This window comes from Dipodomys merriami, unplaced genomic scaffold (assembly GCF_024711535.1).
Source record: "Dipodomys merriami isolate MVZ:Mamm:240054 unplaced genomic scaffold, mDipMer1.0.p SCAF_57, whole genome shotgun sequence".
Taxonomy (NCBI): domain Eukaryota; kingdom Metazoa; phylum Chordata; class Mammalia; order Rodentia; family Heteromyidae; genus Dipodomys; species Dipodomys merriami.
Window position 1 is genome coordinate 6,666,938 of NW_027206146.1, and position 72,089 is coordinate 6,739,026.

At 42.4% G+C, this 72,089-nt stretch overlaps 3 protein-coding genes and 1 pseudogene across 3 annotated transcripts; 1 reads left to right on the top strand and 3 right to left on the bottom strand.

Moving 5' to 3' along the window:
* Positions 1-8,381: 8,381 nt before the first annotated feature.
* Positions 8,382-8,990, bottom strand: LOC138812476 (olfactory receptor class A-like protein 1). The gene has a single exon (XM_070000414.1). It carries the CDS (start codon positions 8,988-8,990, stop codon positions 8,382-8,384), a length of 609 nt encoding a protein of 202 aa, XP_069856515.1.
* An 8,544-nt stretch (positions 8,991-17,534) lies between these two features.
* LOC138812477 (eukaryotic translation initiation factor 3 subunit J-like) lies at positions 17,535-20,425 on the top strand (annotated as a pseudogene).
* A 3,335-nt stretch (positions 20,426-23,760) lies between these two features.
* On the bottom strand, positions 23,761-25,086 carry LOC138812478 (vomeronasal type-1 receptor 4-like). Its single transcript, XM_070000415.1, has 2 exons — positions 24,340-25,086; positions 23,761-23,862 (listed from the first exon to the last, which is right to left on the bottom strand). Exons 1-2 carry the CDS (start codon positions 25,084-25,086, stop codon positions 23,761-23,763), a joined length of 849 nt encoding a protein of 282 aa, XP_069856516.1.
* Positions 25,087-41,244: 16,158 nt separating this feature from the next.
* Positions 41,245-42,177, bottom strand: LOC138812480 (vomeronasal type-1 receptor 90-like). Its single transcript, XM_070000416.1, has one exon. It carries the CDS (start codon positions 42,175-42,177, stop codon positions 41,245-41,247), a length of 933 nt encoding a protein of 310 aa, XP_069856517.1.
* Positions 42,178-72,089: the final 29,912 nt, after the last annotated feature.

Below are 72,089 nucleotides of genomic sequence, written 5' to 3' on the forward strand. Positions count from 1 at the left end.
CCAGTACCAGAAAAAATATCCTTAGCACCATATTAAGTGTTCAATTTCAACTCTTCTGGGAAAGAAATTCCAAAGAGGGGGAAATTACTGGGTAAAGAATCAAAATAAGCTTCAAAGGAGGAATGTGGCAAATATATAAGATGTGAAAATGTTTTCACACACATCCTACAAACACTATTAAGCATTGTATTTAGCCTGCTATTATCTTAGCATGGCTTTGAAATCAAATGGGTTCAATACATTGTGATCAAAACCATGGAATACAAGTGTATTTTGGAGGGCAAATAAAAAAGCAACACAAAGTAATTGCAGAAATGAATCTTGCACTAGGATAAAACACTGGGCAATGGAACAGGAGACTAAGATTCAAAAGATGCTTCATATAACCCATTTCCCCTATGTAGTGATCACAGGAGTAGAAGTAAGGAAAATACAGGAGCACTTCAATAGACCCAGGAACTCCACTACGCAACAGATTCACTATAAGTAAATGATGAATGTTTTTCTCATGAAGAAATTTTAAAGTAACCATTACCATGTTCAAAATGCATGTATGATGTCCAGAGCATCATATCTGGCAGTACTGAAACTTTTCCATTAAGGTTGGATGAGCAAAATCATCTGCTGTCTGGACAGTTTGTCAATTATGACAATTATGGGATGAACCAATGTAGCAGTGGTACGCAGTAGTCACTATGTGGATAGGAAGTATACAACTTATGTGTGGTGACAGGATGAGAAAACTGGGAAAGACAAGATGTGACATTGTACTCAAAGAAATATATTGAAGGAAGTGGCACTGTGGAAAAACTGGTAGATGCCACCCTTGAACCCCACATCTCAGGGACAGAACCTAGGTCCTGAAACCTCACAAGTGACAAAGCAAAACTACACATGGCCTAACTTATGCAATGGTAATCCCCTCTACATCACCTCTATCACAACAATGAAGATTATAATGGCAATTAAAATGATGACCGGGAAGTCTGCATCACTAACTCCTGTCATTTCAAAAAACTGATAGGATATAAGATATGGAACCAACACAGATGCCCCTCAGTAGATGAATGGGTCAAGAAAATGTGGTATATACACACAATGGAATTCTATGCCTCCATCAGAAAGAATGACATTGCCCTATGTTTTAGGAAATGGAAAGACTTGGAAAAAAATGATATGAACTGAAGAAAGAAACATAGGTCCCATGGTTTCCCTTATTTGCAATAACTAGTATATGTCTGAGACAAGCAAAAAAGGTAAGATAAGTTGATGTTAGTTGAAAAGAACCCCAAGAGAAGTATTCAACTGTATTTTCTTTCATGGGATTGTTTCTAACATATTTATAAGATGATTTCTTTGTTACTTTGGATGTCCATCCCCCACGGTATAACTCCTGCTTTCACTGTATTTGATGTTGGTGTAATTTGTGGAGGGTAAGGGATAAAACAAATCGTTTAAATAAGGATACAGGTGGACCCATTGCAACAATGAGATGTATTAGTTGTTATGTCGAAAAACAAACTTTACATCTTTGGCAGGAGGGCATGGGGGTTGAGGTGGGGGGGATGGGAAATGGGAAGGGATGGGAAGGGGAAACAAAGGATGAGGCAACAATGCTTGATAAGACATGTACTCTTTGCCTTGCCCATTTATTTGTAACCCCTCTATATGGTATTTTCACAATTAAAATAATCTAAATAAAAACCTCTCAATTGTCTGTCAAAAAAAAAAAAGACATCTGTAGGTTGTGCTAGTGGTTCTCACTTACAATTCTAGCTACTCCCAAGCATGATTAGGGTTAGTATCCCACCTGAGTAGGAAAGTATATGATATTTTTATCTCTCATAAACTACCCAAAAAGGTGGAAGTGGAGTTTGGTTCATGACAGAGTCTTAGCCTTGGGCACAAATGATCAGGGACAATGGCCTGGCCTTGATTCAAGGCACAAGACAGACAAAAGTACATAGATAAATAAAAGATATCTGTAGATCTCTCTCTAAATTATCAGTAAAAAATGTTAGGGTAGCTGGGTGCTGGTGGTTCAGGCGAATCAGGAGTCTGAGATGTGAGGGTCCTGGTTCAAAGCCAGCCTCGGCTGCAAATGCTATGAGATTCTCATCTCCAATGAACCACTAGAAAACTAGAAGTGGCTCGTGGCTCAATTGGTAGAGTACTAGCTTGAGCTTAAGAGCTAAGGGACAGTGCCCAGGCATAGAGCTCAAGCCTCATGACCAACCAGGATACTGTAGATAAAGTCATTCTAGGAAATATTTAGGTTTCTATATTCCCTGATGAAAGCATTGCTGCGACTCCATTTCAAATCACAGCATGTGTAGCTGGAAATACTGTAAAGCTGGGGTAAAGAGGATAATGAAGCTTTCCAAACTCTTCTAACCTCACGTGCTTGTCAAGGTTGAGAGATTCGTAATCCTGCTCACAGGGAACAGCTTCCCTGAGGCAGTCTGGCATCTTGGATAGGCTGTCGGTGCCCAGCCACCAATATATAGCAGGCTTGGGGAGACAAGGCTTCTCCCAGTGGACATCAGTCACTGTCACCTGCTGCCTGGATGGCCTTGTTTACTGGGCATTAGTCTGATGCCTCCACAAGAAACACTAATCATTCTCCCAGGTGCCAATGGAATCTCTTAGAGAATATGCTACATTTATTAATTAAGTGAACAGAATTACATTTTTAAGATGTGTGTTTTTTCAAAGTCAAATTCATCAGACAGTAAACTTTAAGACCAGCTGGTTATTAAAGGTTGGTTCTCTTAGCCCTGCACATCCTGAGATGCAGATATTCTTTGCCTTCCACACTGGGAGCTTGGCAACAATGGTGACCATGTACCCTCAGTTGCAGAGCCCAGCATGTGGTGGGCCAGCGATCAAGGACTCCAGGACCCCACAGGACAATGGTCACACTTCTTACACACAGTTATGTTAGAAACCAATCATACGTGATGGTCAAGTTCATGCAAATTGGCTCAAGAGTAGATGTGAAAGTCCACAAATAGAGTTGAGGATTCAAACTTATGAACAAAGGAACTACTGGGGCATAGAGAATTATAAAGAGGAAAGATAACAGTAAATAGACCTCAAAGCACATCCGATGTCCAGTGGTAGGAATGGAGGTTTATGGAGCATCAGCCAATGAGCAGAATGTGACATGCCCTGTTCCAGTGCAGATTTCCAATCAAAGATAAAGAAAATAATAAAAGAACTAACCAATGTGCAGTGGCCTCCAGAGTAGACAGATAAAAACACTTTTGCTCAGGAGTACTTTCAAAACCTATACAAAGGTTTTGGCCAGAGCAGATAAATTCAGGCTACCTGCTTAACAACGCCCAAAGGTGGCTCAGTGGTAGAGCATTTGCCTTGCATGAATGAGGCCCTGGGTTCAATTCCTCAGCACCACATAAGCAAAAAGAAAAAAAGCAGGGAAGTGACGCTGTGGCTCAAGTGGTAGAGTGCCAGCCTTGAGCTGAAGACTCCACGATCTGACCCAAAAAATAAAAAATAAAAAAGGCCATTTGACACCAGGTTGGCGACACCAGAGACAGAGTGACTGTAGCTTTTCACTCACCTCCAGTGCGAACTGGATTACTAGGAGTGAAAATCCACATCCTGCTGCCACTGATCCTAGACAGTCCAAAAAACCGGGAAAGTTTGTATGCACCCAAAAAATATCTTCACGCCATCTCACAGAACAGCGTCTGGAATGTAGCTCTCCCCCAACACTCCAAAAGAACACCATCTTTGATACTGCAATAGAGCCTGCCAGAGCAGCTAGTAGATAACTTGGGCCAGAGAAGCTGCAACTGTGGTATCGTTTTTCAACAGGACAAAGGAATCTGATCAGTGATAGTAAGCTCCACCTAGGGGAAGGTTGCCCCGCCCAGGAGGAGGTAGCTCTTCCCAGTAAGGGACAACTTTGCCAGGGTTGGCAGAGAGGGTTGGCCCCGCCCCTTGGCAGTGAACAAAGACATTCCAGTCATATAGCAGCTACCCTCAGAGCTTAGTCCCTGTAGGAATTAAAAATCCAAAAGTCTGTAAAATCTCACTGGATAGACTGCAAAACTGAGAGTGGCTACAAGCTGGGACAAAAAAGGGTCTCAAGAGCTAGACAAACTGGGAAAAGCCACTGATTCCAGACATGCCACAACCCCACCCACACACAAGCTCACTTGCAGAGACTCCAACCTGCAGAAATCAGCCACCTCCTTCCTGCATTCTACACAAAGCCTATCCCCTCTCCCACTGAGTTAGTCTGAGAGGAGGGACACAAGGACTCCCAAGGTTGCAAGGCAGAACTTATTTCTGTCTGCTCAAACTGATTTGAAAAAACAACTAAGCCATAAGGAAAACCAATTACTGCAAGGAAATCAAAGGCTCCATCAAGAGACTGGGTAGCAGACATAGGGGAGACACAAATAAAGTGAAGAATAGTTTTCTAAATGTAATTTTTATTTTTTTCTATTTTTATTTTATTTAAATATTTTGCCCCATTTTTTCTTCTTCATTGCTGGTTACTCCTACAGAGCCTATGGTGATTACTAGGCTTCCTCCTTAATTGTGTGTATACTTAATTCAGGTTATATTTTGAGAAAATATCTATTGCTCAAATTAATGATTTTTAATTTTAGAATTATTACTTTATACATATATACATTTTTTTTCAGATAAAGGGTAGGTTTATTCAGTAGACCTGCTGGGAAAAGGTGAGGTTGGCATTCCTCAGGGATGAGAACGGCCTGGGAAAGACCTAAGAGAGAGAGATGGGAAAAGAAGTGGGAAAGAGCTGGGAAAGAGGTGGGAAAGAGAGAGAGCTGGGAAAGAGAGCAGGGAAAGAGAGAGAGCTGGGAAAAACATTTCAGAGAGCTGGGAAAGGGCTGAGAAGGAAAACATATATACATTTTAAAATACTTTATTTCTTCCTTTCTTTTTTCTCATTTTTTTTCTTTCTCTGAATTTAGGTCTTAGCTTTCTTCTGCCTGTTCCTTTCCTTCACTACATCCCTCTACTCTTATTTTCTTTTCCTATATTTTTCATTATATCTCTCAATCTGCTAATTCACCTCAACTCATGGATTATTGTGTTATCCTTTTGGTTCAGACTGCTTTAAAGCTCATGACAGATTTGTTCACTGATTTCAACTATACATACATACATATATATATATATATATATATACATACATATATTCCCCACTCTGGAAGAACAATAGGAGAATACCTATCTTCTATTTTGAACCTCTAAAAACTGCGCAAATACAGGGATTTTGGTTGGTTTTTTTCTTAAAAGGGTGTTCTGTGGTGGTACTGGAATTACTTTCATATCCTAAAAGGAAAGATAGAGTTAAAATACCTGCCTATGATTTTTAACCCTTAAAGTCTGTGCAGCTATAGGTTCCGGGTTGGTTGTTGTCTTAAAATGTTTCCTGGTATGGTACTGAATTTGCTCTCATTTCTAAATGGGCAGAACTATTCATAGAAACACAAGAAAAATGCAAGTCAAGAAACTTCAACTCCTACTCAAAATAAATAAGAAACAGAGCAATCATGAAAAACCTAGAGGAGAGTTCTCAAGCTTTACAAACACTACTTGTAAACATGCTGAATGAAAAGACTGAAAGCCTGCATGAGGCTATACTTGAGCTTGATGAGGCTAACCAAAGATTAATAGAGGAATTCATGGAATCCACAAACAAAAATCTGTATTAATTCCAACCAAAGGGCCTAGAAAGGTGGGTCAGTGGTAGGGTACTTGTGTAGCATGCATGATGCCCTGAGTTTGATTCCTCAGCATCGCATAAGAAAAATGAAAAAAGCCAGAATATGTGCTATGGCTCAAGTGATAGAGTGCCAGCCTTTAGCACAATTGCTGAGGGACAGTGTCCAGCCAAGATTCCAGGCCCCATGACCAGCAAAAATATCCAAACACACAAACAAAAAAAATCCCCAAAACTAAAACATAATTCAAACCAAAGGAAAGGAAGTCCAATGAAAGTATAGCCCCACAGCTAAAGGACTTGAGGAAAACACTGAAAACCATATCAAGGAGGTAACAAAGTCTGTACAAGATCTAAAACAAAGCTTCATCAAAGAAATAGAAGCCATAAAAACTGATTGATTAGAAGGAAGGGAAATAAAAAAAACAAAGCAGAAAGTCTTGACAGTAGACTAGATGATGCAGAAGCAGAATCTTAGAACTTGAATATAGTATAGACTTTAGAGAGCAGGAACCACCAAACATTCAAATCAAATCCTAGGAGCAAGATAAATCCTACAAGGGATACAAGACACAATCTGAAGGGATAATTTAAGGGTAATTGGTATTGAGGCAGACCTAGAAAAGGAAGCTAAAAGAATATGAAATATATCAGATTCATATCAGAATCATAGCAGAGAAATTCCTGAACATCCAAATGATAGGTCCACTCAGATACAAGAAGCCTTTAGATCCCCAAACAGACAAAACCAGAATGGGACGACCCACCACCACACAGTGATCTGCACAGGATTTATATATAAAGACCAACCTTAAGCTGGGGCTTGATCTCAGGGCCTGGGTACTGTCCCTGAGCTTCTTTTGCTCAAGGATAGTGCGCTACCATGTGAGCCACAGTGCCACTTCTGGCTTTTTCTGTGTATGTGGTACTGAGGAATAAACCCAGGGTTTCATGCATGCAAGCACTCTACTACTAAGCCCCTTTCCCAGTCAGTATAGAGTCTTATAAACAGGAAATAGCAATGGAAATACACTTCCAATTAGGCCCAATGTCCAGTGGTGCGATTCTAGGCTCGCAGTGCATCACCCAAAGAGCAAGTGTGTCACATACCAAGTCGGAGTCCTGGTCGCTGAGCAAAAAAAAGGAAAAGGAACTAACAATAGTGCAACAGCCTCTAAAGTAGAGAAGTAGGCTCCGTCTCTGAAGACACTCTCCAGAATGTCCCATGGTTACAGGTGTATACCCAGAGCCATAGTCTCTCCATAGTGCTATCCAATTTGTTGCCTGAATCCTGAACACTGATGTTCTCCATTGTGTCCCAGGGCCATGCTGCTTGTCACAGTGTAGAATCATTGAGGCTGTAGGATCTAAATACAGGTCTCATGGCCTCAATGTTGCTTTGTCCTTGGCTGTACCCTTTCTCATTGGCTCCATCCTACTTTGTAATTGGCTGTATCCTGCTTCCTCATTGGCTATCTACTGACTCCTGATTCTTCATTGGCATACAAGTATTCATAGGATGATTTAATAAAATTTCTTTTAACAAACAGCACTGTTAGTAGAAATAGAATATAAGAAATAGAAATGAAATGTCTAGCCACTGTCTTCATAAAAATAGAAACAATTTGTTAATTTTAATAATGTACAGAAAATACTTTTTTTTTTGTCGGTCGTGGGGCTTGAACTCTGGGCCTGGGCATTGTCCCTCAGCTCTTCATCTCAAGGCGAGCACTGTACTACTTGAGCCATAGCACCACTTCGGGCTTTTTCTGCTTTTGTGGTGCTGAGGAATTGAGCTCAGGGCCTCATGCATGCAAGGCAAGCACTCTACCACTAAGCCACCTTCCCAGACCAGAAAATACATTCTTCATTCCAACAATTATATTTTAAGCAACAAAACCCCCAAAAAACATCGATGGAAACAAACACACACACACACACACAGAAAGAGAGAGAGAGAGAGGGAGAGAGAGAGAGAGAGAGAGAGAGAGAGAGAGAGAGAGAGAGAGAGAGAGAGAGAGAGAGCAGAGAGAGAGAGAGGCACATTCAGTAAGACTTCAAAACCTCAGTGTTTGAAAATTGCAGCATATCGGAATTTGAATAATTTGTCTAGTGCTGGATCCCCTCAGCTCCACTCTAGGTCCTTTGGTAGTCAAGTAGATATTCTAGTCTCATGGACGTTCCTGCCTGGGCTAGATTTGAACCTGTATCCTCAGATGTTAGCATCCTGAATAGTAGAATGACTGGCCTGAGGCACTGCTCCTGGCCTCTGTGCTGTTTCTATCATGCTACAAACAGCAAGGATGATGTGAGCAGAGTTGGATCGCCATCATGGACTGGACTTCACTTCCTCTCACAATGGATCATTCTTGGTATAACATGAGTGAGTGATCCATCGTGAAACCATTCTGTTATTCTTCATGAGCAAGAATGGGCAGAGGGTGGGGTAGCTGAAGGACAACATCAGTAGCACACCCTTGGATTTGTTCAATTTCTCCAGCGTGTACAAAGAATACACAATCACGATGTTGTTGGAGCAATGGAAGAAGATGAAGCAGCTGACCAGCAGCAGGATGGTGTGAGTGGCTGTTTTCTCGGGCGCTGGCTGGGAGGCAAGGCTGGGACTGTGGAGGTGCCGGGCTCTGCGGCGGTGTCAATAGAGGAGCCTCACCATGTAGAGGCTGGGGGCCACCATGAGGACCAAGAATAGAGCATCTCGCAGCACAATGGAGCTGATAATGGGCGTTGAGTTTTCCCTTCCAAACTTTGTTTGACAGTAGGGATGAGAAAATCCCAGGCTCATGACTGTGGAATTGCAATTGGATGCCACATTTGTGATGATGTTGAAATGCATGATGGGATTCAAGATCCAGAAGGAGAGCAGCGAGGGGAGGATGCAGGCAGAGGATCGGCTTTTCAGCCAAGCCAACTGGGCAGGGGTGCGGCTGATGGTGAGGGCCTGAAAGGCGCTCAAGAAGGCGGTAGTGCAGGTGGACAGTCCCCGAGTGACCCTGAACAGGAACAGAACTGCCTTACACGTAGCATCATCCCAGAAAAACATGACTCCATATGAGGAGATGATGTAAGGCATGGAATGGAACATGATGGTCAAGGCATTGACCAGGGTCAGGTGCATGAAAACCATGGTGATGGGCTTCTGGAGCCGGGGCTTGCACACGGAGCTGTACGCATAGAGCAAGAAGAGGATACAGTTCCCCAGGACTCCCAGACACACCTTAGACACAAGGAGGAGCCTGAACATGGTGTTGCCTGCGATGGCTGTCATTGTGTGTGTGTGCGTGTGTGTGTATCTGTGTGTCTGTGTGTCTGTGTGAGTGCCTGAGAGTGTGCGAGTTTAATTGTGAGAATATGTACAAGAATGAAGAAAAATGTTTCAGCATGTGATTGTGTGTGTGTGTGTGTGTGTGTGTGTGTGTGAGTGTGTATGTGTGTGTTGCTGAGCATCAAAACAAGAGTTCCGTCCAGCCAGGAAGGTGAGAAAGCTCTAAACAACAATGTGAGTCCCGCAGGCAGGAATCTTCACGGTGCTCCACTTCTTGATAAGGTAAGCCAGGCTTAGAATGAATGCCAAAAGATAGAGTGTTAAACAATGATTTAAAAATAGTTTCTTTTTTTGGGGGGGTCATACCGCTTATGAAATTGGAACTCAGGGCCCAGGTACTGTCCCTGAGCTTTTTTACTCAAAACTGGTGCTATCCCAGTTGAACCACAGCTCCATTTCTGGCTTGTTGGTGGATCACTGGAGATCAGACTCTCAAGGACTTTGAACTTGAATCCTCAGATCTTTGCCTCCTGAGCAGTTGTGATTACAGGTGTGATCCACCAGGATATGGCCCATACAATTGTTATAAGTGGAGTCTGGGAAAAATGTTCCATTTGCCAGTTCTGGAGGGTTGGAAGTGTTCTGACCTGGGTATTTCAGACATGAATGTTCTGTGACCTTTGAATCTGGGATGTAGGGCCTGGAAGGACCTGGGGAGACACATGTTAGAATCAGGAGGGAATTCAAGGGCACCACACTGGGCTGGGGTGTTAGGAAGGAAGATAACTGGCTGTCTGTTCCTGTGGTCCCTAGGGCTCCATCATGATCGGCAGTGGATGGTACAAGGAGCGTGGGGAGCCCGTGCATCTGATTGGCTTCACTTTTTGTAAAATCTTCATTTTTTGTATACCTGTTGCACAAATAGCACATCCATGTAAAATCCCTGTGGGGATGGCTACAACATGACTTTTGTTTTTTTTTTTTTTTGGTTGGTCATGGGATGAACTCTGGGCCTGGGCGCTGTCTCAAGGATTTTCCTGCCTCGGTTGGCTTTCAGCTTCAATCCTTAGATCTCAGCCTCCTGAATAGCTAGTATTACAGGCTTGAGCCACTGGTACCCAGTACAATATGACTGTTTTCATGGTGTGTAGAGATTCTAGAAGATAAATATCTAACCAATATTTTCTGTACATTTTTTTCTGTCAGTCATGGAGTTTGAACTCAGGGTCTGAGTGCTGTCCCTTAGCTCTTCAGCTCAAGGCAAGCGCTCTACCGATTAAGCCACAACACCACTTCTACTTTTGTAGTTGTTTCTTGGAGATGAGAGTCTCCCAGACATTTCTGCCTAGGTTGGCTTTGAACCATGACCCTCAGATCTCAGCCTCCTGAGTAGCTGAGATTACAGGCATGAGCCACCAGCGCCTGGCTTATTTTCTGAGAGTTTTCCTCCTGTATCATTCTCACTCATTACTGTTCTTGTGTTTTCTCTCACATCACATAGAATCTTTTGTTCCTCAATAAACTTGCACTGAATTAAATTAGTATCCCATTTTTCCTGACCAAGTCTGTAAGAACATTTTCAACCCATTCTCCTGAACAATCTCCTGCAGAACAAAGTTTCACTCTGGCCCTCTTTGCTGCTACACGTAAGTATTCTCACCGTTTCCTGGCCAGAAGCAACAGCCAAATTGTTGAGCATGACAACTCTGTCTGTTGCTCTCCTCAGCATCCTTTGTGCCTTCCAGAGACAGTTTAACTTTTATGAATTAGAATTCTTAGGAATTGTGATATTGGCTATGGTTCACAAATGTTCATCATATTCTCATATTGGTAATATGTTTTATCTTTTCTATGTAATCAGGATCTTTCCAGATTGTCTTTTTCTATGTGTGTTGGTCATGGGGCTTGATTGTGGGTCTGAGCATGGTCCCTGAAAATTTTTCCTCAACACCAGTACTCTATGACTTGAGCCACAGCTCCATGTCTGGCTTTTTGGTGCATAATTGGAGATCAGTGTCTCATGGACTATCTTGCCTAGGCTGGCTTTGAACTGTTATCCTCAGATCTCAGTTTCCTGAGTAGTTAGGATTTCAGGCGTAACCACACACACCTAAATCATCTTTTAACAAGTGCTTGCCTTTGCTCTTCTGCTATCTCTAAACTTTTCAATTTAATTAGCATGACCTCTAGAACTTTGTTTCTTTTTTGGGGGGGAGGGGCATCCGGTTGTGGGGCCTGATCTCTGGGCCTGGGCGCTATCCCTCAGCTCTTGAGCTCAAGGCTAATGCTCTACCACTTAAGCCACAGCGACAATTCCAGCTTTTTTCTTTTGATTATGTGGTGCTGAAGAATCGAACCCAGGGCCTCAAGCATGCAAGGCAAATACTCTACCACTGAGCCACCTTCCCAGCCCCACTGGTAGAACTTTACAGTGAAGCTTGTTATTTTATATTTTCCCTTCTTATTGGACAGAAGATCAGTATGAAGTGAGAGTATTAAATGCAGCTCACTCACAAAGAACTGACTTGGGTTGTGTATTTTCCATAAGACTTTCTGCTCTGATTCTCATTCCATGACCCACTGGGCAGTTTAGCACTCACGTTACTAGAATCAACAGTTACAATGCATTATTTTACACAAAGGCTTTAGCAATTAGCAGAAATAACGGGGAAAAAAAGGAAAGATGGAAATGATATAAATAAACCTGATCAAGGAAGTTCATACTCTTGACCAATGTGCCATGAAAATCCACACACCCAGTCTTTCTTAAATGCCATCTTTCACCCAGTCAGAATGAAATTCCATTTATTCTCTCTCAGACACTGATGAAGCCAATTCACTGCCCAGAGAAGCGACAAGGGCGTAGAGTTGTTTCAGATGAACAACATTTCCCAACACAATTATTGTGCTTTACAAATGGAATGAAAACTGCCCCAGAAAAACGCTATCTCCACATACTTGAAAGATAAAAATCTGTGAAAACTTGCTACTATGAAGATGCACTATGAAATTTCTGCCACAGAAATCAAAGAGATGATTCAGACACAAACATCAAGAGAACAATGTCAGAAAGGAGCCCCAACATTACAGACTGGGTGCTGGGATGAGGACAAGGAGAGCAGACAGCCCTTATGGGAGAAAACACAGAACAAGTCAGCTCCTTGTGAACAAGCCCCTGTTTTACACACCACCCACTCAGTGTCCAATAAGATGGGGAAATGTTCACCATTAAAGTAGTAGCTGGCAAGCTAATTGAAGATGGGAATTTTAGAGATAGCAATAGAGAAAATGCAAGCCCTTGTGGAAAGAAGATTTTGTGTCTCACATGCTACTCGGGTAGCTGATATCTGAGGATCCCATTTCAAAGCCAGCTCAAGAAGGGAAAGTTTGTGAGATTTGTGTCTCCACAGAATCACCAAAAGCTGGAAGCAGAGCTAGAGCTCACATGGTACAGTGTTAGCCTTGAGCAAAATATTTAGTGACAATGTCCTAGCCCCAGGACTGGCACATAATCACACATGTACACACACACACACACACACACACACACACACACACACACACACACTGCATGATTTTGTGATTCCCCTTGTAAATACATTTGAAAGTACTCCTAATATGCCTAGAAAATGGAACTTACCACAGGTGATTTGGCAGTTGTACAGGACTCGTCTGGAGTGAACTGAGCAGTGTTGTGCCACAGCGGCAGAAGTTTGCACACCCGAAAGAATAAAAAGCAAGCAAATAACTGAACAAAAAGGGTAGCATTGAGAGAAAGAAGAAAGATGTGTATTCAACTGCAAACACAAGTGAGAGAAATGAAGACAGGCCAGTGATGCACTCCTGCAAGCCTACCAACTCAGGAATCTGAGATGTGAGGATTGGGGATCAAATCTAGTGAGAGCAGGAAAAGTTCAGGTGATGCTTATCTTTACAAAAACTAAGTAAGTTAAAAAAAAACCCACAATTGGAGCTGTGGCTCAAGTGGTAGAGAACTAATCTTACGCAAAACAGCCAAAAAAAATCTGAGCACCAAGGGCTTGTCTTCAAGCCCTAGGACTGGCACCAAAAAGGAATTAGGAGAGAAGTGAATCTGCAAACCACAGCTCATCCTGGGATGGGCAGTGTTGGTCCTTCACCCCACCGCTGGATCTGAACCATGGTTCAGAGTTGCAGAATCCTTCTTCTGGCTGTCTGGACTGCAGACACACAGAGCGTCTTTGGAAGCCTGGCTTGATCATGCGTGCCCATATCAGCTAGAGGAGGTCGGGGGCAGGGGGGGTTCCCCAGGGTGTTTGCTCACCTCGTCCCCTGCTGCTGTCACTCTGACCCTGTTTATTTCTTGTCATTGTGATGGACCAGAGCAGTCAGGTGCCCTGTCCCACGTGCACAGCATGTCTCCTGATGCAGGTCTGTCTGTGCTCCCAGTTCCAGCGGTGTCAAGAAAGTCAAATGGAGATGCTAAGGGCTCATTCAAAGTTACTTCTCACACCACTGGTAGGAAATAACCTGAGCACTGCAGGGCAGAGTTCAGAGAACACTGTGCCCTCCACTGGGAAGCACTGAGCCCCCAGCATTGATGGCTTGGCACTGAACTCCATGGGGTCTCCGTCTTGGCTCACTGACGGATCACCCAAAGTTGGGATATCATGATCAGAATTCGTTCTTCTTTGTATAAAATGGTGACCAACACAGAAAGAAGAAAATGGGGGCTGAGAAGTTGGCTCAGTGGTAGAGTGCTTGCCTTGCATGCCTGAGGCCCTGGGTTTGATTCTTCAGCACCACATAAGCAAAAAGACAAAAGCTGGAAGTGGTGCTGTGGCTCAAGTGGTAGAGCACTAGCCTTGAGCTGAATTGCTGAGGGATAGTGCCCCAGCCCAGATTTCAGGTGCTATGACCCGAACCCCCAACTCCACAAAAAAAAGAAAGACAGAAAATGAAATAGAACTGTGTTAAGGGTTAACATATCACTGGAAGATGCTGTTTTTAAGGAGAAATGAGGTTGCCGGGTGCCAGTGGCTCATGACTGTCATCCTAGCTACCCAGGAGGCTGAGATCTGAGGATCATGGTGCAAAGCCAGCCAGAGCAGGAAAATCCTTGTGTCTCTTTTCTCCAGTAAAACACCAGAAAACTGGAAGTGGTGCTGTGGCTCAAGTGGTAGAGTGTTGCCTTGACTGAAGAGCTGAGGGACAGCGCCCTAGCCTAGAGTTCAAGTCCCATGACTGAAGGGGGAGAGAGAAAGAGAGAGAGAGAGAGAGAGAGAGAGAGAGAGAGAGAGAGAGAGAGAGAGAGAGAGAGAGAGAGAGAGAGAGAGAGAGAGAGAGAGAGTGTTAAGGCTTCAACTCAGGGCCTGGGTGCTTTCTCTGAGTATTTGTGCTCAAAGCTGGTCCCCCACCACTTGAGTAACAGTTCCAATTCTGGCTTTTTGGTGGCTTATTGGATATAAGCCTGCATAGGCTGCCTTTGAACCTTGATTCTTAGATCTCAGAAACCTGAATAGCTAGGATGACTAGTGTGAGCCACTGGCACGGGGCTCATGATTATGATATCAGCTTGGAGAGCAGTTTCAGTGACATTGTTATAATCACTGCTACTCAGAGTGTTTGTTCTTTGTGCATAGAAAAGCTTCCAATAAGTATATATTTAGCTTATTTCCTGCTGCTTTGCCATTAGAATTCATGTAGCACAAAAGCATCATTCAACTGGAGTTTTTCATGTTTTATGTACAGGATCATAGCATCTGCAAATAGGATTAATTTCTCTTTTGAGTCTATTTTGGTCCTTTTGGTTTCTTTGACATTGCTTTGTTTGAAGGTCTAGGCACTAAGTAAATAGCATCAGAGATGGAGAGCCTACATGGCCTCCTTTCTCCCTTACGTAGGCTTTTTCAGATTTTCTCATTAAGTACAGGGTGAACTACAGATGATCACACAGAATCTTTGTGATGTTGAAGCACACCCTCCCTTCTCTTCCTAGTTTCTTTGGCGCTTTTCTTATGAAGTGATGTTGACTTTTGTCCAAGGACTTTTGTTCAAGCATTGATATGATCATGTTACTTCTGTTCCCTTATAAATGCTCTTGAGGGGTTCAGTTGGTGTTAGGATTTGATTTCAGATCCTGTCTCTTTAAGAGCTATATAATTGATTTCTGTAATATTTATTTTGTTTTATCTTATTTATTTTTTAACACTTAATTGGCTGTGCAGAGGAGTTGTTGTTCAAAAAATTTGTACATGGCCTGGCGCCAGTGGCTCAGACCTGTAATCCCAGCTTCTCAAGAGGCTGAGATCTGATGATCACGGTTCAAAGCCAGCCAGGGAAGGAAAGTCATGACACTCTCATTTCCATTTAACCACCAGCAATCACAGATAAGGAGCTGTGGCTCCAGAGATGGCAAAAACAGTTCAGGTAAAGCATCCATGTCCTGAGTTCAAGCCCTAGAACCAGCACAAACCCAAAGAAACAAAAACAACAAAAACTAAAAACAAATCCTTAATGAAAATGTTCCTCCAACATTTCATAAAAGAGAAGGAATTCTTGAGAATTCAGCCTATAGAAGCAAAACATGCTACCAAAACATGGTAAGGCGATTATGAGTATCAAGGAACTCAGAAAATGATTAATGAATGGACCTGAGATAACACACATATGAAAGGCTCACAAATGCGTGTGATAACATATTAGAGACTTCACACATGACGAGCAAGTTGATTTCACTCCAAGGATGCAAATTGGCTCAACACACACAAACAGTAAATGTAAAAGTCCATGAAGACAACCAAGGATTTAAAAATACTCACAGGGGAGCCAAAGGAATATCCAGACTTATAAACAGGAAAATAATAGAGGAAATAGACTTCAAACCAGGTCCAATGTCCAGTGGTAGGACAGAAGGCTTGAGGAACATCAGCCAGTGCGCAAAAGGGTCTGATACTGAGTTAGAGTTATATTCTCTGACCAAAATACAGAATAAAACAACCAGTTCCTAGTAGTCTCCAGACTAGACAAGGACCCTGTTCCTTAGGATACTTCTACAGAAAAGGGGTACAACTGGACACTCAGGGGCTTACTCTCCCCACAGCACAACTCTGGAAGGTCCAGTTCGTTCTCTGAATCAGGAGCGCTGATCTTCCCAATTGTGTCCAAATGTTATGTTGCCTGTCACAGAGTAGCCTCCCCTGGAAATGGGAGGACCTAGGAGTATATGTCATTGCCTAGATCCTGCTCTGTCACTGGCTATAATATCCTGCTTTGCTGTTAGTGGAATCCTTTTCCATTGATTATATCCTGCTTTACCATTGGCTGCATCCTTCTTCATTCACTAAATCTTGCTTTGTCATTGTTGTCATTGGCTGTATCCATTTATTTTTTATTTTTTATTTTTGGCCAGTCCTGTGGAATGTACTCTGGGCCAGCGCAGTGTCCCTGAGCATCTTTTGTTCAAGACTAGCATTCTACCACTTTATCCACAGCACCACTCCTGGTATTTTCAGTGACTAATTGGAGATAAAACTCTCACAAATTTTCCTGCCCTGGCTGGCTTTGAATTGCAGTCCTCATATCTCACCCTTCTGAGTAGCTAGGATTATAGATATGAGCCACCAGTGCCTAGCTCTGGCTCTATCCTTTGTCAGTGGATAACTCCTGGTTTGTCATAGGTCGCATCCTGCTTCCTTATTGGATGGATCCTGGTTTGTCATTGGATGACTAGCATTCATAGGGTGATCTACTAAAATTCCTTATAACAAAAGCACTGTTAGTAGAAATAGAATGCAAGGAAGAAATGGATTGTTCAGCAGCTGTCTTTATAAAAACAGAAACAAGTCATGAATTTCAGCAATGTACATAAAATGTATTTCACCCACCAATAACATTTTAAACAAAAAATATAAAACTTTTGTGCATACACACACACACACACATACACACACACACACACACACACACACACACACACACACACGGAACGGTACATCAAGTAAGACTTCAAAGCTTCAATGTATTAAAATTCCAGCATATCGCTGGGAATGTGGCTTAGTGGTAAAGTGCTTGCCTAGCATGCATGAAGCCTTGGGTTTGATTCCTCACTACCACATAAAGAAAAAAAGCTAGAAGTGGTTCTATGGCTCAAGTGCTAGAGTGGTAGCCTTGAGCAAAAGGGACAGTTCCCAGGCCCCTGAGTTCAAGCCCCTGGATTCACAAAAACAAAAACAAAAACCAAAAATATCTGGCATGTCTGCATTCAAACTACACTTCAAGTGCTAAATACTCACAGTTTTTTTCCCTCCTACATTTCTAGAATTGTCTCTGCTTTTGAACAAAGATTTTGGCTGTCCAATCAGCCACCGAATGCTTTCTGATAATTGGTAATTATCATCAATGAGAGGGAGGTGCTACATTGGAAAGAATTTTATTATACTTCATGAAGAAACAAGGGGACACGTTTGGGCAGCATGATAAAATACAAACGATCATGTCCAAAGCTGGCATTTTTGCTACTGTGTAAAAGGAAAACCATTCACGATGTTGTTGGAGCAACAGAAACACGTGAAGCAGCTGACAAGCAGCAGGGTGATGTGGATGGCTTTGGCTAGACTAGGTAGCGATGGCTAGGCAATGGCTAGGTAGTGATGCTGGGACTGTAATGTACATGGCCCTCTTGAGGTGTCAGGAGAGGGGTGTCAACATGTGGAGGTGGGTGGTGAGTATGAAAATAACAAACATAAGGTCTCAGAACAAGAAGATGCCATAATCTATTTTCTTCTCTCTGTCGAGTATGACAATATGCATTGGAAAACCCAGAACCAACAACAGTAAAATGACTTTGGGCTTTCAGAGCCTTAATGACCTGGACCTACATGAGCATATTGGCAACCCAGAAGAAGAGAAAAGAAGGGGAATTCCACACTGAAGATTTAGATTTAGGCCACATGCACTGGGCATGGCTGGGGCTGATGGTGATGGCCTGAAATGCACTGAGGAGAAAGGTGGTACAGATGGAAAGTGCCTGGGTGACTCTGAAGAGGAGCACCACCGCCTTGCAGCCCACATCATCCAGAAAGTGCTAGACTCTGAAGGAACCATGATATCTGGCATCATTGTGAATATGGTGTTAGGCAAGTTGATCTTAGTCCAGTGCATGAAGATGGAATTGCTGGGCTTCTTTAGATGACGTTGGAATAAAAAAAAATGTACAGATAGAGCATGGAGGGCAGGGAGTTCCCCATGACACCAAAGTACAGCTGGGCTATGAGGAAAAGCCTTCAAATTGATTCACCGGAGAACATCACTGATAGTTTTTGTGATATTTTGATATATAGAGCAGCCAGACAGTTGATACAGGAGAGAAAAATCAGTGCACTGGTTATGGATCTATTCCAAATTGAGCTTCAGGGAGAATATGCAGAAGATGAAATTCTCTTTCAAGCCCAGGGGTGGCCCTACTGGAACAGGATCCCAAGACTTCCTCAGGAACTTAGGGTACAATAATGGCTGTGATTATAGCAATGTGTTGTTCATGATATACTTCCTAGTTCCTCAGCAAGGAGGAACTGTGTGCTTGCGTGACAAATTTGCATGTTAAAAGGAGTTTTCTTTGTTCTTCAGATTGGTGTGTGTGACTGTGTGTGTGTGTGTGTGTGTGTGTGTGTGTGTGTGTGTGTGTGTGTGTCTATGTGTGTGTGTCTGTGTGAAATCCTGCGGCTTGATCTCAGGGCCTAAGTGTTATCCTTTAACTTTTTTTGTGTTGTTCTGTACTAATAGCTGCATTTCCATCTTTATGCTGGTTTTTGTAGACAAGTCTCACAGACTCTTCTGAATGGGCTGGCTTTGAATCCTGATCGTCAAATGTCAATTTTTTTTTGTCAGTCATGGGGCTTGAAGTCTGGGTCTGAGTGCTGTCCCTCAGCTCATCAGCTCAAGGTGAGTGCTCTACCACTTGAGCCACAGCAGCACTTTTGGCTTTTGTGGTGGTTAATTGGAGATAATAGTCTCACGGACTTTCCTGTCTGGGCTGGCTTTGAACAATGATCCTCAGATCTCAGCCTCCTGAGTAGCTAGGATTACAGGCGTGAGCCTCTAGTGCCCAGATAGAGCGTCTCATTTTCAAAACACTTCTTATCTCGAATAAATGGTAAAGCTAAGGAACAAGTCCTGAGTTCAAGCTCCAGCACTAGAAACAAAATTTATATCACCCTAGGTATGTTTCAAATAGAATAGTTCCTATGGTGAAATTCCAAAGTTGGGGAAATTACTTGGTAAGGAATCAAAATCTGCTTCAAAGGAGGAATATGCCAAACACACCAGAACTGCAAATGCCTTCCTGCTGTTCTGAAAAACTTTAGAGAGCCTTGCGTTAACTCTGCTTTTATTTGAGCCTTGCCTTGACAGAAAATGCAATCAGAATAACACAGCCAAAATGATGGGAGACAAATGTATTTCTAGAGGTAAAAGACAAAAACAAAATCGACACTAAGTCAATGTACAAATGAATCTCCCACTATGATAAAAACACTAAGGCAACAGAACAGAAGATTAAGGTTCAAACTAGGGATGTTCCCAGCATGCCCGCGACGACCAAGGAGAGACCACCCGGTGACTCACCTCGGCACCCTCCCCCTTGGCTGCGCCCTAGCTCCCTCATCCACACACTAGCCACCTGGCCTGTGGGGACCACTGGGAAGGCGAGGACAAGGACCTCAAGTGTACCTGGGATGACAATGATGATGATGATGATGATGATGATGATGATGATGATGATGATGATGATGATGATGATGATGATGATGATGATGATGATGAATAGGAAACAAAAGAAGAAGCAGAAGTAAAACCAGAAATAAAAATTTAAGGAAAGGAAGAAAAATAGCGGAGAAAATAAAAGAACAAAGAACGACAACAGAAGAAAAGGCAAGAATAAATCAAAAGGAGATGAGAAGAATCTGAAGAACCTCAAGTGCTAACACCAGAAGAATAATTAGCAGATAAACTGCGTCTACAGAAACTACAGGAAGAGTCAGACCTTGTATTAGCAAAAGAAACGTTTGGTGTGAATGATACAGTTTGTGGGATAGATGCTATGAACCCATCTCCAAGAGATGATCTCACAGAATTTGGGAAGTTACTAACAGATAATATAACTCAGGGTGAAAAGTCATTCTATTATGCCAGGTTTTTGAAAGCCTTACTTTGAGATGTGTGAATTTCGTTGGAAATTGATGACTTGGCAAAGATGACCAATTCATTGACTGTGCTTTGCGGTGAGAACACAGAAGCAAGAAAAACAAAGCAAGGCCAAAAAGAAGAAGTAAGGCGTGGTTCCTGGAGGGGGATTAAAGGCCACCTTAGAAGATGATCTCGCAGATGATGGTGGTTGTGATGGAGGATGCCTACAAGACTATGAAGACTTCATATGACAGTGTCTCTCTCCTAGTGTCTTCTTTCTGTTGCCCACAATCCCTTCAACATGTAGCACAATTTGTTTTCCTTTCACTTCTGCCAAATGCGACAATTAAAAGTGCCTTATCTTTGGTGCTGCTTATTTAATCCCTTGACACTTAGATGCTAGTGTGCCAATGAGGGAACTTGGATCTTGCTGCCCAGGGGTTAAAATTGGGAAATTAAGTTGCTACTAAATCATACTTTAAAAACAAAACAAACCTAATAATGTTGTCATTGTCTAATCCCATAGCAGCAGTCACTAATTTGGAAACAAAGGTTGCAACGTGATAAAAAAAATTGTGTGATATTTACCAGCACAGTTCAGTAACACAGCTTTAACCATACCTCCTTGAAGGACTTCATACTTGTCAAGAAAAGCAGTTTGCAGCTAGGGCATGTGGTGTGCATCTAATATTAATATTGGGTTGTCTTAGAATTGAGCGTGAGGATATTAAGTACATTGTGAAGAAGATTATCACAGAATGAAGATACTGTGGCTAAAAAGTACTGGTTTGATACTTAAATTTTTAATGACCAAAACCACCTCAGAAACTGAAGAAGGTAAACCTCTCCGTTATCACAGGACAAGTTATGGAATCTCAGTGTGCAGACTGTCTAAGTTTTTATTTATCAGACTATTTCTCCTGAGGGAGGGAAACAACCTGTTTCTATTTGCTTGATTCAAGTGTCTGAGAAACAAATCTCTTGTCTCCTAGGCTGCAATAAAATAACTTTTTTTGGTCGGTCGTGGGGCTTGACTCTGGGCTTGGGTGCTGTCCCTGCGTTCTTCAGCTCAAGGTGAACGCTCTACACCTTGAGCCATAGCAGCACTTCTGGTTTTCTGGAGATTAATTGCACATAAGAGTCTCATGGACTCTTCTGCCCAAGCTGGCTTTGAACCATGATCCTCAGATCTCAGCCTCCACAATAGCCAAGATTATGGGTGTGAGCCACCTGTGCGCTGCTTGAAATAACATTTAACAGAGTTTTGGCATTTCCTTTTCTTTATAAAACATGCTCAGCAAGCTGCACCAGTTAACTACAGTTTGGTAAATTGTTATTTAACAATTATGACATCTGCAATGTTTAATGAAGCAACTAATTTAATAAAATTACTACTGTGAGGACTTAAAAAAGATTCAAACTAGGCATAACATCACCCATTTCCCATATTCAGTGATGACAAGAATAAAAGTGAGGAAAATGCCAGAGCTCCTCAAGAGATCCAGGATATCGACCATGCGATAGGTTCAGTAGGTGTAAGTGATGAACATTTTTATCATGCAGAAATGGTAAGGTTATCGTTGCCATGATAAAAAAAAAAGTATCTGTGATGTCCAGACTTATCAGGTCTCTGGGCAAGAACATCAGGTAAGTACTGAAAAATTTCCATTGTGGTTGGATGAGTACAATGACTTTTGTTTGGACAGTTGAATTGTCCATTATTAAAAATTAAAATGTGAACAAATGTAACAGTGGTACTCAGTAGACTCTGTGGACAATGCACTATGCAATTTGTGGGGGGTAATGGGATGAATAAACTTGGAGGAAAGGGATAACATTGTCAAAAAAGAAATATACTGATTACCTGAGTCGTGAAATGGTAACCTGTCTGTACATTACATTTATAATGACAATAAAAAATAATAATGAAGCCTGGCACCAGTGGCTCATGCATGTAATCCTACTCAGGAGGCTGAGATCTGAGGAGCCAGGTTCAAAGCCAGCCCCAGCATGAAAATCTGTAAGACTCTTATCTCTAATAAACCACTCAGAAAACCAGAAGTGGCCTGTTGCTCAAGTGGTAGAGTGATTGCCTAGAGCTGAAGAGCTAAGGGACAATGCCCAGACCCAGATTTCAAACCCTATGACCGACTATATATATATATATATATATATATATATATATATATATATATATATATATATAATGACAATTAAAATGATAAAAATTGGGAAGAATACAATACTAATATCTATCATTCACAGAATCTATAAGATATAAGAAAGACATCTGATATGAAGCTGTGTGTGGGTGGCTCAAACACCAGAGATCCTAGTTATTCAGGAGGGTTAGATCTGGGGATCATGGTTGGAAGCCAAACACAAGCTGGAAGTAGGACTGGGGCTCATGTTATAGAGTCCACGCTTTGTGTATGAAAGCACGGGGACAATGCCCAGGATCTGACTTCAAGCCCCAGCACCAGAATAAACAAACAAAAGACATGTGTATATTACACTCTAAGTTATGAGGAAAATATTTTTAGGGCTTTCCAAGGTCACTGCAGAGAGTCAGTCCCAATTAGGTTTCTGTGTTCCCGGATGAAAGCATTTGTGTAACTTCATTTCAAATCACAACACGTATAGCAGACAATAGCCAGGGGAAATGGGATAATGAAATTTTTCTGACCTCTTCCTACCTTGTGGTCTCCTCAGGACTGAGAGCTGGCTCACAAGGCCCAACTTCCTTGAGGCATTCTGGCATCCTGGAAAGGCTGAGTCTGGCCAGGCTGTACTATAGAGAAAGCTTGGGATAAGGAGGCTTCTTGTCCTTGATGTCTGGATGTCAATCAGCGTCACCTGCTGCCTGGCTGAAATTGTTTATTGAGCATCCATCAAATCTTCCCACAGGAGCTGCAAACCACTCTCCCAGGGGTCAATGAGCAAACACTAACTTTATTAATTAGATGAACACATTTGCCATTTGAAGATGTGTTTTTTTTTCCCAAGTCAAAGTCATCGGAAAGTAAACTTCAATGTGCAGTTGGTTATTAAACTTTGATTCTCAGAGCCATGGACCCAGAGTAACAAGTATTGATGGACTCAATTGCTCAACAAAAGGATATAGAGCCACAAAGGGATCAAAAAACAAGACTCAAAGGCTGGGAAGGTGGCTCAGTGGTACAGTGCTTGCCTTGCATGCATGAGGCCCTGGGTTTCATTCCTCAGCACCATGTTAGCAGGAAAAAAAAAAAAGACGAAGAGCGGGGAACCAAACTCAACCATTTGTTGTGTCCCAGAAACTCATTTTGCAGGCAAAGAGAAATACAACTTCGGTGTGCAAGGACAGAAAAAGATCCTACATGAAACTCAATTTTCTTCAACACTAACATTCTACCACAGAACCACTTAAGAGTTTTTTCTGTGAGTAATTGACCTAAGACTCTCACTGACTTTCCTGCCCAGAGTGGTTTAGAATGCTCGTCCTCAGAAGTCAGAGCTCAGATTCCCGAGCAGCTGGGATTTTAGGCATGAGCCACCCATGCCTGGCTGAGGCTCTATGTTTTCTCATGGAATACATCCTGGTTTGTCATTGGCTGTATCCCTCTTCCTCATTGGCTAGATGCTGCTTTGTCATTGTATGACCAACATTCATAGGATGATCTAATAAAATTCCTTGTAAGAAACTGCACTGTTAGTAGAATTAGAAAGTAAGGAAGAAATGGACAATGTAGCATCTGTATTTATGCAGGCATAAATATCTTTTTACTTTTTATAGTGTACAGAATATGTATTCATTTTATCCCACCAATAGTATTTTAAGCAAATACATAAGATAAAACGTTTTGTAACATCCCCTCACCAATACACACACCTTACGACCTCAGTGGTTTGAAAGGTATCTCAGTGTTTGAAGTTTACAGCATATTTAAATTTGAACAGCACTTCAAGTACTCAAAACCCACACAGTTGCTTCCATTTACATTACTAGAATTTCCTCTGCTTTTGAACAAAAATTTTAGCTGTCCAATCATCCACTGAATGCTTTGTGACAACTGATAGTTCTCCATGAAAGAGACAGGGCACATGGGGAAACCATTTTATTTTTCTTCATGAGGAAAAAGGAGGACACGGTTGTGTTGCATGCTGATAGAATACAAATCATTACCTCCAGGCTAGGGATTTTCACTGCTGTGTAAAAGTAATAGAAGTTGGTGATGTTGTTGAAGCAATAAAAACACATGAAACAGCTGACCAACAGCAGGATGGTGTGGGTGGCCTTGCTCTTGGGTGTTGGCTGGGTGGCAAGGCTAAAACTATGTAGGTGCTGAGCTATCTGGTTGTGTTGGTAGAGAAGCCTCACCATGTAGAAGCTGGTGATGACCAAGAGGATTACAAACAGAAGATCTCGAAATAATAAGATAGAGATATAATACCCTGAGCCATTGTCTTCAACCTGAGGACTATGACAATATACATTGGAAAACCCAGAACCAACAAGAGTAAAATTGATTTTGGCTTTCATAACCTTAATGACTGGGACATAGATGAGCATATTGACAACCCAGAAGAACAAGAAAGAAGGGAAAATCCACACTGAAGACTTAGATTTAAGCCACACAAACTGGGCATGGCTGGAGCTGATGGTGATGGCCTGAAATGGACTGAGGGTTGAGGTGGAACAGATGGATAGACCCAGGGTGACTCTGAAGAAGTACACCACCACCTTGCAGCCCACATCGTCCAGAAAACGTTGGACTCCAAATGATGCCACTATATTTGGCACAAGTGTGAAGGTGAGGTTCAGGATGTTAACCACAGTCAGATGTATGAAAATGGCATTGATGGGCTTCTTCAGATGATGTTGGAATGAAAAAATGTATAGATAGAGCATGGAGAGCAGGGAGTTCCCCATGATACCGATGCACAGCTGGGCTATGAGGAAAGGCCTCCATCTTGATTCCTTTCAGAACATTGTTAATGGCATTGTAAGGTCTGATGTATAGAGCAGCCAGACAGTTGATACTAGAATGAAAAATCAGTGCACTAGATTATCGATCCATTCTAAATGTTTCTTCAGGAAGAATATGATGACAATGAAAATCAGTTTCAGGCCCAGAAGTGGCACTTCCGGAATGGAATCTCAAAGGTTCCAGAGGATCTTTGAGTACAGAAACGGAAGAGATTATAGGAGGAAAACCCTGGCTCACACCATGGGTCCTAGTGCCTTTGCTAGGAGAACTGTGGGCCTGTAGTACACAGAAATTTGCATATTATAAGAAATTTTCTTTGCTTTCCAGATTATATTTGCATTGTGCCTGTGTGTGTTTGTGTTTGTGTGCGTGTACGTGTGCCCACATTTGAAATCTTGCAGCCTCATATCAGTGTTTGAATGATATCCTTGTGGTGTTTTATTCTTGTTCAGAGCTAAGAGCTTCACCCCCATCTTTATGCTGATTAATTAGAAAAAATCTCAAAGACATTCCTGCCTGGGTTGGCTTCATATCATGATCCTCACATCTCAACTCCCTGAGTAGCTAGGATTACAGGTGCAAGCTACCAGTGTCCAGCTACTATGTCTCATTTGAAAACACATCTACTCAGTAGTGGATGTGAAAGGTAAGGGACAGACTATTAGTTCAAGCTCCAGCATCCCCAAAGAAATGTTTACCATCCCAGAAAGATTTCCAGGAGTAATGCTTCCTGTGGAGAAATTACAAACTGGGGCAAATTTATGGGTAAAATATTTATAAAATAAGCTTCAAAAGGGTGGGGGCCAAATATACCAGATGTGAACATGGTTTCACACACTCCCTGAAAACCCAATGAAGCATTGTACTGACCATGGTATTATTTTAGCATTCCTTGATATGAAATGCAGTCATTATCATGTGACTCCAGAGATGAAATGCCAGTGTATTTCTGGAGGGAAATGACACAAATATCTACACAAACCATTCTTGCACTATGATAAAACACTGGGGCAATGGAACAGGAGACTAAGATTCAAAAGAGGCTTCATATCACCCATTTCCCCTATGCAGTGATCACAGGAGTAGAAGTGAGGAAAATACAGGAGCACTTCAACAGACCCAGGAACTCCACGATGCAACAGATTCAGTATAAGTAAATGATGAATGTTTTTCTCATGGAGAAATTTTAAAGCAACCATTACCATGTTCAAAATGTATGTATGATGTCCAGAGCATCATATCTGGCAGTACTGAAACTTTTCCATTGAGGTTGGATGAGCAAAATCATCTGCTGTCTGAACAGTTTGTCAATTATGACAATTATGGGATGAACCAATGCAGCAGTGGTATACAGTAGACACTATGTGGATAGGAAGTATACAACTTATGTGTGGTGACAGGATGAGAAAACTGGGAAAGACAAGGGGTGACGTTGTACTTCAGAAATATATTGAAGGAAGTGGAGCTGTGGAAAAACTGGTAGAGTGCCACCCTTGAGCCCTACATCTCAGGGACAGAACCTAGGCCCTGAAACCTCACGTGACAAAGCAAAGCTGTACACATGGCCTAACTTATGCAATGGTAATCCCCTCTACATCACCTCTATCACAACAATGAAGATTATAATGGCAATTAAAATGATGACAGGGAAGACTCCAACACTAACTCCTGTCCTTTCAAAAAACTGATAGGATATAAGATATGGAACCAACCCATATGTCCCTGATTAGATGAATGGATCAAGAAAATGTGGTATATACACACAATGGAATTCTATGCCTCCATCAGAAAGAAAGACATTGCCCCATTTGTTAGGAAATGGAACGACTTGGGAATAAGTATATGAAGTGAAGTAAGCCAGGCCGAAAGAAACATAGGTCCCATGGTTTCCCTTATTTGCAATAACTAGTATATGTCTGAGACAAGCAGAAAAGTTCAGATAAGTTGATGTTGGGTGAAACAAACCCCAAGATAAGTATTCAAATGTTGTTTTTTTCATGTGATTGTTTCTAACAAATTTATAAGATGATTTCTTTGTTGCTTTGTATGTCCCTCCCCTACAGTATAACCCTGCTTTCACTGTATTTGGTTTAGCTATAATATCTGGAGGGGAAGGGGAAAACCACGTCGTTTAAATAAGGATACAGGTGGACCCATAACAACAATGAGAAGTACAAGTTGTCATGTCGAAAACGAACTTTACAACTTTGGTGGTGGGGGGGGAGGATTGGGTGGGTGGGTGAGGTGAGGCTGCGTAGAGAAGGAAAGGGGAAACAAAGGAGGAGGCTACGATGCTTGATAAGAAATGTACTCATTATCTTGCCCATCTAATTGTAACCCCGCTGTACTGTATTTTCACAATAAAAAAAAAAAAAAGAAAAACGAACTTTACAACTTTGGTGGGGGGGGGTGGTGAGGATTTGGTAGGAGGGTGGGGGGAGGATGGGAAGGGATGGAAGGGGAAACAAAGGAGGAGGCTACAATGCTTGATAAAAAATTTACTTATTATCTTGCCCATGTAATTGTAACCCCTCTGTACAGTATTTTCATAATAAAAAATAAATAAAAATTAAAAAAAGAAAAACGAATTTTACAACTTTGGTGGGGGAGGGGAGCGGGTGTGTGTGACGTGGGGAGATGGAAGATGGTAAAGGATGGGAAGGTGAAACGAAGGAGGAGCAACAACGATTGATAAGAAATGTACTCACTATCTTAACCATTTAATTGTAACCCCTCAATGTGGTATTTTCACAATTTAAAAAATCTAAATAAAAATCTCTCAATTGTTTTTCAAAAAAAACCAAAAAACAAAAAAGACATCTGTAGTTTGTGCCAGTGGTTCTCACTCACCATCTTATTTACTCAGGAAGCTACTCCCAAGCATGGTTAGGGTCAGTATCCAACCTGAGTAGGAAAGTATATGAGATTTTTAAAATTTATTTCTATTTCTATTTCTATTTAATTTTAATTTTGGGTCCAGTGGTGAGGCCTGAACTGTGGGCCTGTGCTCTGTCTCTTGGCTCTTCCGCTTAAAGCTAGCTCTCTACCACTTGAGCCACAGCGCCACTTCTGGCTTTTTTTCTTTTTACTTATGTGGTGCTGAGGAATCGAACCCAGGTCCTCATACAAGCAAGGCATGTGCTTTACCACTGAGCCACCTTCTCAGCCCCAGTATATGAGATTTTCATCTCTCATAAACTACCCAAAAAGGTGGAAGTAGAGTTTGGCTCATGACATAGAGTCCTAGCCTTGGGCATAAATGATCAGGGACAATGGCCTGGCCTTGATTCAAGCCACAAGATAGAGAAAAGTACATAGATAACTAAAACATATCTGTAGAACTCTCTCTAAATTATCAATAAAAAATGTTAGGGTAGCTGGGTACTGGTGGCTCACGCCTTTAATCCTAGCTACTCAGGAGGCTGAGATGTGAGGGTCATGGTTCAAAGCCAGCGTAGGCAGGAAAGTCTATGAGACTCTCATCTCCAATGAACCACTAGAAAACCAGAAGTGGCCCTGTGGCTCAAGTGGTAGACTGCTAGCTTGAGCTAAAGAGCTGAGGGACAGTGCCCAGGCCCAGACTTCAAGCCTCATGACCAACTCTCAAGAAAAATATTAGGGATTTTCAGGGTACTGTAGAAAAAGTCATTCTAGGAAACATTTAGGTTTCTATGTTCCCTGATGAAAACATTGTTGCAACTCCATTTCAAATCACAGCATGTGTAGCAGGAAATACTGTAAACATGGGGTAAAGAGGATAATGAAGTCTTCCGACCTCTTCTTACCTCACGTGCTTGTCAAGGTTGAGAGCTTTGGAATCCTGCTCACAGGGAAGAGCTTCCCAGAGGCAGTCTGGCATCTTGGATAGGCTGCTAGTGCCCAGCCACCAATGTATAGCAGGCTTGGGGAGACAAGGCTTCTCCCAGTGGACATCAGTCACTGTCACCTGCTGCCTGAATGGCCTTGTTTACTGGGCATTAGTCTGATGCCTCCACAGGAGACACAAACCACTCTCCCAGATGCCAATGGAATCCCTTAGAGAATATGCAATGTTTATAAATTAAATGGACAGAATTACTATTTCAAGATGTGTGTTTTTTCAAAGTCAAAATCATCAGAAAGTAAACTTCAAGACTCAGCTGGTTATTAAAGGTTGGTTCTCATAGCCGTGGGTAAATCCTGAGATGCAGAGGTTCTTTGCCTTCCCCACTGGGAGCCTGGCAACAAGGGTGACCAGGTACACTGGGTTTGCAGAGCCCATCATGTGGCGAGCCAGGGGTCAAGGACAAGGGTCACACTTCTCACATACAGGTGTGCTAGAAACCAGTCATACGTGACGGTCAAGTTGATGCAAATTGCCTCAACACATACCAAGATTAGATGTGAAAGTCCACAAATAGAGTTGAGGATTAAAACTTATGAACAAAGGAACTACTGGGGCATAGAGAATTACAAAGAGGAAAGATAATAGTAAATAGACCTCAAAGCACATCCGATGTCCAGTGGTAGGAATGGAGGCTTATGGAGCATCAGCCAATAAGCAGAATATGACATGCCTCTTCCAGTGCAGGTCACCAATCAAAGGTAAATAAAATAATAGAAGAACTAACCAATATGCAGTGGCCTCCAGAGTAGACAGATAAGACACTTTTGCTCAGGACATCTTTCCAGAAAGTGCAGTGGTGACAGCTGGACATGCATGGGCATACTTTATACACAGCGCTGTCCTAGAGTTTCACATTGTTTTTTAAAGTAGGAGCACTGACCTTCTCCCTTGAGTGCCTTTGCCATGCTCCTTGATCACAGGGAAGAGTCATGGAATTTGGAGGACCTAAGAATATGTGCCACTGTCTATGTGCTGCTGGGTCATTGGCTTCATCCTGCTTTATGACTGGCTGTATCTTTTTTCGACTTCATGCTGCTATGTCATTGGCTTCATCCTTCATCATTAGCTACATCTAAACCTGTCAGTGGTTGCATCCAGCTTCCTCATGGACTGTATCCTGATTTGTCACTGTCTGTGTCCTTTCTCATTGCCTGCATCCTACTGCCTCCTTGATTTTTTTTTAATATTATTTTATTTTATTTGAGAACATACTGTACAGAGGGGCTACAATTACATGGGCAGGATAATGCATACATTTCTTGCCAAGCATTGCAGCCTCCTCCTTTGTTTACCCTTCACCTCCCTTCCCAGCCTCCCCCCTCCCCCCACCAAATTATACCCCCCTCCCCCCCACCGACATTGTAAAGCTGGTTTTGACATGACATTTTGTACTTCTCATTGTTGCAACAGGTCCACCTGAATCCTTAAACGACTTGTTTGCCCCCATCTCCTCCACAAAAATTATATTAAGTGAAGTAAGCCAGGCCCAAAGAAGCATAGGTCCCATGGTTTCCCTTATTTGCAATATCTAGTATAGGTATGAGTCAAGCAGAAAAGGTCAGATAATGTGATGTTAGGAAAATGAACCCTTAAATATGTATTTTAATGTTTTCATTTCTTTCATGCATGTGTTTCTAACGCATTTATAAGATTATTTCTTTGTTGCTTTGTATGTCCCTCCCCCACAGTGTAACCCCCGCTTTCACTATATTTGATGCCTCCTTGATTTTTATCTTGCTTTGCTATTGGCTATATCCTGAAGATCCAAGGAATCCAAAAGGACTATTTTCAAAACGTATACAGAAATTTTGGCCAGAGAGGAAAAATTCAGCAGCCTACTTAAGAAAGCCCATTTTAGCACAGGTTGGTGACACCAGAGACAGAGTGGGTGTGGCTTTCCACTCATCTCCAGTGGGAACTGAATTATTAGGAATGAAAATCTACATCCTGCTGCCACTGATCATAGATGGTCAAAAATACCGGGAAAGTATGTATACACCCCAAAACATCTGCACGCCATCTTAGAGAGCAACGTCTAGAAAGTAGCTCTCCCCCAACACTCCAAAAGAACACCATCTTTGATACTGCAATAGAGCCTGCCAGAGCAGCTAGGAGATAACATGGGCCCGAGAAGCTGCAACTGTGGTATCATTTTTCAACAGGACAAAGGAATCTGATCAGTGATAGTAACCTCCACCTAGGGAAAGGTTGCCCCGCCCAGGAGGAGGTAGCTCTTCCCAGTAAGGGACAACTTTGCCAGGATTGGCAGAGAGGGTTGGCCCCGCCCCTTGGCAGTGAACAAAGACATTCCAGTTATATAGCAGCTACCCTCAGAGCTTAGCCTCTGTAGGAATTGAAAATTCAAAAGGCTGTAAAATCTCACTGGATAGACTGCAGAACTGAGAGTGGCTCCAAGCTGGGACAAAAAAGGATCTCAAGAGCTAGACAAACTGGGAAAAGCCACTGATTCCAGACATGCCACAACCCCACCCACACACAAGCTCACTTGTAGAGACTCCAACCTGCAGAAACCAGCCACCTCCTTCCTTCATTCTACACAAAGCCTATCCCCTCTCCCACTGAGTTAGTCTGAGAGGAGGGAAACAAGGCTCCCAAGGTTGCAAAGTAGAACTTTTTTCTGTCTGCTCAAACTGATTTGAGAAAACAACTAAGCCATAAGGAAAACCAATCACTACAAGGAAATCAAAGGCTCCATGAAGAGACGGGGTAGCAGACATAGGGGAGACACCAATAAAATGAAGAATTGTTTTGTAAATGTAATTTTTATTTTTTCTATTTTTATTTTATTTATATATTTTGCCCCATTTTTCTTCTTCATTTCTGTTTATTCCCACACAGCCTATGGTGATTACTAGGCTTCCTCCTTAATTGTGTGTATACTTAATTCAGCCTATATTTTGAGCAGATATCTATTTCTCAATTTTTTGATTTTTAATTTTAGAATTAATACTTTATACATACATAAATTTTTTTTCAGGTAAGTGGTATGTTTATTCAGTAGACCTGCTGGGACCAGGACAGGTTGGCATTCCTCATGGATGAGAAAGGCCTGGGAAAGACCTAAGATAGAGAGCTGGGAAAAGAAGTGGGAAAGGAGTTCCGGGAAAATGGTGGTAGAGAAGCTGGAGGCTAAACAAGCTCTGGCATAGAAAGCATTTTTAGAGTTCCAGTGAACAGTCCTAAGCCAGAGAATCACACTAAGTGTGCCATCACAGGACAGAGAGGGAAAATCCAGGAAAGGGGACAGCTCTGAGCACTTGCCAGCAGCTGCCGCTGTGGCGGCAGCGGTGGTGGCGGTGGCCGCAGTCACAATACCTGCAAAACTGAGAGTCTGGGACGAAGGAGCCAGACGCAGCTGGTGAGTGGATTCTACTCAACACCAGCAAGAACAGACAAGGAGCAGACATCTTCATCCTGCAGTTCCCAGACCAGAGATGACCCAGGAACCAAGACTCGGCAAGATTAGAAGCCTAACATCCTCCTGCTAAGGTAGCAGAGGAGGGAAGGCCACCCTTCTCCCCCCACCCCAGTACCGGAGATCTCCATCTTGGATACCGACAAAACTTGGAGGAACTGCTATCATCAGCTCAGGCCTTGGAAGAAAACTATAATTATTTAGCAGGTCACAAGAACCTAAACTGACCTGCCAGACTCAGCTCAACCCAGGGAAAATCACCCAGCTTGGGCGCCAGTCCTAGGACTGGCTTTCTTCACTGGGTAATCAGAGCCAGAGGCTGCCCCTCCCTTTAGCAGCCTTGACAATCAATTGAAATTCAGTAAACATAAACCCTGAGAATGGCTCTAGGCTGGGCTCTGTGAGTTTCTCACAAACTAGCCCCTGGGAAAAGGTACTGTTTGCTGAAAGGCCTCAGCTCTACCCAGAACATAGCCTCATCACAGAATCTACAAACTTGAGGAAGAAGCCATCTCCCTCATTTGTGATATTCAAAGCAGATCTTTGTCCCATTGAACTAACCTGGAAGGAGGATCGCAAAATCCTGGGCAAAGCAGAGCATTTTTCTGCCTGTTCAAACAAACTGACTTAAGAAACCAAGCAAGCCCCAGAAAATCAAACACCACAAGCGGATCAGAGACTCCAACAAGAGGCTGGTTACAGACAAAAGGGAGATACAGGACATTTCCCACCCCTCCCAAAAAAAATCAAAGAACTTTTTTCTATCTTTTTTTTCTGTACCTTTTATAAAAAATTTTTTTTCTTTTCTAAATCTTTTTTTAATTGTTAATTTTTACCTTTTTTGAAAAAAAATTGTTTTCTAGTAACATTTTTTTCCTCTTATAATTTTTATTTTAGGGGTATATGTGTGTGTGCATTTTTATTTCTTTTTTTTTCTTTCTTTTAAAAAATTCTTTTGTTTTTTGTTTAGCTCTACTGAACTTCTGATCTTTTTTCTTTCTTTCTTATCCTTTTCACCTTTTCTTCTCTTTTCTTCTTGTTTATGTGACTTAATTGTTGTTCTGCGCATTCTCAGATAAACCTGTAGTTGACTATTAGACCCATTCCCCCATTGTGTACACACTTAATCCACAAATTTATTACTCAATTCAAAACCTCTAAGACTTAAATTCCTTAATAGCAGTACTACGTCTTTATACCTATGTAATATTTTAAATATTTTTATTTTTAAGTTTTTCACATCTTTATATCCCTCCCCTTTTCTCATTATATTCACGTTCTTCTCTGAATAGTTTGTTTTTGTTTCTGCAACATATTTTTAATTTTTACTTTTCTATTTCTTCTGGTCTCTTTTTTTCCCCTTTCTCTTTCTTCTTTTTTTCTCTCTCACTACTTTCATCCTATCCAACCTATTTCCTGTTTTGAGATTAGGACTTAGTTAACTCTCCTGTGCCTTCCAACATCACTCTATTGCTATTTTTTACCCACATCTCTCCCTAAACCTAATAATTTCTGGTTTACCAAATTCTTCTTTGCAGTTCGTAGCCCATTAATATATAGTTGTTCGATGTTGAATGGATGTGTCTGTTGACCTAGATTGTATCTGCAGACTATTGACTGTGCAAATACAGACTTTGGTTGATGCTTGCCTTAAGATACTGTTCTAGCACAAGACTGGTGTTATTTTCATCCCAAATGTGCAGAGGAAGCCGGAAAACCACAAGAAAAATGGCAAGTCCGGTTATCTCAACTCCCACTCATGATAATTAGGGGACAGAACAGATAATGAATAATGCAGATGAGAGTTCCCAAATAGCTCTACAAACACTGATGGCAAACATGATAAATGAAAAGATTGAAAACATACAAAGGACTCTGTATGAGCGTGATAAGGAGAGAGAGGAGGCAATCCAAAGGTTTATACAGGAATATCATGAACGTGAGGAAGCTACTCAAAAACTGATACAGGATTTGCATGAGCAGCTTGAGAATACTCAAAGAGAAAGGGAGGAATGGCATGAACAGGCTGAGAACACTCAAAGAGAACTACAGGAATGGGAAGAATGGGAGGAAGCTAAGCAAAGAGTAATACAGGAATTGAAAAAGCAGGATGAGAATACACAAAGATCACTAAAGACATTCATGGGATCCATTAACAAAGAGCTGAAGGAAGTCAGGGAGACCACAAAGGGAATGCTGAATGGAACCCAACAGAAGGAATGGGAGTCCAAGGAAACCATAACCAATCAACTAAGTGATTTGAGAATAAACACTGAACACCAAATTAAGGAAGTAAAGAAGTTCATAAAAGATCTAAAACAAAGCTTCAACAAAGAATTTGAAGTCATCAAAGCTGACCAATTAGAAGGAAAAGAAATAAAAAACAAAGTAGAAAGTCTTGACAGCAGGGTAGACCATGCAGATAACCGAATCTCGGGGATTGAAGACAGCCTAGATATTATAGAGAAAGAACATACAACCATCCAAGACAAGTCCAAGAAATATGATAGATCTATCCAACACTTGGAAGACACCATCAGAAGGCCTAATCTAAGGATAATGGGTGTAGAGGAGCACCTAGAAACAGAAGTTAATGGTCTAGGAAATTTGTTTAACAGGATCCTAGCAGAGAACTTCCCAAACATTCAAAAACACAGTATAAGCCCTGCTTTCACTGTATTTGATGTTGGTATAATTTGTGGCAGGGAGGGGGAAAAACAAGTCGTTTAAATCAGGATACAGTTGGACCTATTGCAACAATGAGAAGTACAAGTTGTCATGTCAAAAACAAACTTTACAACTTTGGTGGGGGGGGAGGATTGGGTGGGAGGGGAGGGAGGATGGGAAGGGATGGGAAGGGGAAACAAAGGAGGAGGGTACAATGTTTGATAAGAAATGTACTCACCAAGCGGAAAAGGTCAGATAATGTGATGTCAGGAAAATGAACCCTTAGATGTGTATTTTAATGTTTTTTTCTTTCGTGCATGTGTTTCTAATGCATTTATAAGATTATCTCTTTGCTATATTTGATGTCAGTATAACTTGTGGAGGAGATGGGGAAAAACCAGTTCGACCTGTTGCAACAATGAGAAGTACAAGTTGTCATGTCCAAAATGAGCTTTACAATGTTGGTGCGGGGGGGGGGGGGGGGAAGGGGGGAAGGAGGAGAATGGGGATTGGGGGGGAGGGGGGAGGCTGGGAAGTGATGTGAAGGGTAAACAAAGAGGAGGCTGCAGTGCTTGGTAAGAAATGTACGCATTATCCTGCCCATGCAATTGTAACCCCTCTGTACAGTATGTTCACAAATAAAATAAATTAAAAAATAAAAAAATAAAAAAAAATAAAAAAAGAAATGTACTCACTATCTTGCCCATGGAATTGTAACCTCTCTGTACAGTATTTTCACAATAAAAAAAAAAAAGAAATGCAAATCAAAGAGAATACACAAAGGCACAATGCCTGTGTGCCTCTGATCATAAAAAAAAAAATTATTGAAATGAACTCCAGGAGATGGAAACAAGAGGTCTCTCCTTTGTTGGTTTTGTTTTTATTTCTCTTTGCCTTGTTTGTTTTTTCTGTCTTTGGGAGGGCAACAAAGGACATGGAAGGGACAGGAATTGTACTCACTAGACAATATGTGGAAAATGAATGCTACAACCTGTTAGTTTGGGACTGGAGGGAAAAACTGGGAGAGAGTGAGGGAAAGGGTGGCCTTGTCCAAGAAGAAATGTATTCTTTACCTAACGTGTAACTAGAAACTCCACTGCATAACAACTTCATAATAAGAGTGTATTTTATTTATTTTTATCATTTATTTACTCATTTATTTATGTTGTCAGTATAGGGCTTGAACTCAGGGCCTTGTCACTGTCCCCGAACTCTTTCACTCAAGTCTAGCACTCTACCACTTTGCGCCACAGCGCCACTTCTGGTTTTCTGGGGGTTAAGTGGAGATAAGAGTCTCACAGACTTTCCTGCCCAGGGTAGCTTTGAACTGTGGTCCTCAGATCTCAGGCTCTTCAGTAGGTAGGATTACAGGCATGAGCCACATATGCCTGGATTTTTTTAAAAAAGAAAACACATAGATCTCTCTCATCTGGGCCAAATATATTCTGGATAATATATTCTTTTTTTTTTTTTTGTCGGTTGTGGTGCTTGAAATCTGGGCCTGGGCGCTGTCCCTCAGCTCTTCAGCTGTAGACCAGTGCTCTACCACTTGAGCCTCAGCCCCACTTCTGGTTTTTTCTGCTTATGTGGTGCTGAGGAATCCAACCCAGGGCCTCATGCATGCAAGGCAAGTGCTGTACCACTGAGCCAGCCACCTTCCTTGCACCATGGATAATATATTCTCTTGTAGGGTATTTACCCTCCTGTGATCTCTATGCCCACACTTGAGGTTTCTGTGGCATCCTAGCGTGACTCAGTGAAAAACAGTGGAACCCTGGAGATCTTCCCGCTCCCCCCATTGCCAATCATCGTATGGACTCGAATATGAGAATTTCACAGTATCTGGCAGGTGCCGGTGGCTCACACCTGTCATCCCAGCTACTCAGGAAGCTGAGGTGTGAGGATCGGTTCAAAGTCATCTCTGGGCAGAAACATCTGTGAGACTCATATTTCCAATAAACCACCAGAAAACTGGATGTGGCCCTGTGGCTCAGAGTAGTAGAGTGCTATCCCTGAATAAAAGAGCTCAGGGGTAGCACCCAGGCCCTGAGTTCAAGCCCCACCACTGACAAAAAAAAAAGCTGAAAATGGAGCCATGGCTCATAAGGTAGAGCTCTGGGCTTGTGCAAAAAAGTCCAGGAACAGCCCCCTATGCCCTGAGTTCAAGCCCTAATAAGGGCACCCCACAAAAAAGACTATGGTCAGTCATAGTGCTTGAACTCTAGGCCTGGGCACTCTCCCTGGACTCTTCAGTACTCTAGCACTTGAGCCACAGCGCCACTTCTGGCTTTTTCTGCATATGTGGTACTGAGGAATAGAACCTGGAGCTTCATGCATGCTAGGCAAGCACTCTACCACTAAGCCAGCTTCCCAGTCTATAAAGTATTTTTCCCTCTGTTTTATCAGCAGCAGGAGGGGTGGTCATACAATGAACACATCTGAACCTCATCAAGATTATGTTTCCGCATGACTCCATCTTGGTGCTCTTCCTCCTCTTGGAGCTTTTCCTTGGCTTCCTGGGGAACTCGTTGCTCTTCTCGTTGTCGGTACACAGCTGCGAGCGCCGGCCGGCCCTGAAGAAACCTCTGGACCTCATCCAGGCACATCTGGCGCTGGCCAATGCCTTGAGCACCATGTTTGGGCTGACCCTGGACCTCCTGCCCTCCTTGGATGTGTGGGGGACCCGGCCCTTTTTTTTTCTATCTGACCTGGGCTGCAGGGCGCTGCTCTATGCCTACAGTGTCACCCACGCCCTGAACATCTGTACACTGTCGCTTCTCACGGCCTTCCAGGCCACCACCCTCCATCCTGGCCACCTCATGTAGGCCTGGCTGCACTGCAAGGCTCCCTCCTTCATCTTGCCCACTTGCCTCTCCTTCTGGATCTTCAACTTGCTCCTCTATCTCCCTGTCCTCAACCGAAGCCCCGGGCCAGGCAATTATTCAGGCCCTGCAGCTTCTTTCCCTTGGACGCTCTGTGAAAGCAGCCAGCTGCATTACCACACCTCCATGATGCTCTTGTGTGTATGATACTGCAAGATGCCCTCTGTGTGGGCCTCACTGTGGCTGCCAGCCTCTACATGGTGACATTCCTCTACATGCATCGCCACACAGCCCGGCGCCTGCACAGCCCCGCCCAGGTCTCCCCGTTGCAACGTGAGATCAAAGCCACCCACAGCGTCCTCACACTGGTAACATTCTTTGGAGGTGCATTTGGCTTGAACAGCTTTGTCACTTTTTACTCTTTTTATAGACCGCAGGAAAACCCAGCATTGCAGAAGATGAGCAGGATCCTGTCATCCTGCTATCCGGCCATCTGTCCTTTTGTCCTGATGAGGCACAGGAGAGTGATTTCCAAATTCATTGCTTCATTTTCAAAGATGCGAATTTCCTTGACCCAGAGTAGATGCCGCTGCTGATGGGTCACCCCTGAGAACTGCTGTTGGCCACATTAAAGGGGTGTATGTGACCTTTTGGGTTTTTCATTAGGGATGAAGTGATTCATACAGTTGTTGTTGTACTACGTGTATGTGTGTATGTGTGTGTGTGTGTGTGTGTGTGTGTGTGTGTGTGTGTGTGTGTGTGTGTACGTGTGTGCGTGTGTATCCTAAGGCTTGAACTCAGGGCCTGGGTGCTGTCCCTGAGCTTTTGTGCTCCAGGCTGGTGGTGCTGTACCACTTGAGCCACAGCTCCACTTACAGCTTTTTTAGTAGTTTATTGGGGATGAGGGTCTCACAGACTTTTCTGCCCAGGCTGGCTTTGGATGGTGATCCTCACATCTCAGCTAGGATTACAAGCATGAGTCACAGGAGCCTGGCTCTTTGTATAACTTTTATTCATTGCCTTTGACAAATTGCTCAAATTTCTAATATTATATGGAAGAAGTGAGTGGAAAAGTGACAGGATTTCATGCTCCTGATCAGGGGGAAAAACTTTCAGTTTTAGCCTCCATAGTGATGGTCATAAATAGCATTTGTGTGGATGTGTTCTCATTATATGAATAACATATATATATATATATATATATAATATTTGGCTTTTCTTTTTTTCTCAAGAAGAGGTGTTGGATTTAATAAAAGTTTATTTTGGCACTGATTGAATTGCCAGGTGAATCCAGTCATTTGTGTGTGTGATTTTATTTTCGGCTATGTGATCTTTTTTTCTGTTTGTGAAACAGCACTTAAACTCCCTGGAATAGAATCAGCTTGGTGACTGATGTTAGGGAGTAAACTGAGTCTGGAAGCTGAATGGAAAGGGAAATATCAAATTGCATTCATCAAGGAGTGTTTCTAATCACAACCCGAGGCAGTGGGACAGGATACCAGAAAGTACAGGGACAGGTGTAGAGAAAGAGAAGAAATTCAGAGGGTGCCAGGGATCCCAAGGCTCACCAGCACTTGGGCCTTGAGTTTCCCACAAGCAGGCATGTTCATTTGAGTTCACACAGGGAAGGTTACCATGGATACATGCAAACAGAAAACATTTATACTAACATCACAACCAGAGCCAACACAGATTTTGTGAGCTTCACAGGGTCTCTTCTTGTCTTGCAAAAGGAAAATGCAACTCAGGGAAAGTCCAGACCTGTAGTCCACCAGATCTAGACTCTAAGCTTAAGCTGGGGCTTGAACTCAGGGCCTGGGTACTGTCCCTGAGCTTCTTTTGCTCAAGGCTAGTGCTCTACCACTTGAGCTACAGAGCCACTTCTGGCCTTTTCTGTGTATGTGGTACTGAGGAATCAAACCCAGGGCTTCATGCATGCTAGGCAAGCACTGTACTACTAAGCCCCTTTCCCAGCCAGTATAGAGCCTTAAAAACAGGAAATAGCATTGGAAATACACTTCAAATTAGGCCCAATGTCCAGTGGTGGGATTCTAGGCTCGCAGTGCATCAGCCAATGAGCAAGTGTGTCACATACCAAGTTGGAGTCCTGGTCTCTGAGCAAAAAAAGGAAAAAAGGAAAAATAACTAACCAATGTGCAATGGCCTCTAAAGTAGAGAAGTAGGCCCCATCTCTTAGGACATGCTCCAGAAAGTTCCATGGTTACAGCTGTATACCCAGAGCCATAGTCTCTCCACAGTGCTATCCAATTTGTTGCCTGAATCCTGATCACTGATGTTCTCCATTGTGTCCCAGTGCCATGCTGCTTGTCACAGTGTAGAATCATGGAGGCTGTAGGATCTAAATACAGGTGTCATGGCCTATATCTTGCTTTGTCCTTGGCTGTACCCTTTCTCTCTGGTTGCATCCTGCTTTGTCCTTGGCTGTATCCTGTTCCCTCATTGGCTGTCTACTGACTTGACATTGACTAGATCCTGCTTCTTCATTGGCTGACAAGTATTCATAGGATGATTTAATAAAATTTCTTTTAACAAACTACACTGTTAGTAGAAATATAATGTAAGAGTGGAATGAAATGTCTAGATGCTGTCCTCATAAAAATAGAAAGAATTTGTTAATAATAATGTACAGAAAATTCATTTTTTTTGTCAGTCGTGGGGCTTGAACTCTGGGCCTGGGCATTGTCCCAAAGCTCTTCAGCTCCAGGTGAGCACTGTACCACATGACCCATAGCACCATTTCGGGCTTTTTCTGCTTATGTGGTGCTGAGGAATTGAACTCAGGGCCTCATGCATGCAAGGCAAGCACTCTACAACTGAGCCACCTTCCCAGACCAAAAAATACATTGTTATTCCAACAATTATATTTTAAGCAATAAAACTCCAAAAAACTTTGATGGAAACAAACTTTTACACACACACACACACACACACACACACACACACACACACACACACACACAGAAAGGCACATTTAGTAAGACTTCAAAACTTCAATGTTTTAACATTGCAGCATACCTGAATTTGAGTAACTTGTCTAGTGCTCAATCCCCACAGCTCCACTCTAGGTAAATTAGACATTCTAGTCTCATGGAAGTTCCTGCCTGGGCTAGCTTTGAACCTGTATCCTCAGATGTTAGCATCCTGAATAGTAGAATGATAGGCCTCAGACACTGGCTCCTGGCCTCTGTGGTGTTTCTATCATCCTACAAAAAGCAAGGATGAGGTGAGCAGAGTTGGATCACCACCATGGTCTGGTCTTCACTTCCTCTCAAAATGGATCATTCTTGGTATAACATAAGTGAGTGATCCATCGTGAAACCATTCTGTTATTCTTCATGAGCAAGAACGGGCAGAGGGTGGGGTAGCTGAAGGACAACATCACAAGCACACCCTTGGATTTGTTCAATTTCTCCAATGTGTACAAGGAATATATAGTCACGATGTTGTTGGAGCAATGGAAGAACACGAAGCAGCTGACCAGCAGCAGGATGGTGTGGGTGGCTGTGTTCTCGGGTGCTGGCTGGGAGGCAAGGCTGGGTCTCCGGAGTTGCCGGGCACTGCAGTGGTTTCGGTAGAGGATCCTCACCATGTACAGGCTGGGGGCCACCATGAGGACTAGGGACAGAGCATCTCGCAGAACAATGGAGCTGATAATGGGCGATAGGGTGTGCCTTTCAATGTTCACTTGACAGTAGGGATGAGAAAATACCTGGCTCATGTCAGTGGAATTGCAATTGGATTCCACAGTTTTGATCATGCGGAAATAGATGACGGAATTCAAGATCCAGAAGGAGAGCAGTGAGGGGAGGATGCAGGTGGAGGATTGGCTGTTCAGCCAAGCCCACTTGGGAGGGATGCGGCTGATGGTGAGGGCCTGGAAGGTGCTCAGGAAGGTGGTAGTGCAGGCGGACAATCCCCGGGTGACCCTGAACAGGAACAGCACCGCCTTACACATGGCATCATCCCAGAAACACAGGACTCCATATGAGGAGATGATGTAGGGCATGGACTGGAACATGATGGTCAAGGCATTGACCAGGGTCAGGTGCATGAAAACTATGGCAATGGGCTTCCGTAGCCGGGGTTTGCACACGGAGCTGTACGCGTACATCAGGAAGAGGACACAGTTCCCCAGTACACCCAGACACACCTTAGACACAAGGAGGAGCCTGAACACTGTGTCGCCTGCAGTGGTTATCATGATGTGTGTGTGTGTGTGTGTGTGTGTGTGTGTGTGTGTGTGTATGTGTGTGTGTGTGAGAGAGAGAGAGAGAGTGTGTGTGTATGTGTGGGTTGCTGAGAATCAAAGCAAGAGTGTTGCCCAGCCAGGAAGGTGGGAAAGTTCTAGACAACACTGTGAGTCCTGCAGGCGGGAATCTTCATGGTGCTCCATTTCTTGATCAGGTAAGCCAGGCTTAGAATGAATGCCAAAACATAGAGTGTTAAAAAATGATTTAAAATAGTTTCTGGGACTATGTAGGTGGCTCAGTGGTAGAGTGCTTGCCTTGCATGCATGAGTCCCTGGGATCGATTCCTCAGTACCACATAAGCAAAAAGAAAAAAGCCGGAAGTGGCGCTGTGGCTCAAGTGGTAGAGTGCGAGCCTGGAGCTGAAGAGCTGAGGGACAGCATCCAGACCCTGAGTTCAGGCCCCACGACCGGACCCCCCCAAAAAAACAGTTTCTTTTTGGGGTGTGAGTCATACCGCTTATAAGTTGGAAACTCAGGGCCCGGGTACTGTTCCTGAGCTTTATTACTCAAAGCTGGTGCTATCCCAGGTGAACCACAGCTCCATTTCTGGCTTGTTGGTGGATCACTGGAGATCAGAGTCTCAAGGACTTCCCTTTCTGGCTTGACTTTGAACCTGGATCCTCAGATCTTTGCCTCCTGAGCAGTTGGGATTACAGGCATGAGCCACCAGGGCCTGGTCCATACAATTGTTTTAAGTGGAATCTGGGAAAAATGTTCCATTTGCCAGTTCTACAGGGTTGGAAGTGTTCTGACCTGGGTATTTCAGACATGAATGTGCTGTGACCTTTGAATCTGGGATGTAGGGCCTGGAAGGACCTGGGGAGACACCTGTTAGAATCAGGAGGGAATTCAAGGGCACCACACTGGGCTGGGGTGTTAGGAAGGAAGATCACTGGCTGTCTCTTCCTGTGGTCCCTGGGGCTCCATCATGGTTGGCAGTGGACAGTACAAGAAGTGCCAGGAGACCGTGCATCTGATTGGCTTCACTTTTTGTAAAATCTTCATTTTTTGAACACCTGTTGCACAAATAGCACATCCATGTAAAATCCCTGTGGATCCAGATGGTTACAACATCATTTTTTTTTTTGGTTGGTCATGGGACTTGAACTCTGGGCCTGGGCGCTGTCTCCATTCATCAGCTCAAGGCAAACACTCTACCACTTGAGCCACAGAGACACTTTTGGTTTTCTGTGGTTCATTGGAGATGAAAGTCTCATGGACTTTCCTGCCCGGATTGGCTTTGAATCTCAATCCTTAGATCTTAGCCTCTTGAATAGCTAGTATTATAGGCGTGAATCATGAGTACACAGTCCAATATGACCATTTTCTTTTCTTTTCTTTTTCTTTTTTGGGTACAGTCGTGGAGCCTGAACTCTGGGCCTGGGTGCTGTCCCTCAGCTCTTCAGCTCAAAGCTAGCACTCTACCACTTGAGCCACTGCATCACTCCCAGCTTTTTTCTTTTTGCTTATATGGTGCTGAGGAATCGAACCCAGGGCCTCAGGCTTGCAAGGCAAGCGCTCTACCACTAAGCCACCTTCCCAGCCCCAATATGACATTTTTCATGGTGTATAGAGATACTAGAAGGTAAATATATATCCCATATTTTCTGTACATTTTTTTTCTGTCAGTCGTGGGGCTTGAACTCAGGATCTGGGTGCTGTCCCTGAGCTCTTCAGCTTATGACAAGTGCTCTACTGCTTGAGCCACAGCACCACTTCTGGTTTTGTAGTGGTTTCTTGGAGATAAGAGTCTCCTGGACTCTTCTGCCAAGCTTGGCTTTGAACCGTGACCCTCAGATCTCAGCCTCCTGAGTAGCTGGGATTAGAGGCGTGAGCCAGCTGCGCCTGGCTTATTTTCTATATGTTTGAGAGTTTTCCCCCAATATCATTCTCATTCATTACTGTTCTTGTGTTTTCTCTCACATCACATAGAATCCTTTGATCCTCAATAAACTTGCACTGAATTAAATTAGTATCCCATTTTTCTTGACCAAGTCTGTAAGAGCATTTTCAACCCATTCTCCTGAACAATCTCCTGCACAACAAAGTTTCACTCTGGCCCTCTTTGCTGCTGCATGGAAGTATATACTCACCGTTTCCTGGCCAGAAGCAACAGCCAAATTGTTGAGCATGACAACTCTGTGTGTTGCCCTCCTCAGCATCCATTGTGCCTTCCAGAGACAGTTTAACTTTTATGAATTAGAATTCTTAGAAATTGTGATATTTGCTATGGTTCACAAATGTTCATCATATTCTCATATTGTAATATGTGTTATCTTTCCTTATGTAATCAGGATCTTTCCAGATTGTCTTTTTCTATGTTTGTTGGTCGTGGGGCTTGATTCTGGGTCTGAGCATGGTCCCTGAAAATTTTTCCTCAAGACCAGTACTCTATGACTTGAGCCACAGCTTTGTGTCTGGCTTTTTGGTGCATAATTGGAGATCCGTGTTTATGGACTTTCTTGCCTAAGCTGGCTTTGAACTGTCATCCTCAGATCTCAGTTTCCTGAGTAGTTAGGATTACAGGCATAAAACACACACCCCAAAATTATCTTTTAACAAGTGCTTGCCTTTACTCTTTTGCTATCTCTAAACTTTTGATGTTATTGAACATGACGTCTATAACTTTCTAGTGAAGTTCTTTATTTTATATTTTACCTTCTTATTGGACAGAAGAGCAGTGTGAAGTGAGAGTATTAAATGCAGCTCCCTCACAAAGAACAGAATTGGGCTGCGTTTTTCCCATAAGGCTCTCTGTTCTGATTCTCATTCCATGACACACTGGGCAATTTTAGGACTCATGTTACTAGGACCAACCATTGCAATGCATTATTTTACACAAAGACTTTAGTAATTAGCAGAAATAACAGGGGGAAAAACCGAAAGATGGAAATGATATAAATAAGCCTGATCAAGGCAGTTCATACACTTGACCAAAGTGCCATGAGTAACCACACACCCAGTCTTTCTTAAATGTCATCTTTCACCCAGTCAGAATAAAATTCCATTTATTCTCTCTCAGACACTGATGAAGCCAATCGACTGCTCTGAGAAGCCACAATGGTGCAGAGTTGTTTCAGCTGAACAACATTTCCCAACAGAATTATTTTGCTTTACAAATAGAATGAAAACTGCCCCACACACTTGAAAGATAAAAATCTGCTGTGAAGGGCTGGGACGGTGGCTCAGTGGTAGAGCGATTGCCTTGCATGCATGAGGCCCTGGGCTCGATTCCTCAGCACCACATAAGCAAAAAGAAAAAAGCTGGAAGTGGTGCTGTGGCTTAAGTTATAGAGCGCTAGCCTTGAGTTGAAGAGCTGCGGGACAATGCCCAGGTCCAGAGTTCAGGCCTCACAACCAGATCCAAAAATAAAGGAAAAAAAATCTGCCGTGAAAACTTGCTACTATGAAGATGCACTATGAAATTTCTGCCACAGAAATCAAAGAGATTATTCAGACACAAAGATCAAGAGAACAATGTCAGAAGGGAACCCATACATTACAGTCTGGGTCCTGGGATGAGGACAAGGAGAGCAGACAGCCCTTATGGAAGAAAACACAGAACAAGTCAGCTCCTTGTGAACAAGCCCACGTTTCACACACCTACCACTCAGTGTCCAATAGGATGGGGAAACGTTCACCATTAAAGTAGTAGCTGGCAAGCTAATTTAAGATGGGAAATTTAGAGATAGCAATAGGGAAAATGCAAGCCCTTATTGAAAGAAGATTTTGTGGCTCACCTGCTACTCAGGTAGCTGATATCTGAGGATCCCAGTTCTAAGCCAGCTCAAGCAAGGAAAGTTTGTGAGATTTGTGTCTCCACAGAATCACCAAATCTGAAAGCGGAGCTAGAGCTCACATGGTACAGTGTTAGTGACAGTGTCCTAACCCCAGGAATGGCACATAATCACACACACACACACACACACACACACACACACACACATGATTTTGTGATTCCCCTTGTAAATACATTTGAAAGTACTCCTAATATGCCTAGAAGATGGAACTTACCACGGGTGAGTTAGCAGTTGTGCAGGACTCATCTGGAGGGAACCGAGCAGTGTTGTGCCACAGCGGCTGAGGTGTGCACACCCGAAAGAATAAAAAGCAAGCAAATACCTGAACGAAAAGGGTAGCGTTGAGAGAAACAAGAAAGATGTGTATTCAACCGCAAACACAAGTCAGTGAAATGAAGACGGGCCAGTGATGCACACCTGCAATCCTAGTACTCAGGAATCTGAGATGTGAGGATTGGGGATCAAAGCTAGTGAGAGCAGGAAAAGTCGAGGTGATGCTTATCTTTACAAAAACTAAATAAGTAAAGAAACCCCACAATTGGAGCTGTGGCTCAAGTGGTAGAAAACTAATCTTGATCAAAACAGGCAAAAAAAATAATCTGAGCACCAAGGGCTTGTCTTCAAGGCCTAACACTGGCACCAAAAAGAATAGGGGGAGAAGTGAATCTGAAAACCACAACTCATCCTGGGATGGGCAGTGTTGGGCCTTCACCCCACCCCTGGCTCTGAACCAAGTTTGCAGAATCCTTCCTCTGGTTGTCTGGACTTCACACACACAGAGTGTCTTTGGAAGCCTGGCTTGATCATGTGTGCCCATATCATCAGAGGAGGACGGAGGAGTTCCCCAGGGTGTTTGCTCACCTTGTCCCCTGCTGCTGTCACTCTAACCCTGTTTATTTCTTGTCATCGTGATGGACCAGAGCAGTCAGGTGCCCTGTCCCACGTGCACAGCATGTCTCCTGATGCAGGTCTGTCTGTGCTCCCAGTCCCAGCGGTGTCAATAAAGTCAAATGGAGACGCTAAGAGCTCATTCAAAGTTACTTCTCACACCACTGGTAGGAAATAACCTGAGCACTGCAGGGGAGAGTCCAGAGAGCAGTGTGCCCTCCCCTGGGAAGTACTGAGCCCCCAGCATTCATGGCTTGCCACTGAGCTCCATGGGGTCTCTGCCTTGGCTCACTGATTGATCACCAAAGTTGGGATGTTGTGATCACAATGTGTCCTTCTTTGTATAAAATGGCGAGCAACACAGAAAGATAGAAAATGGGGGCTGGGACTGTGGTTCAGTGGTAGAGTGCTTGCCTTGCATGCCTGAGGCCCTGGGTTCCATTCCTCAGCACCACATGAGCAAAAAGCCAAAAGGTGGAAGTGGTGCTGTGGCTCACGTGGTAGAGTGCTAGCCTTGAGCTGAAGAATTGAGGGATAGCGCCCAGGCTTGATTTCAGGCCTCATGACCTGAACCCCCTGATCCCCCTCCCCCCAAAAAGAAAGAAAGACAGAAAATGAACTAGAACTGTGTTAAGTGTTAACTTATCACTGGAAGATGCTGTCATTAAGGAGAAATGAGATTGCCAGGAGCCAGTGGTTCACATCTGTCATCCTAGCTACTCAGGAGGCTGAGATCTGAAGATCGTGGTGCAAAGCCAGCCCAGGCAGGAAATCCATGAGACTCTTATCTCCAGTAAAACACCAGAAAACCGGAAGTGGTGCTGTGGCTCAAGTGGTAGAGTGTTCACCTTGAGCTGACTAGCTGAGGGACAGCGCCCAGGCCTAGAGTTCAAGTCCCATGACTGACAAAAAAAAAAAAAGAGAGAGAGAGAGAGAGAGAGACAGAAATGAAATTAACGTGCATTTGTCAGAAACCCGTGTGTGTGTGTGTGTGTGTGTGTGTGTGTATGTGTGTGTGTGTGTGTGTGTGTGTGTGTGTTAAGGCTTCAACTCAGGGCCTAGGTGCTGTCTCTGAGTATTTGTGCTCAAAGCTGGTACCCTACGACTTGAACAACAGTTCCAATTCTGGCTTTTTGGTGGCTTATTGGCTATAAGCCTGCATAGGCTGCCTTTGAACCTTGATTTTTAGATCTAAGAAACCTGAATAGCTAGGATGACTAGTGTGAGCCACTGGCACGGAGCTGATGATTATGATATCAGCATGGAGAGCAGTTTCAGTGACATTGTTATAATCACTGCTACTCAGAGTGTTTGTTCTTTGTGCATAGAAAAGCTTCCAATAAGTATATATTTAGCTTGTTTTCTGCTGCTTTGCCATTAGAGTTCATGTAGCTCAAAAGCGTCATTCAACTGGAGTTTTTCATGTTTTATATACAGAATCATCGCATCTGCAAATAGGATTAATTTCTCTTTTTTAATTTGTTATTGTAAAGATACTATACAGTGAGTTACAGTTACATGAGCAAGGTAATGAGTACACTTCGTATTGAGCATTGTTATCTCTCCATTGTTTTCCCCACCATCCCTTCCCTCCCTACCTTCCCCGCAGTTCTTTTTTTTTTTTTAAATTGTGAACATACTGTACAGAGGGGTTACAATTACATGGGCAAGACAATGAGTACATTAAAATACATATTTAAGGGTTCATTTTCCTAACATCACATTATCTGACCTTTTCCGCTTGACTCATATCTATACTAGATATTGCAAATAAGGGAAACCATGGGACCTATGTTTCTTTGGGCCTGGCTTACTTCACTTAATATAATTTTTTCCAAGCCTTTCCATTTCCTAACAAATGGGGAAAGGTCATTCTTTCTGATGGAGGCATAGAATTCCATTGTGTATATATACCACATTTTCTTGATCCATTCATCTACTGAGGGGCATCTGGGTTGGTTCCAGATCTTAGCTATGGTAAATAATGCTGCAGTAAGCATAGTTGTGCTGGTAGCTTTAGTGTGGTCTTGTTTGTAAACATTTGGGTAAATGCCCAAAAGTGGAATTGCTGGGTCATAGGGAAGCTCTATGTGGAGTCTTTTGAGGAACCTCCATACTACTTTCCAAAGTGGTTGAACAAGTTTACACTCCCACCCACAATGAAGTAAGGTTCCCTTCTGTCCACATCCCCTCCAGCATCTGCTGTTATTAGATATCTTGTTTTTGCCATTCTAACTGTGGTGAGGTGGTATCTTAATGTTGTTTTGATTTGCATTTCTTTTATGGCTAGGGAGGTTGAGCATTTCTTCATGTGTCTATTGGCCATTCTTCTTTCTTCTTCAGAGAAGTTTCTCTTTAAGTCTTTAGTACAGTTATTTATTGGGCAGTTGTTTCTTTGTTTCATGGTTAACTACTTGTAGAAAACTAAAGCTAGATCCTTATCTATCACCCTGCACCTGAATCAACTCCAAATGGATCAAAGACCTCGGAATCAAAGCAGACACTCTGAAAACATTACAGTATGGAATTGGAGAAACCCTAGGTCTCCTTGGTGCAGGCCAAAATTTTATTAATAGAGAAACGGAAACACAACAAATCAAAGAAAGGTTGGACAAATGGGATTGCATGGAGTTGCAGAGCTTTTGCATGGCAAAGGCCATAGCTAGCAAGATCAATAGAAAGCCTACGGATTGGGAGAAGATCTTCACTAGACATACAACGATTGGCTGTATCTTTTGTCGACTGCATCCTGCTATGTCATGGGCTTCATCCTTCATCATTAGCTACATCCTAACCTGTCTGTGGTTGCATCCAGCTACCTCATGGACTGTATGCTGATTTGTCACTGCCTGTGTCCTTTCTCATTGCCTGCATCCTACTGCCTCATTGATTTTTATCTTGCTTTGCTATTGGCTATATCCTGAACATCCAAGAAATCCAAAAAGACTATGTTCAAAGCCTATACAGAGATTTTGGCCAGAGAGGAAAAATTCAAGCAGCCTGCTTAAGAAAGCCCATTTGAGCACAGTTTGGAGACACCAGAGACAAAGTGGGTGTGGCTTTTCACTCACCACCAGTGCGAACTGGATTACTAGGAGTGAAAATCCACATCCTGCTGCCACTGATCTTAGATGGTCCAAAAAGCGGGAAAGTATGTATACACCCAAAAAATATCTTCACCCAATCTCACAGAACAGCGTCTGGAACGTAGCTCTCCCCCAACATAGCAAAAGAACGCCATCTTTGATACTGCAATAGAGCCTGCCAGAGCAGCTAGTAGATAACTTGGGCCAGAGAAGCTGCAACTGTGGTATCATTTTTCAACAGGACAAAGGAATCTGATCAGTGATAGTAAGCTCCACCTAGGGGAATCTTGCCCCGCCCAGGAGGAGGTAGCTCTTCCCAGGAAGGGACAACTTTGTCAGGGTTGGCAGAGAGGGTTGGCCCCGCCCCTTGGCAGTGAACAAAGACATTCCAGTCATACAGCAGCTACCCTCAGAGCTTAGTCTCTGTAGGAATTAAAAATCCAAAAGTCTGTAAAATCTCACTGGATAGACTGCAAAACTGAGAGTGGCTCCAAGCTGGGCCAAAAAAGCATCTCAAGAGCTAGACAAACTGGGAAAAGCCACTGATTCCAGACATGCCACAACCCCACCCACACACAAGCTCACTTGCAGAGACTCCAACCTGCAGAAACCAGCCACCTCCTTCCTTCATTCTACACAAAGCCTATCCTCTCTCCCACTGAGTTTGTATGAGAGGAGGGACACAAGGACTCCCAAGGTTGCAAGGCAGAACTTTTCTCTGTCTGCTCAAACTGATTTGAGAAAACAAACTAAGCCATAAGGAAAACCAATCACTGCAAGGAAATCAAAGGCTTAATCAATTGTCCGGGTAGCAGACATAGGGGAGACACAAATAAATTGAAGAATTGTTTTCTAAATGTAATTTTTTATTTTTTCTATTTTGATTTTATTCATATATTTTGTCCCGTTTTTCTTCTTCATTGCTGTTTATTTCTACAGAGCCTATGGTGATTACTAGGCTTCCTCCTTAATTGTGTGTATACTTAATTCAGGCTATCTTTTGAGCAAATATCTATTGCTCACTTTTATGATTTTTAATTTTAGAATTGTTACTTTATACAAATATACATTTTTTTTCAGGTAAGGGGTAGGTTTATTCAGTAGAACTGCTGGGCTCAGGCCAGTTTGTCATTCCTCACGGATGAGAAAGGCTTGGGAAAGACCTAAGTGAGAGAGTTGGGAAATTAGTGGGAAAGAGGTGGGAAGGAGAGAGAGCTGGGAAAGAGAATAGGGAAAGAGAGAGAGCTGGGAAAAAGAGCTCAGAGAGCTGGGAAATGGCTGAGAAGGAAAACATATATACATTTTAAAATATCTTTATTTCTTCCTTTGTTCTTTCTTATTTTTTTCTTTCTCTGAATTTAGGTCTTAGCTTTCTTCTGTCTGTTCCTTTCCTTCACTATATCCCTCTACTCTTTTTCTCCTCCTCCATTTTTCATTATATCTTTCAATCTTCTAATTCACCTCAACTCATTTTCCTTTATTTCTTTCTTTTTTTACAGAGTTCAGGACACTTTTATTTTGTAACATTTTATTAGAAAAGTTATATAAATAAAAACTGAAATGCTGGGGAAGGAAAGCCACCCATTCATTTACCATGCCACGCTTGCTACTATAGCCACAGGTAATAATCGTACTTTATCATCCTCTTGTTACCTGCTGGGGCCATTTGAAGCCATGTTCACATTCACTCACAGTTTCACAGTTTGTAATGTTTTCACTGTAACATTTTCTCATGTTTGTCATAATATATACTCATTTCTAATGACTATTCAAGGTACTACACAGAGACAGGTTTATTAACTACTTAGACCAGGGGATGGTAAATGAAGGCCTACATTTGTAAATAAAGCTTTAACTTACTATAACATAGCCTGACTCAAGGTTGACATATTGTCTATGGATGTTTGTCATGCTACAAACAGCAATGTTGGGCAATTAGGACAGATTGTATGACCTGCAAGGCCCATTTGTTGCCTGGCCCTTTAAGAAAGTGTGTACGTACATTCCTGACCTAATCTTTTAAGTGGCTCACAAGTGGGAATATTACAAGTAATGCTAGTTGGAGAACATTTGAACATAAAATTTTTATACTTTGTACAACATAATTGGAGGATTAAGAAAATGGCATGACTAGGTCTATTTAATATAGATGTCTTTAGGGCCGACACTTTTTTCCACACTATCTCGTGCAGTAGTATAGTTATGATATAAGGATGGTGGGACAAAAGGCCCATTGTTCCTATAGGTAACAGTCAGAGGTCCTGACTATTCTATGCATGTATGCTTATACTTCTGAGGAGTGTATTTTCAGTTCTGATCTAAAGTCAATTAAAGAGGAAATTGCAACTGAAAAAAGAATCCACAGAAAGAATCCTTCAGTGTCTACTGGGAATGAAAGCAGATAGCAGTAAATTCTTCAGGTGTCGAAGGCCATGTAAGTGCCATTCCAAGCTGGCTGAAATGACTACAAGGCACTAAAGGGCTGGAGAAGGGAAAGAGAGGTGACTTCAACAAGTTCATGGTGGCAGCTATGCATGTGATGACAGTCTTCTTTGCACACATCCTGCCATAACTTGTAGAGAAATGCAGACTGTCTCCAGAATGCTCTACAGCAACTACTGTATGTTTCTGACAATACAAATTCTTTTTTTTTTCTGGTCTGGTCGTGGGGCCAGAACTCTGGGCCTGGGTGCTGTCCCTCTGCTCTTCAGCTCAAGGCTAGTGCTCTACCACTTGAGCCACAGCGCCACTTCTGGCTTTTTTCTTTTCTTTCTTTCTTTTTTTTTTCTTATGTGGTGCGGAGGAATCGAACCCAGGGCCTCAGTCCTGCAAGGCAAGCGCTCTACCACTGAGTCAACTTCCCAGCCCAACAATACAAATTCTTTAATCTGAGAGAAATTTTTCCAAAAATCTTACGAGATGGACAAGTTATGTTAACCCGAATATCTTGAGGTACAAGCTAGAGCAGGCTGATGAGTCTCAAATCCAATCTTTTGTGAGCACAAGGCATTGACAAGCAAAGATATCATCTTCTAAGGGAAATTTTCTGTGGGTCTAGCAGCATAAATCCATCTGTGAGCTTATAATAGATTATTGTTGAGTCAGACTCCACTATGGCCAAGGTAAATGAAATTGGCAGATCTGGATTGCCTTGCAGTTTTCGAGATGCCTTCAGGATTTCCCTAATCCTGTTATGGATAAGAGAAGCAGAGACTGGAGTAGGCACCACAGTCTGTAACCCTTCCCCTTCTATCTCAGTCCAAAGTAGACAGATGAGTTGTAGTTCTGGTAATCCCACACAATTTACTCTATGCCAACTTTTACTCTCCATGAGATCCAGGTAAACCAAGAATGATATACAAACTTGAGTGGCATCTCCTATGTCTAATTCCATAAGTTCTAAGTCCTTGGGGTGCATAGCCATCCAGGCATCCTTGAGGGCTGCCAGAGGAGTGCTGCCGTCACCAACACCGCCACCACATCCAGGGTCTGCACCACCACCAGGAGTTGGCACGGAACCGAAATGCTCCTCCATGTTGGCCCATGCCTCATTTTCCTTTATTTCTTGTCCTTCACTACTTATTCCTTTGCTTTAGTCCACGGATCCCTATTTGATTGTTGTTGATCTAGACTCTATCTAGAAGTAGAGTTTGGCTCATGACATAGAGTCTTAGCCTTGGGCACAAACGATCACGGACAATAACCTGGGCTTGATTCAAGTCACAGGACAGACAAAAGTACATAGAAAAATAAAAGATATCTGTAGATCTGTCTCTAAATTATCAGTAAAAAGTGTTAGAGTAGCTGTGTGCTGGTGGCTCTCGCCTGTAATCCTAGCTACTCAGGAGGCTGAGATGTGAGGGTCATGGTTCAAAGCCAGCATAGGCAGTAAAGGCTATGAGATTCTCATCCCCAATGAACCACTAGAAAACAAGAAGTGGCACTGTGCCACAAGTGGTAGAGAGATAGCTTGAGCGAAGGAGCTGAGGGACAGTGCCCAGGCTCAGAGTTCAAGCCTTATGATCAACCAAAAGTTTCCAAGGTACTGTAGATAAAGTCATTCTAAAAACATTTAGGTTTCTATGTTCCCAGATGAAAGGATTGTTGCAACTCCATTTCTAATCATAACATGTGTAGCAGGAAATACTGTGAAGCTGGGGTAAAGAAGATAATAAAGCCTTCTGACCTCTTCTTACCTCAAGTGCTTGTCAAGGTTGCGAGCTCCGTAATCCTGCTCACAGGGAACAGCTTCCAAGAGGCAGTCTGGCATCCTGGATAGGCTGCTGGTGGCGAGACACCAATTTATAAAAAGCTTGGTGTGACGAGCCTTCTCCAAATGGGCATCAGTCACTGTCACCTGCTGACTGGATGGCCTTCTTTACTGGGCATCAGTCTGATGCCTCCACAGGACACACAAAAGACTCTCCCTGGTGCCAATGGAATCTCTTAGAGAATATGCTACATTTATTAATTAAATGAACAGAATTCTATTTCAAGATGTGTGTTTTTTCAAAGTCAAAGTCATCAGAAAGTAAATTTCAAGACCCAGATGGTTATTAAAGGTTGGTTCTCTAAGCCCTGGGTACATCCTGAGATGCAGAGATTCTTAGCCTTCCCCACTGGGAGCCTTGAAACAAGTGTGACTATATACCCTGGGTTTGCAGAGCATGTGGCGAGCCAAGGGTCAAGGACAAGGGTCACATGTCTCACAGACAGGTGTGCTAGAAACCAATCATTTGTGATGGTCAAGTTGATGCAAATTAGCTCAATACATACCAAGAGTAGATGTAAAAATCCACAAATAGAGTTGAGGATTAAAACTTATGAACAAAGGAACTACTGGGGCATAGAGAATTACAAAGAGGAAAGATAATAGTAAATAGACCTCAAAGCACATCCGATCTCTAGTGGTAGGAATGGGGGCTTATGGAGCATCAGCCAATGCGCAGAATGTGACATGCCTTGTTCCAGTTCAGGTCTCCAATCAAAGATAAAGAAAATAATAAAAGAACTAACCAATGTGCAGTAGCCTCCAGATTAGGCAGATAAGACACTTTTGCTCAGGACATCTTTCCAGAAAGTGCAGTGGTGACAGCTAGACATGCATGGGCATACTCTCTACACAGCGCTGTCCTAGAGTTGCACATCGTTTTTTGAAGTAGGTACACTGATCTTCTCCCTTGAGTGCCTTTGCCATGGTACTTGTTCACAGAGAAGAATCATGGAATTTGGAAGACCTATGAATACGTGTCATTGCCTATATGCTGCTTGGTCATTGGCTTCATCCTGCTTTATGATTGGCTGTATCTTTTGTCGACTGCATCCTGCTATGTCATTGGCTTCATCCTTGATCATTGGCTACATCCTAACCTGTCAGTGGCTGCATCCAGCTTCCTCATAGGCTGTATCCTGATTTGTCACTGCCTGTGTCCTTTCTCATTGTCTGCATCATACGGCCTCCTTGATTTTTATCTTGCTTTGTTATTGGCTATATCCTGAACATCCAAGTAATCCAAAAGGACTATTTTCAAACCCTATACAGAGATTTTGGCCATAGAGGAAAAATTCAGGCAGCCTTCTTAAGAAAGCCCATTTGAGCACAGGTTGGCGACACCAGAGAAACAGGTGATGTGACTTTTCACTCATCTCCAGTTTGGATTACTAGAAGTGAAAATCCACATCCTGCTTCCACTGATCTTAGATGGTCCAAAACACTGGGAAAGTATGTATATACCCCAAGAACATCTTCACGCCATCTCACAGAACAGCGTCTGGAAAGCAGTTCTCCCCCAACACTCCAAAAGAACACCATCTTTGATACTGCAATAGAGCCTGCCAGAGCAGCTAGTAGATAACTTGGGCCAGAGAAGCTGCAACTGTGGTATCATTTTTCAACAGGACAAAAGAATCTGATCAGTGATAGTAAGCTCCACCTAGGGGAAGTTTGGCCCACCCAGGAGGAGGTAGCTCTTCCCAGGAAGGGACAACTTTGCCAGGGTTGGCAGAGAGGGTTGGCCCCGCCCCTTGGCAGTGAACTAAGACATTCCAGTCGTATAGCAGCTACCCTCAGAGTTTAGCCTCTGTAGGAATTAAAAATCCAAAAGGCTGTAAAATCTCACTGGATAGACTGCAAAACTGAGAGTGGCTCCAAGATGGGCCATAAAAGGGTCTCAAGAGCTAGACAAACTGGGAAAAGCCACTGATTCCAGACATGCCACAACCCCACCCACACACAAGCTCACTTGCAGAGACTCCAACCTGCAGAAACCTGCCACCTCCTTCCTGCATTCTACACAACGTTGATCCGCTCTCCCACTGAGTTAGTCTGAGAGGAGGGACATAGGGCTTGCAAAGTTGCAAGGCAGAACTTTTTTTTTCTGCTCAAACTGATTTGAGAAAACAACTAAGCCATAAGGAAAGCCAATCACTACAAGGAAATCAAAGGCTCCATCAAGAGACCGGGTAGCAGACATAGGGGAGACACAAATAAATTGAAGAATTGTTTTCTAAATGTAATTTTTATTTTTTCTATTTTTATTTCATTTATATATTTTGCCCATTTTTTCTTCTTCATTGCTCTTTATTCCTACACAGCCTATGGTGATTACTAGGCTTCCTCCTTAATTGTGTGTATATATAATTCAGGCTATGTTTTGAGCAAATATCTATTGCTGAATTTTATGATTTTTAATTTTAGAATTATTAATTTATACATACATACTTTTTTTTTCAGGTAAGGGTTAGGTTTGTTCAGTAGACCTGCTGGGACCAGGCTAGGTTAGCATTCCTCACGGATGAGAAAGGCCTGGGAAAGACCTAAGAGAGAGAGCTGGAAAAAGAAGTGGGAAAGAACTGGGAAAGAGGTGAAAAGAGAGATAGCTGGGAAAGAGAGCAGCGCAAGAGAGAGAGCTGGGAAAAAGAGCTCAGAGAGCTGGGAAAGGGCTGAGAAGGAAAACATATATAGATTTTTAAATATCATTATTTCTTCCTTTGTTTTTTCTTATTTTTTTCTTTCTGTGAATTTAGGTCTTAGCTTTCAGTATATCTCTCAATCTTCTAATTCACCTCTACTCATTTCCCTTTATTTCTGGTCCTTCACTACTTATTCCTTTGCTTTAGTCCACTGATCCCTATTTGATTGTTGTTGATCTAGACTCTATCTGTATCCATTTTGACAGTGTCAAAGTGGATTATTGTGTCATCCTTTTGGTTCAGACTGCTTTAAAGCTCATGACAGATTTGTTCACTTATTTCAACTATATATTTTTATATATACATACACATATATACATATATATACACATATATATATGTATATATAATTCCCACTCTGGAAGAACAATACCTGTCCTGTAACAAAGAATAGGGCAGGTCAATAGGAGAATACCTATCTCCTATTTTGAACCTCTAATGTATGTGCAAATACAGGGATTGGGGTTGGTCTTTGTCTTAAAAGTGTGTTCTGTGGTGGTACTGGAATTTCTTTCATATCCTGAAAGGAAAGATAGAGTTAAAATACCTGCCTATGATTGTTAACCCTTAAACTCTACAGCTATAGGTTCCTTGTTGTTTGTTGTCTTAAAAATGTTTCCTAGTATGGTACTAGATTAAGTCTCATTTCTAAATTGGCAGAGCTAGCCATAGAAACACAAGAAAAATGGCAAGTCTAGGAACTTCAACCTCTACTGAAAATAAATAGACAACAGAGCAATCAATGAAAAACCTAGAGGACAGTTCTCAAGATCTAAAAACAGTACTTGTAAACATGCTGAATGAAAAGACTGAAAGCCTGCATGAGGTTATACTTGAGCATGATGAGGCTAACCAAAGATTAATAGAGGAATTCATGGAATCCACAAACAAAAAGCAGTATGAATTCCAACCAAACGGCCTGGGAAGGTGGCTCAGTGATAGGGTACTTGCGTAGCATGCATGAGGCCCTGAGTTCGATTCCTTAGCACCACAGAAGCAAAAAGAAAAAAACTGCGAGTGGTGCTGTGGTTCAAGTTGTAGAGTACTAACCTTGAGCTGAAGCGCTGAGGGAGAGTGTCCAGCCCAGAGTTCAGAGCCCATTACCAGAAAAAAAAAAGGCAAATCATAACTCTAACCAAAGGAAAGGAAGTCCAATGAAAAATACATCGGACTCATTTCAGAATTATAGCACAGAAAGTCCTGAACATCCAAATGATAGGTCCACTCTGATACAAGAAACCTTTAGAACCCCAAACAGACAAAACCAGAATGGGACATCCCACCACCACACTGTGATCTGCACAGGATTTATAAAGACCAAGCTTAAGCTGGGGCCTGAACTCAGGGCCTGGGTACTGTCCCTGAACTTCTTTTGCTCAAGGCTAGTACTCTACCACTTGAGCCACAGTGCCACTTCTGGCTTTTTCTGTGTATGTGGTACTGAGGAATCAAGCCCAGGGCTTCATGCATGCACTTCAGGCAAACACTCTACTACTAAGCTCCTTTCCCAGCCAGTATAGAGCCTTAGAAACAGGAAATAGCAATGGAAATACACTTCAAATTAGGTCCAATGTCTAGTGGTGGATTCTAGGCTCTCAGTGCATCAGCCAATGAGCAAGCGTGAGTAGGAGTCCTGGTCTCTGAGCAAAAAAAAAAAAAAAAGGAAAAAGAACTAACCAATGTGCCTCTAAAGTAGAGAAGTATGCCTCGTCTCTTAGGACACTCTCCAGAAAGTCCCATGGTTACAGCTGTATACCAGAGCCATAGTCTCTCCCCAGTGCTATACAATTTTTTGCCTGAATCCTGAACACTGATGTTCTCCATTGTGTCCCAGTGCCTTGCTGCTTGTCACAGTGTAGAATCATGGAGGCTATAGGATGTAAATACAGGTGTCATGGCCCATATCTTGCTTAGTCCTTGGCTGTACCCTTTCTCATTGGCAGCATCCTGCCTTGTAATTGGCTGTATCCTGCTGCCTCATTGGCTGTCTACTGACTTGTAATTGACTAGAACCTGCTTCTTCAATGGCTGACAAGTATTCATAGGATGGCTTAATAAAATTTCTTTTAACTAACAGCACTGTTAATAGAAATAGAATGTAAGGGTGAAATGAAATGTCTAGCCACTGTCTTCATAAAAATAAAAACAAGGGGTAGGAAGGTGGCTCAGTGGTAGAGCACTTGCCTTGCATGCCTGTGGCCCTGGGTTCGATTCCTCAGCACCACATAAGCAAAAAGAAAAAAGCCGGAAGTGGCGCTGTGGCTCAAGTGGTAGAGCGCTAGCCTTGAGCTGAAGAGCTGAGGGACAGCGCCCAGGCCCAGAGTTCAGGCCCCAGGACTGGACCAAAAAATAAAATAAAATAAAATAAAAACAAGTAGGAGGTTCTGGGAAGATGATGGAGGAAAATTTGGAGACTAAACAAGCTCACCCATAGAAAGCAGTTTTAGAGTTCAAGTGAACAGTCCTAAGCAAGTGAATCACACCAAGTGTGCCATCATAGGACAGAGAGGCCAGAGAGGGAAAATTTAGGCAAGGAGACAGATCTGAGAACTTGCCAGCAGCCGCTGCTGCGGCGGCAGCGGTGGAGACGGTGGCCCTACCTGCCATACCTGAAACACAGACAGTCTGGGACCAAGGAGCCAGAAGCGTAGGGTTAGTGGATTCTACTCAACACCAGCAATAACCGACAATGAGCAGACATCTTCATCCTGCAGTTCGTAGACCGGAGACGACTCAGGAACCAAGACTCGGCATGAGTAGAAGCCAGATATCTTCACTCCTTCTCAGGGAGCAGAGGAGGGAAGGCCACCCCTCGCTTTCCCCAGTACCAGAGATCTCGATCTTGGATACTGACAAAGCTTGGCGGAGCTGCTAGCTCCAACTCAGGCTTAGGAAGAAAACTAGAGTCATTTAGCAGGTCACAAGAACCTAACTGACCTGCCAGACTCAGCTCCACCCTGGGAAAAGTCACCCAGCTCGGGTGCCAGCCCCAAGAGTGGCTTTCTTCACTGGATAATCAGAGCCAGAGGCTGCCCCTCCCTTAAGCAGCCTTGACAATCAATTGAAATTCAGTAAACATAACTCCTGACAGTGGCTCCAACCTGGGCTCTGTGAGTTTCTCACAAACTAGCCCCCGGGAAAAGCTACTGTTTGCTGAAAGGCCTCAACTCTGAGGAAAAGGCATCTCCCTCTTTTGTGATACTCAAAGCAGAACTCCCTCCCATTGAACTACCCTGGGAGGATGATCACAAAATCCTGGGAAAGCAGAGCATTTTTCTGCCTGTTCAAACAAACTGACTTAATAAACCAACCAAGCCACAGGAAAATCAAACACCACAAGCAGACCAGAGACTCCAAAGAGGACACAAGGAAGATACAGGATATACAGGATCTTTCCCACCCCTCCCAAAAAAGTCAAAGGACTTTTTTTCTTTTTTTTTTTGTACAGTTTATAAAAACATTTCTTTTCTAAAACTTTTTTTAATTTTTAATTTTTACCTTTTTTGAAAAAAATTGTTTTCTAGTAACTTTTTCTTCCTCTTATAATTTTTATTTTAGGGGTATATGTGTGTGCGTTTTTCTTTCTTTCTTTGTTTTTTTTCTTTTTAAATTTTTTTTTTGTTTTTTGTTTAGCTCTACTGAACTGGTGATCTTTTTTTCTTTCTTATCCTTTTCACCTTTTCTTCTCTTTCATTCTTCTTTATGCGACTTAATTGTTGTTCTGCACATTCTCAGATAAACCCGTAGTCGATAATTAGACCTTATCCCCCATTGTGTACACACTTAATCCACAAATTTATTACTCATTTCAAAGCCTCTTAGATTTAAATTCCTTAATATCAGTACTACCTCTTTATACCTATATAATATTTTAAGTATTTTTATTTTTAAGTTTTTCACATATCCTTTATATCTCTTCCCTTCTCTCATTATATTCACGTTCTTCTCTGAGTATTTTGGTTTCGTTTCTGCATAATACTTTTATTTTTACTTCTCTATTTTTTCTGGTCTCAATTTTTCCCTTTCTCTGTCTTCATTTTCTTTCTCTCACTACTTTCATCCTATCCCATCTATTTCCTGCTTTGAGATTAGGACTTAGTTAAGTTAACTCTCCCTGTGCCTTCCCACATCACTCTATTCCTATTTTTTACCCACATCTCTCCCTAAAACTAATAATTTCTGGTTTACCAAATTCTTCTTTGCGGTTGGTAGCCCATTAATATATAGTTGATTGATGTTGAATAGATGTATCTGTTGAACTAGATTGTATCTACAGACTATTGACTGTACAAATTCAGAGTTTGGTTGATGCTTGCGTTAAGATAGTGTTCTAGCACAAAACTGGTGTTATTTTCATTAGAAATGGGCAGAGTAAGTCAGAAAAACACAAGAAAAATGGCATGCCCGAGTATATCAACTCCCACTCATGATATTCAGGGGAAAGAACAGATAATGAATAATCCAGAGGAGAGTTCTGAAATAGCTCTACAAAGACTGCTGGGAAACATGATAAATGAAAAGATTGAAAACATACAAAGGACTCTGTATGAGCATGATAAGGACAGAGAGGAGGCAAACAAAAGATCAATAGAGGCAAATAAAATGTCAGTGCAGGAAAAGATTGAAAACCTACAAAGGACTCTGTATGAGCATGATAGGAAGAGAGAGGAGGCAATCCAAAGGTTTATACAAGAATATCATGAGACTGAGGAAGCTACTCAAAAACCGATATAGGATTTGCGTGAGTAGCTTGAGAATACTCAAAGAGAAAGGAAGGAATGGCATAAATAGGCTGAGAACACTCAAAGAGAACTACAGGAATGGCATGAATGGGAGTGGGAGGAAGCTAAGCAAAGAGTAGTACAGGAATTGAGAGAGCAGGATGAGAATACACAAAGATCACTAAAGGCATTCATGGGATCCATTAACAAAGAGCTGAAGAAAGTTAGGGAGAACACAAAGGGAATACTGAATGGAACCCAACAGAAGGAATGGGAGTCCAAGGAAACCATAACCAATCAACTAAGTGATTTGAGAATAAACACTGAACACCAAATTAAGGAAGTAAAGAAGTTCATAAAAGATCTAAAACAAAGCTTCATCAAAGAATTTGAAGCCATCAAAGCTGACCAATTAGAAGGAAAAGAAATAAAAAACAAAGTAGAAAGTCTTGACAGCAGGGAAGACCATGCAGATTATCGAATCTTGGGGATTGAACACAGCCTAGATATTATAGAGAAAGAACATACAACCATCCAAGACAAGTCCAAGAAATATGATAGATCTATCCAACACTTGGAAGACACCATCAGAAGGCCTAATCTAAGGATAATGGGTGTAGAGGAGCACCTAGAAACAGAAGTTAAGGTCTAGGAAATTTGTTTAACAGGATCCTAGCAGAGAACTTCCCAAACATGTAAAAAGATAGGCCTGTTCAGATACAAGAAGCTTTTCGAACTCCAAAGAGACCAGACCAGAATAGGACATGCCACCGTCACATTATAATCCACACAGGATCAACTCAGACCAAGGAAAAGATCCTTAAAGCTGTCAAGGAGAAAAGATTAATCACCTATAAAGGGAAAACAATTAGAATGACCTTAGATTTCTCAGCAGAGACAATCAAAGCAAGAAGAGCCTGGAATGATGTATGCCATGCCCTAAAAACAAACAACTATCAACCAAGAATACTGTACCCAGCTAAACTCTCCTTTATAACTGAAGGCCAAATAAAAACCTTCCATAACAAAGAAAAATTGAAACAATACATCTCCACAAAACCAGCCCTACAAAAGATTCTTAAAGATGTCCTACAATAGAAATCCAACAAGACCACAATAAAGGCCAAGAAACTGCACCCAAACTGAGAATTCAAGAACCATAGGAAGAACCCATATTTCACAGCCCCCAAGAAGGTGGATAACATGGCAGGAACTCCCAAATACCTCTCAGTCCTATCTCTCAACATTAATGGACTTAACTCTCCAATTAAGGGACATAGACTGTCTAGTTGGATTAAAAAACAAGGTTCTTCTATCTGCTGGCTTCAGGAGTCACATCTTGCCAGTAAAAACAAACACATTTTCAATGTTAAAGGCTGGAACAAAATCTACCAAGCAAACGGCCCCCATAAAAAGGCGGGAGTTGCAATCCTAATATCAGATAAAATAGACTTCAAATTAAAATTCGTGAGAAGAGATAAAGAAGATTGCTACATACTGATTAAGGGATCTCTCCTTTAGGAGGATATTACAATTTTAAATATCTATTCGCCAAACAACAGAGCACCCTAATTTATCCAAGAAACACTACTTTCCCTAAAAGTCCACATAGATCCAAATACGTTAATTGTTGGGGATTTTAACACACCACTCTCCCCACAAGATAGATGAGCTTGGCAAAGACTCAACAGAGAAACCGCAGATCTAAACAACTGCATAGATCAACTAGATTTAACAGTTATCTACCGAATATTTCACCCAGCAGCATCAGAATACACGTTTTTCTCAGCAGCACATGGAACATTTTCTAAAATAGACCACATTTTAGGCCACAAAGCAAACTTGTCCAAATTAAGAAACATTGAAGTTATACCTTGCATTCTCTCTGAGTACAAGGGAACAAAATTAGAACTCAACACCAAAAGCCACCATAAAAAGTCCTGTAACACATGGATGCTGAACAACACACCACTGAATCAAGAGTGGGTCATGGAAGAGATTAGAAAGGAAATTAAAATGTTCATGCTATTCAACAAAAATGAACACACAATTTACCAGCTCCTCTGGGACACAGCAAAGGGATTACTCAGAGGAAGTTTATATCTCTGAGTTCCTACATCAACAAATTGGAGAGATGTGAAACCAACAATTTAATGAGACATCTAAACGAACTTGAAAAAGAGCAGCAAGATAAACCCCAATGCGGTAGATTGAAAGAAATAATTAAAATTAAATCAGAATTAAATAAATTAGAATCCAAAAAAATATAGAAAGAATCAACAAAGCAGAGTTAGTTCTTTGAAAAAATTAACAAAATTGACAGACCCTTAGCAAATCTTATCAGAAAAAGAAGAAAAAACACCCAAATAAATAAACTCAGAGATGAGAATGGAAACATCAAAACAGAAACAACCAAGATTCAGAACATTATAAGAGAATACTTCTCAAAACTTTATGCTAACAAGTTTGAGAACTTGGCAGAAATGGACCTTTTCCTAGCCAATACTGACATGCCAAAACTAAACCAAGATGAGTTTAACCATCTTAACAGGCCCATATCAAGCATTGAAATAGAAACAGCAAGAAGAGACCTCCCATCTAAGAAAAGTCCAGGACCAGATGGTTTTACAGTGGAATTCTACAAGGCCTTCAAAGCAGTGATCACACCAATACTCCTCCAACTGTTCAATGAAATTGAAAGGGAAAGTTCACTACCGAACACATTCTATGAAGCCATCATAACCCTCATCCCAAAACCAGGCAGGGATTCATCAAAGAAAGAGAACTATAGACCCATTTCTTTGATGAATATTGATGCAAAATTTCTCAACAAAATTTTGGCCAATCGACTTCAATAATTCATCCAAAAAATCATACACCATGATCAAACAGGATTCATTTCAGGGATGCAAAGCTGGTTCAATATACGCAAATCAATTAGTATTATTCATCACATCAAAAGGAGCAAGGATAAGTACCACATGGTTATCTTAATAGATGCAGAAAAAGCATTCAACAAGATCCAACACCCCTTTATGATGAAGGTTTTGGAAAAATTAGGAATCCATGGAACATTCCTCAATACAATAAAGGCTGTATATGACAAACCTACAGCCAGCATTATACTCAATGGTGAAAAACTAAAGCCATTTCCTCTTAACTCAGGAACAAGACAAGGATGTCCACTCTCTCCAATTCTCTTCAATCCAGTATTAGAATGCCTAGCTACAGCAATAAGACAAGATGCAAAAATAAAGGAGATCCAAATAGGGAAAGAAGAAATAAAACTCTCCCTCTTTGCAGATGACATGATCTTGTATTTGAAGAATCCCATACACTCCACTCCCAAATTACTGAAGCGGATTAAAAATTTGGCAAAATAGCAGGGTATAAAATTAACCCTCCAAAATCAATGGCTTTTCTGTATGCCAACAATGAAAAAAGTGTGGCTGAAATTAGGAAAGGAACTCCATTTGTAATAGCCACACACACAAAAAAATATCTAGGAATTAAGTCAACCAAAGAAGTGAAGGATCTCTATGATGAAAACTTTAAATTCTTGAAAAAGGAAATCAAAACAGAACTTAGAAAATGGCAAAAACTCCCATGCTCCTGGATTGGAAAGATTAACATCGTGAAAATGCAAATACTTCCCAAGGCTATCTAAAAATTCAATGTGATACCTATCAAAATTCCAATGTCATTCTTCAAGGAAATAGAAGAGGCAATCCAAAAATTCATATGGAACAATAAAAGACACCGAATAGCAAAAACGCTCCTCAACGGAAAGAACACTGCTGGAGGAATATCAATACCAAATTTCAAACTCTACTATAAAGCCATAGTAATCAAAACAGTTGGTACTGCCAGAAGTGCAGACCTCAGGACCAATGGAATAGAATTGAAAACTCAGACATGAACATACAGACCTACAGCCATCTAATCTTCGATAAGAGAGCTAAAAAAAATAGAATGGAAGAAAGACAGCCTCTTCAGTAAATGGTGCTGGCAAAATTGGTTAACTACTTGTAGAAAACTAAAGCTAGATCCTTATATATCACCCTGCCCCAGAATCAACTCCAAATGGAACAAAGACCTCGATGTCAAAGCAGACAATCTGAAAACATTACAGGATGGAATAGGAGAAACCCTAGGTCTCCTTGGCTCAGGCCGAAATTTTCTGAATAGAGACCCGGAAACAACAAATCAAAGAAAGGTTGGACAAATGGGATTGCATAAAGTTGCAGAGCTTATGCATGGCAAAGGACATAGCTAGTAAGATCAATAGAAAGCCTACGTATTGGGAGAACATCTTCACTAGCCATAAAATGGACAAGGGTCTCATATCTAAAATATAATTGGAAATCAAAAAATTAAATGCCCCAACAACAAATCCTCAAAGAAACAACTGCCCAATAAATGAGTGGGCTAAAGAGGTAAAGAGAAACTTCTCTGAAGAAGAAAGAAGGATGGCCAATAGACACGTGAAGCAATTCTCAACCTCCCGAGCCATAAAAGAAATGCAAATCAAAACAACATTGAGATACCACCTCACCCCAGTTAGAATGGCAAAAATCAAGAACTCTAATAACAACAGATGCTGGAGGCGATGTAGACAGAATGGAACCTTACTTCATTGTTTGTGGGCGTGTAAACTTGTTCAACCACTTTGGAAAGTAGTATGGAGGTTCCTCAAAAGACTTCACATAGAGCTCCCCTATGACCCAGCAATCCCACTTTTGGGCATTTACCCAAATGTTTACAAACAAGACCACACTAAAGCTACCAGCACAACTATGTTTATTGCAGCATTATTTACCATAGCTAAGATATGGAACCAACCAAGATACCCCTCAGTAGATGAATGGATCAAGAAAATGTGGTATATATACACAATGGAATTCTATGCCTCCATCAGAAAGAATGACATTTCCCCATTTGTTAGGAAATGGAAAGGCTTGGAAAAAATTATATTAAGTGAAGTAAGCCAAGCCCAAAGAAACATAGGTCCCATGGTTTCCCTTATTTGCAATATCTAGTATATGTATGAGTCAAGCAGAAAAGGTCAGATAAGGTGATGTTAGGAAAATGAACCCTAAGATATGTATTTAAATTTTTTTCTCTCATGCATTTGTTTCTAATGCATTTATAAGATTATTTCTTTGTTGCTTTGTATGTCCCTCCCCCAAAGTATAACCCCTGCTTTCACTGAATTTTATGTCGGTATAATTTTTGGAGGGGAAGGGGAAAAACAAGTCGTTTAAATAAGGATACAGTTGGACCCGTTGCAACAATGAGAAGTACAAGATGTCATGTGGCAAATGAAATTTACAACTTTGGAGGGGAGGGGAGGATTGGTTGGGGGTCCAGGGGGAGGCTGGGAAGGGATGTGAAGGGTAAAAAAAGGAGGAGGAGGCTACAATGATTGATAACAAATGTACCCATTATCTTGCCCATGTAATTGTAACCCCTGTGTACAGTATGTTCACAATTAAAAAAAAAGAAAAGAAAAAGCAAACATTTAAGTTTATACTTTCCATTCAAGAAACATCATTGCAACCGGTTTCAAATCACAACATGTATACCAGGCAATGTTGTAAGTTTAGGGAAGAGGATAATGAAGTCTTCTTACTTTTTCCTACCTCATGTTCTTCTGAAGGATGAGAGCTTTGCAATGATCATTCATGGGGCACAGCTTCCTGGAGGCAGTCTGGCATTGTGGATAGGCTGCCTGTGCTCAGCCTTGACTATGTACCATATTGGGGTGATGAGACTTCTCCCAGTGGTCGTCAATCAGTGTCACCTGCTGTCTGGATGGCCTTGTTTACAGGGCGTCAATCTGATGTCCCCACAGGAGAGGCAATCAGTCTCCCAGGTACTGAAGGGATCGCTTCATAATACACATTATGTTTAGGGATTAGAATAATACAAGTCTAACTCATCAGAAAGTAAACTTCAGGACGTATCTGGTTATTAAAAGTTGGTTCCTACAGCCCTGGATGCATCCTGAGCTTGGAGCACCCAGAATGCTCTCTGCCTTTCCCCCTGGGCTTTCCCACCATGGGTGACCCTGTGCCCTGGCTCTGCAGAGTACAGCATCTGGTACACCAGGGCTCAAGGACTCCAGGAACCCACAGCACAGGAGTCATAAACTAGCACACAGGATATGCTAGAAAGTTTTCTTTTCTCAAAGTCTCTGGATACACATTGAAAAACTAGGTAACAAAATGAGAACTGAAAATATCTCCTGTCTCCACAGACAGAATCTCACCCACCTAACACAGACTTGTAGAACTTGTAGCAGTCAGGATCCCAGAAGAATGTCTCTAGACACATCAGAGTGAACCTTTGCACTTCAAGAACGAGAAACTATTTTTAAATGAAGCAAAAACCAAAGGAAGAACTTTATTACAACGGAAAGAAGATAGTATTACTTCAGATTTCTCCATACCAAATCTGAATGCAAGGAGAGCCCCTAACAGTTTTGAAGGACAGTAATGGAAACCCAACCTGGGGCAACCGAGGAATGTAATAGTCACAATGGATGGTATAAGGAAACTTTTCCATGAAAATCATAGACCAAGAATCCATGAACATCAAGCCAGCACTACAAATCATAATAAAGAGAAGCTGAGAATCTGAAAAGAATAGTCAAAGTCAAGGAAACAATGCACTGAGGAAAAAGCTCTTGAAGACTAATAAATAGAAGAAGAGGAAGGAAACATACTGCAGGAAAACAAGAAAATCTCAGGAGATGAGACTTTTTTTTTGTCGGTCGTGGGGATTGAACTCAGGGCTTGAGCACGGTCCCTCAGCTCTTCAGCTCAAAGCAAGCACTCCACCACTTGAGCCACAGCATCACTTCCAATTTTCTGGTGGTTTATTGGAGATAAGAGTTTCACGGACTTTCTTGCAAGGGCTGGTTTTGAACCTCAATCCTCAGACCTCAGACTCCTGAGTAGCTAGGATTACAGGTGTGATCCATCAGCATATCGGTTCATCTCATTTTGTTGTCTTCCATAAACTCATTTCACAGTCAAAAGAAAAACACACATTCCAAGTAAAAGCTTGGACAAAGACATTTCATGAAAATTCATCTTGCAAGAAAGGCCATGTAGCCATATTTTTTTCTGACAAAATAGACTTCCCATTAAAATCCAGTATGAAGAGAGAAGGAAGGCCTTTACATATTAACAAAGGACATAATCCACAAAGAGGTAATCATAGTGTTTGATATTTCTATGCACTAAACAACGGAGGACATAAATACTTTGGAGAAATTTTCTTAGACTTACAGAACATGATAGACCCAACACAACAATAGTGGGAGTATTTAACATCCCATTCTCACCAAAGGATATATCAACCAAACAAAAGATCAGCAAAGAAGCTTCTGAATTAAATGACCACAGTATCTTACTAGGCATCTACAGAGTATTTCAACCAACAACCACACAACTCACATTCTCAGTGGTGCATGGAACAATCTCCAAAACTGACCACATCCTAGGACACACAGCAAGCCTGAGCAAAACCAAAAGGATGGAGATAACTCTTGGCATCCTATCTGATCACAATGGAATTAAACTGCTCCTCAATAACAAAACACTGCAGAAAACTCTCACACATATGAACCACAGGTGGGTCACTGAAGAAATAAAAGAGGAAATCAGAAAGGTCTTACGACTGAATGAAAACGAAAACACATCATACCAGGGCCTTAAGGATACTACAAAAGCGGCATTGAGAGGAAACTTCATAGCACAAATTGTGCAAATAAAGAACAGAGAAACAGTACAAATGAATGATCTCATGATGCAACTAATGGTGCTTAAAAAACAGGAACAAACCAAACACCAAACTACCAGATGGAGAGAGATAGTAAAGAATAGGGGGTCTGGGAAGGTGGCTCAGGGGTAGAGTGCTTGCCTTGCTTGCATGAGGCCCTGGGTTTGATTCTCAGTACCATATAAGCAGAAAAAGCCAAAAGTGGTGCTTGGCTAAAGTGATAGAGCCCCAACCTTGAGCTGAAGAGCTGAAGGACAGCACCCAGGTGTCACGACCGCCTCGACCAGCAAGGAAGACAGGACACCGAGCTCTTCTCTCTGCAGTTTATTCAGGACCTTTGAGTAATCTTCTGACCCCCAACCCCAGGGAGAATTCCCCACAGCCTTAGGTGCCCGCTGGGTAGCCAACCCTGATACACCACGAGGGAACCACCAATAGGTTCAGGTGCGCGGAAGCAAGTCAGATTCTTTGCCTTAGCCATATAAGGAGTTGTTTACCACAGAGAGCACTCGCCATCGGGAAGGCGGAGGGCGGAAGCTGGCACCATCTTCCAGGTGCGGCTGCACGCAGCTCTCTACAGTTCCCCCTTTTTTGTTTAAAGAACACAGATGAAAACAGAGGTCTGATCCCTGTTGTGCAATGCAAGGACTGCATACAAGCCTTCTCCCAGAGACTGCCTTCTCTATGGATGACTCAGCCTGTCCATTGATTCGTTTTTCACAAGGACAGGAAAAGGCGAATCGAACCCGTGTGCAATCAAACATGCTCTCCTCGAGGGCAAAACTCATGCCTCTCGACTGCAGTACTTTGGCTCTGCAATCTGTGTTCATTGTTCTAGGGTGGCAAGCCACGCTTGGGGGGACTGACCTGCTCCAACGGCTGCAAAGGCTCGGATAATCATGGCTGCACTGCGACGCTGAGAACCTCTAATTTGGCAAATGCACCACAGACATACCAAGGAGGCTAACACCAGGAGGCCTGTCAGGGCTCCCAAACCCGCCCACTCCTTGAGATGATTCATAGCAGCGGAGATCCATGAAGATAACCCCTCCGCCAATCCGGCATCCACTCGGGTCAAGTTCACCGTGATGATGGCAACCCTGAGCTGTTCCATCAGGCTGTCGAAATCCCCAGTTCAATTACCTAAAAGATAACTGGACAACTGTTTAGACAAATTTGCAGCGTTTTTTGAATAGGTATTTTTTCCTGGGCCTGCGTTAAGGGTTGACCGTTGTTGTCTTTCACAGATCGGCATTCATTTGCCCAATGCTTCCCCTTTTTACATCTAGGGCATAGCCCAGGCTGCTTAGGCTGTTGTCCCTTTCCTGTTTCTATCACTTTTCCCTTTTCAGGGCAATTATGCTTTATATGTCCCATCTTGCCACATCTAAAGCATGCACCTGATCCTCCCCCTTTCTTCTAGGTTAATTGCACCACAGCAGCAGCTAATCCAGCATTAGTTAGTGGTCCGCCCTTCTTTTTTTTTTTTTTTTTTTTTGTTTTGTTTTGTTTCTTGTCAGTTGTGGGGCCTGATTCTGGGCCTGGGCACTATCCCTCAGCTCTTCAGCTCAAGGCTAGTGCTCTACCACTTGAGCCACAGAGCCACTTCCAGCTTTTTTCTTTTTGTTTATGTGGTGCTGAGGAATCGAACCCAGGGCCTCATGCATGCAAGGCAAGCGCTCTACCACTGAGCCACCTTCCCAGCCCCTTACTTTCCCAGCCCCTTCCGATCTTTCTTCCTGCAGCATTTCTAGGGTGGCCTGGCCATTCTCTACCGCCTCACTGCAGCGCTGGTCCTCAAGACAGCCTCTTATCAGTTTCCATATTGGTCTCACTCCGCTTTTAAGCATTCCTTGTTCAGAGGCAAAATCTAGGTCCCTCCCTAGTTTCTCCCAAGAGGCCACCGTGAGGCTTTCAGAGACAGCGAACCACGGGGCAACGATGTCACATTCATCCAAAAATCTCTCTAAAGTACTCTTTTTTTATTTTTAACTTCTTTGAGTGCAGTAGCTCATTGAGAGCCAAAAAAATTAGGTGCGAAGAAGAAGCGCCCATGTTTTAAAAATCTTAACCTGGTAAACAATCCTTTACTTTCACTTTTGGCTACTCTGTTGACTAGCCCCGGGTTCTCGCTCTCTCTTTATCTACAGAGAAGAGCAAAAATCCCCCCGCTCTTGTCGTGGATTCCCCTTTTACCTGGGAACTTATCCCCCGCTCTTGTCGCGGATTCCCCTTTTACCTGGGGACTTACCCTCGCTTTTGTCGCGGATTCCCCTTTTACCTGGGAACTTACCAGTGCACCACCCTGACCGCAGAGAGTTCTGAGTCCTCATTGTGGTTATGGCTGAGTCCCCATACGGGCCACCACGTGTCGCTACTGCCTCGACCACCAAGGAAGACTCGACACTGAGCTCTTCTCTCTGCAGTTTATTCAGGACCTTTGAGCAATCTTCTGACCCCAACCCCGGGGAGAATTCCCTACAGCCTTAAGTACCCGCTGGGTAGCCAACCCTGATACGCCATGTGGGAACCACCAATAGGTTCAGGTGCACGGAAGCAAGTCAGATTCTTTGCCTTAGCCATATAAGGAGTTGTTTACCACAGGGAG

What these genes read in the sequence shown, in the direction of transcription:
- LOC138812480 (XM_070000416.1), bottom strand. Translation starts at nt 42,177, where the DNA reads ATGATAACCACTGCAGGCGACACAGTGTTCAGGCTCCTCCTTGTGTCT.
- LOC138812476 (XM_070000414.1), bottom strand. Translation starts at nt 8,990, where the DNA reads ATGTTCAGGCTCCTCCTTGTGTCTAAGGTGTGTCTGGGAGTCCTGGGG.
- LOC138812478 (XM_070000415.1), bottom strand. Translation starts at nt 25,086, where the DNA reads ATGGGGAACTCCCTGCTCTCCATGCTCTATCTATACATTTTTTCATTC. An exon ending in TGAAAATCCCTAGCCTGGAG is followed by an intron (nt 23,863 to 24,339) that starts GTAATGATTTGT and finishes TTCTACTAACAG; the next exon opens with TGCAGTTTCTTACAAGGAAT.